This window comes from Pseudophryne corroboree, chromosome 8, assembly GCF_028390025.1.
Source record: "Pseudophryne corroboree isolate aPseCor3 chromosome 8, aPseCor3.hap2, whole genome shotgun sequence".
NCBI classification, from domain to species: domain Eukaryota; kingdom Metazoa; phylum Chordata; class Amphibia; order Anura; family Myobatrachidae; genus Pseudophryne; species Pseudophryne corroboree.
In genome coordinates this window covers 455,669,831-455,741,919 of record NC_086451.1, presented here as the reverse complement: position 1 = coordinate 455,741,919, position 72,089 = coordinate 455,669,831, and the positions used below count along the sequence as shown (strand labels likewise).

General features: G+C 45.2%; 1 protein-coding gene across 1 annotated transcript; it reads left to right on the top strand.

Moving 5' to 3' along the window:
- Positions 1-31,917: 31,917 nt before the first annotated feature.
- Positions 31,918-44,309, top strand: LOC134947966 (peptidoglycan-recognition protein SC2-like). Its single transcript, XM_063935756.1, has 5 exons — positions 31,918-31,942; positions 33,831-33,900; positions 36,649-36,850; positions 41,071-41,189; positions 43,917-44,309. The coding sequence occupies exons 2-5, from the start codon at positions 33,852-33,854 to the stop codon at positions 44,108-44,110; spliced, it is 564 nt and encodes a 187-aa protein (XP_063791826.1). The 5' UTR covers positions 31,918-31,942; positions 33,831-33,851; the 3' UTR covers positions 44,111-44,309.
- The last annotated feature ends 27,780 nt before the right edge of the window (positions 44,310-72,089 follow it).

The following is a 72,089-nucleotide window of genomic DNA, read 5'->3' as shown; positions in this document are numbered from 1 at the left end:
TTGCTAAAACGCAATACTCACCAATGGCCGTAGGTCTGGATGGTAGACTTTGATGTTCTTACTCTTCGCTATCAGGCTGGTTGCTCCTCAATATCTGGAAAACAAAAAATTTCCCCCAAAAAAACTCAACAATTAAAAAATGAACCCCCACATAGGACAATAAAATCTCCTTCGGATTGTTCCTCTTGTGGTCTAGACTCAGAGAGAGTATTTAATTGAGGAAGGTAAAAAACAAAAACAAAGTTCTTTTGTTGTCTCAGGTTGAACCTTGTGGAAAAGGGGCAGTGGGTATGGCTATCTGGGTGTCAGTGTGCCTGTGGGGTGTAGTCTGAAGTTATTCAAGGAACAGAGAAAAAAGATACAATGTATCAGGAGCGCTATTTGATCATACATAAATGAAATTTAATACTAGCAGAAGGTAACACAATAAATTGTAAACACAATGGAAACATGTAATTCTAAAAATTGTCCAATATATAAAAGTCACAGGTTTGTGGACACACCGCAGTAAATGGATACCAGTAGTCCAAAAACGTTAATGTATAGCTGTGTACATTTCCATTCAGAAGTAGCTGAATCTCTTGCGCTATGCTACAACCTCAAACTCACCACTCCGTGAGGTTTACACATTGGGATGTGTCTGCGGCACTGTTGTGTGGCTGCAGAGATGGTAGGTAACCACCGGCGGGAGGAGAGGGAGGGCGCAGCTGATGACAACTCTATGCAGCGGCTTCTACTAGGATTTCAGTTAGCGACTCCTGATACGGGCTAGCAGCTATGACGGCTCCGTGCAGCGGCTCTTATTGACGGCATCGTTTGGCTGCTCCTTTATATGGGCTGACTGCTCAGCAAGGATTTGGTTATTGAATGGTAGAAAGCTCATAGCTAGATGTAGCGGTGCTCTGTAGTAGCTGTAAAGTCCGTAGTTGGTTGACACGGGAGGCATTCGATATGCCGGCTGTCGGGATCCCATCGCTCAGAATATCGACACCGGGAGCCCGACAGCTGGCATACCAACAACTATTCTTCCTCTTGGGGTGTCCACGACACCCCTGGAGGAAGAATAAATAACGTAGCGTTCAAGACAATAACAACAAGTGTGGACCACCTTGCGCACCCTTTTGGTGACCGGGTAAAAACGGGGTTAACAGATATAAAAATATCCTCAATGTTCCACTCTCCCCTTTATTTACTGGGATATTTTAGTGATATAGTCCAAATATAATTTCAACGAGCGGACTCCAACATCAGATGTCCAATTTCTTGTTCTCTTAGTCTCTCCTTTCTCCAAATGGGAAACCAATTTCGTGTGGACCCCAAAAACAGAAAAGAAAGGAGAATATAGAGTAATATTGTTCTTATTCAAGAAATTTAAAATTTATATATAAAATAGGTATTTCCCACAAAGGATTTAAGATAATAAACTTAAATACATATACAGCAATCCACCAAGGACTGGGCTAGAATGCGTACCGGATTTCGTGGGGTGTCATGAAATGTCCACCCTAAACAGCATGTTAATATACCAAGGATTCCCCTCGATCTTTCCAGGTGCTGTATCAGTCTCAGGATCTGCAGTATCCAGGAGAACAAATACCGGCTCAGTGCAGTCTCCCCAATCAGATCACCAACGCGTTTCTACTCTCAAGGGAGCCTTTTTCAAGGTGTGAGGTGGACTTTACTGCTCTGGGTTTTTATGCCCCCCAGAGTGATCTGATTGGTTGTTACTGCACACAGCCTAATAGGTGTCTTTGCTGTCTAATTTTCTATCTAACTTCTTCCCTTTTTGCTTTAATGTGTACAGGGGATTTATAAAAGGTCTCAAACCAAATTTGGAGACTAAGAAGAACAGTAAATCGAGTTTTTAAATCCGATTTGCGGCGTGCGTTCCAAACCCTGGAACACACGCCACTTCCGCTTCCGCTCTCGAACTTTTTTTCCCGGCGTGCGTTCCATACCTTGAGACGCATGCCGCTTCCTATTCTATGTACACTCCTTCCGGCGTGCGTTCCAAACCGGTGGAATGCACACCGCTTCCTGTAGCCGTCTCTTCTCGTAGCGGCTCACTGTGAGAGAGGAGGTTTGTTTAAAACCCTCATTACCGTGTTCCATCCTAAAAGGGATAATGTACTCCCTATACAGTGCACCTACCACATAATGATAAATAGGGCAACTATACATCCAAATACAAAAACCGAAAACATGTGAAGAACATTGGTACATCTTAAATATCAGTGCATGTAACAACAATCCATGTACAATAATTCATGCATAATAAATTCTGAACATTTTTAGAATCAATTAAAAGATATATCCCGAATTTAAAACATATTTTTCGACCAGATTTGAATATAAATTAATTTAAATTAAAAATTCAAATTAAAAATAGTTTAAAACACTTTGAGCAAAGTCATCAAATTCAAGTAGGATATTATAAAAACCATTTGAGCTCAAATTCTAAATTTAAACCTTTAGGAGCTAAAGTCCCCATATCGAAAATACATTTCATTTCCGCTTGTGCAAATGCTTCCTCTGTATTTTGTTTCCTCCAATGATTACTCACTGTTTTTATCCCTATTACTTTTTTTAGAGATTTGTGGTCACAGGAATGTATCTCTTTAAAATGGTTCGATACTGAATGATTAGGATAACCTTTTTTGATATTTCGCAGGTGTTCTGCCCACCGCTCTTTTAAAGATCTAGATGTATGCCCTATGTATTGCAGCCCACAACTGCACTCTACCAAATAAATGCAATTCTTTGTGTTGCATGTTATAAAATCGAGAATACGGTACACTTTTCCTGTAGATTTTGATTGTACCTCTTCCACTTTACTGGCTTGTGTGGTGTGGTGTCTGCACATATTGCAGAGTCCACACCTGTGGAAACCCTTGGTTTTTATTCTTCCGGATTTTTTTGGACCTACGGCACTTTTCACTCATTTCTGTTTTAGATTCGGTGCCTTCCTATAAATAAATTTCGGTTTAGACGGTAGAATGCTTCTTAAAATTGGATCTCTATTCAACAAATGCCAGTGTTTGTAGAATATTTTTTCTACTTCTTTGTGCTGGCTGTTAAAAGAAGTGATAAAAGGTAAAACTATATCATCTTTTTTGTCTTTGATATTTGTTTTTAAGAGGTCTTTCCTTTCTATTGCTCCAATTTCTGTAATATATTTGTTCAAGGTGGCTTTATCGTATCCTTTTGCCACGAATTTTTGCTGTAAACTTCTTGACTGGTCCTGGAAAGTGCTCTGATCTGTGCAGTTGCGCCTCATCCTTCTAAACTGGCCTTTGGGTACATTTCCTATCCAATTGTGGTGATGATTACTTTTTGTAGAAATATATGAATTGCTATCTGTAGGTTTAAAATACGATTTGGTTTTCAGTATACCATTCTCTATATATATCCAAAGATCTAAAAATTGTATCTCAAGAGGGCTGGTATTGAATGTTAAAAATATATTAAAATCATTAATATTTAAAGAAGTACAGAAAGAATTCAAAGAGAAATCATCCCCTTCCCATATAAAAACAATATCATCGATAAAGCGATGCCAAAGCCTGATGTTCTTCAAAAAGGGATTGTTTTCAGACCAAATATATTCATCCTCCCATAGTCCCATAAACAGGTTGGCATACGCGGGGGCAAATTTTGTGCCCATAGCGGTTCCTTTCTTCTGTTGGTAAAACTTACCGCTATACCAGAAAAAATTATTATTTAAAATAAATTTTATACTCTCTAAAATGAACTGGATTTTCTTTTCCTCCAAGTTGCTCTTCAGGAGATGATGTTCAGTTGCTTGCACTCCTTTAGTGTGATCAATAATAGTATATAAGCTACTCACATCTGCAGTCCCTAATATGAAATTTGGCTGCAATTTTACCAGTTCTAATTTTTGAAGTATATCTCCTGTGTCTTTAATATAGGATCTTAATTTTAAAACTTCCGGTTGGAGGTGATAATCCACATAGTGGGACAAATTTGATGTTACCGAATTAGTTCCCGCCACAATAGGTCTACCCGGGGGATCTTCCAAACTTTTGTGGATCTTAGGTAAGACATAGAAGACTGGGAGTGTAGGATATTTTATGTTGATATAACTTTCTTCTTTCTCTGTTAATATTTCTTCTATCTTATACTTCAAATAAAAATTCTTTAATTCTTTCTGGATCCGTTCATTTGGGTTACTTCTTAGGGTAATATAGGTATCTTTATCATTTAGTTGTTTCTTAATCTCATTATCATATTTTACAGCGTCCATGATCACTACCCCACCCCCTTTATCTGCGGGTTTTATCACAATATTTTCATTACTGTTAAGGGATAGAATTGCTTCCCTCTCCTTTTTAGAGAGATTCTGACTCTTTCCCCATTTAGAGGGGATCTCTTCCAAATCCGCCATAACTGCCCTGCCGAAACTTTCTACGAAGCAACCCCATGCAAAGGTTGGGTTAAAGGTTGATTTAGGACGAAAAGGGTCTCTATTGACCAAACTTTCACATTTCTGATTAATAAAATATTTTTTGAGTGAGATTTTTCGGATAAACTTCTGAATATCTATATAAGTTTCAAACTTATTCAGTTTATTATCTGGGGCAAATTTTAAACCACGTTCCAACGTTTTAGTTTCATCAGATGACAGGATGTGTGTACTCAAGTTGAATATTTTTGTTTTTTCAACTCCCCCTTCTGTACTTTGGAGGGATCCACTTTCCTTCTTTTTCGTTATCCCACTCCCTCTTTTTCCTCTTTTCTTCTTTTCTCTTCTATAAACTAGTACCTTCTGTAACGATTCCTGTTCCGACCTAAAAAATCTTCATTATTCATAGCTGCAAATCTATTTCTCGTATTCGGTGGGGAATAGTTCCTTTCACGTCTGTCCCCATTCCACTCATCTTTAATATAAAAACCCTTAGTTCTATAGGATCTTTCTTTTTGTCTTCCTTCCCCATTCGGTTTTCTCCAATTTCTCTGATAATTTCTTTCTCTTGAATGAGATGTTCTCCTTGTTCTAAAAGCAGCTTCATTACGTCTATTATTGTAATTCTTCCGTCTCAATATCGGACTAGGTACATATTTATAAGGGATTTCTTCTACTTCTTCTATTGGTTCCCCGTTGCAATTTTCTTCTTCTCCTATATCCTCTAATCTCTCCTCTTTTTCTTCTTCTTCTTCCCTTCCCTTCTTGTCCCTGATATACTTCCTCTTTTTTCTTAAAATAATCTCTTTTTCTTTTCTAATGATTCTTGATTCCATTTTCCTTTCTAGCTCACTATATTCCTCCATATCTCTATAAGGTGTAAGGTCTTTAGTTAATACATCTATCTGTCTTTCTAATTGTTCTAAATTCTTCTTTCTTTCCTGTATAATTAATCCCATTAAAGACATGGAGCAATCTTCTAGTATTTTTCCCCATTTAAGGTAAAACTCATTGCTTTCGTTATCATAGGAGGGTTTTTTATCTAGTTTCAAACCTTTTGGGATGAGTTTTTCTGCCACATATTTCTCTAAAGTAGTGACTTCCCACCATACTTTACTCTCTCCAATGAGAACATATTCTAATTTCCTCAAAATAATTTCTGCTTCCTCTAGTGTTCCTAAATCTGTTTTCTCTTCCCCCTCATGTCCGTTTACTTCAAAGACAGAATTAAGTAAAAGTTTTCTCTGATCCCTAGCGTGCCACCGTGCCCGAAGCGAGCCCACAAGGGGCTCTTTTGCACTCGTCCCACTGCCAACATGCCGACGGTCGGGATCCCAGCGCTGGTATGCTGGGCGCCGGGATCCCGAGCGCCGGTCTAACGTAGTAGACCCGTTTGACACAGCAGGAAACTTGGCGGTTAGGGTCAGCACACCAGGGACATACAGATGAGTCCACGGTTATCTTGACTAGTTTTCTGTGCCTATGCACAACATGATTTATTAGCATAAACCCTTCATCTATTGTTCTCAGCTGCAATACAATACAGAGAACAATACAGCAGGGGATTAAGTAATTACAGCAGGGGATTAAGTCCGACTGGCCAGTCTCAGTTAATACTATTAAAAGTCAAGATAAATGTGGACCCATCTGTATATAAAAAAGAAACTTGACGCGTTTCTCCGCTAAAATAAACGTGCGGTTTCCTCAGAAGGTATTCTCAATGTTCAAAGTACAAAATATTTAAATAATAAGTATCCAATCAGAACCGGTTGCTAATTCAAACACAGGTGTGATCACTTCTAATGAGGATCCACCTGGTCATTTCCTTATCCAAGTTATTTCAAAATTTGTTACAATGTACTACAGAAAAAAGGACTCATTATTTTCTTTTTGCTGATAATAAAGCATATAAATAACAATTCAGATATACAAAAAATTATGTATTGAGAAGTGTTTAAAACAGCATCAGTCGATCTTGGAGGAGGCGAGCTGGTGAGCAGAGGCTCCCTGCTACAGGCAGTCAGCTGGGGTCACTGGCAGGTCTGTGATCCTTGCTGGCTGTCCTCTCTGGAACCTGCTAATTTGGACCTGGGATCTCATACCATCTCCCTATCATACCTCCAACTACTACACTCTATTTCTGGAAGAAATATTATTTATCTATAGTTCATCTAGCATCTCACTACACTTATTGAACTCCCTCTGCTGGAGGAACATCATATTGCGGCTCATATTATTATATATCTCAAGCTGTTTACGGCCGCACTCACTGCTGTTGTTATCTCATTATTCAGATGATGGACAAATTTGCGGCTAAACCGTCGCGGGGCACTCGTAGCAATCAGTCGGGTAGGGGCCGTGGCCGTGACAACTCCTCGGTCGACAGCCCTCCGTCACCCTCATTGGGCTCACAATCTAGCCCCCGAAGCCAACCTGTGTCCGTATCCGCAATGGATTCTGCAAAATCCTGCACGACGAATGAGATAACAAATATCCTGTCTAAGTTATTAGACCAAAAATTGGCTCCTCTAAAAGACTCGCTTGATTCCGCCCTCACTCAACTGAACCAACATGCTCAGCGACTCACCGAGGCAGAACAGAGAATATCCGACCTAGAGGATGATCTCACTACGGCTAAGACGGCTCTCTCTGACCAAGAAAAATTTGTTGCATCTATTCAGGATAAGCTTAAGGACCTGGAAAATCGCAACAGGAGAAACAATGTGCGCCTCATAGGCCTACCGGAGTCGGTGAAACCCCATGACCTCATGACGCTCGTCTCTCAATAGATGCCTAGGGAGCTGGGCTGTGTTTCAGGTTCTGGATCTATAGTAGTGGAACGTGTACACCGTATTGGCCCTGAACGGCAATCCACAAGAGATAGACCCCGGCCCGTCATCCTGAGAGTCCTCAACTACGCTGACAAAGTCATGATATTAGACGCCTATAGAAAATGTGCTGACCTGAAATACCAAGACGCTAAATTGCTGCTTTTCCAGGACTTTTCCTATATGGTGGCATCCAAACGGAGAGAATTCTCGCCTGTCTGCAAGAGACTTTTTGAACTGGGCTACCGCTTTGCACTTCTCTATCCGGCTAAATTGAGAGTCACTCATGCGGGAAAGGCCTACTTCTTCGAGACTCCAAAGACGGCCATGAACTTTGTAGATTCACTTTCCTCGCACTCCTCTGCCGGGATGGACGATGAGGACTGATACCCGTTGGCCGTGTATATATACATCTTTTTGAATAATACACATTCAGGCTCTTAGCAACTACTAAGAGTGGGCTCTACCACTGGTTGATATATAGTTTGTTTATCTCCATATACGTGGGTATATTGTCACCTATACCCTATTGCATTTCCCGAAATATTCTCTCTCTTGGAGACTGCTTATCCTCTTGTTCTCAATTCTTCTTGAAATATTCTCTGCTTTCTTTTACTCTTTTTCTTTCGCCTCTTTTCCGACTAAACTCTACCCCCCTTTTTTCCTTTCCTTATCTATTATTGTTATGTTTGATTATTGTATGTTTTTTTGGCACGGTTCTCCACTTTATGTATTTTCTAGGTTGGAATCAATTAGTCCTCTCGGTGGGCTGCTCCATTGACCTCAACATTTTGGTTCGTATAATACTTAAAATAATTTTGAGTTGGGATTTTGATATAGATGTTGTTCAAATGTATTGTATGTCATTGTCACAACTACTCCTCTTATCCTTATACTGCTTTGGTACAGGTATTTTGCTCACTGGCCCGCTTGCTGGGACGGGCTGGTTGGGTCTATCACTACTAGTTAAATGGGAATTTTGGCCTAGAGTAGGTATAGGTTAATGTCCTCAAACGCTGCCGCCACCACCACCAGAGTACAGTCCCATATTAAATTTGTGACCTGTCAAAAGGAGAAAGATTCTCTCCTATCTTAAACGTAGAAAGCCTGACATAGTTCTCTTACAGGAAACGCATTGGAAAAATACAGACCCTAATGTGGTGAGAGATTCCTGGATAGGGGAATTCAAATCGGCCTCTCATTCAGCGAAACGAAGGGGTGTACTGATTCTCTTTAATAGACGCCTCACGTATCAAATAAATGATAATCTCAGTGACCCTGAAGGCCGCTATTTATTTATAAAAATCACTATTTTTGGTGTTCTCTACACCATAGCTACTATCTACGCACCTACTGGCCCCAACTCACTCTTTTTTTCTAATATTTATAATAAGTTGCAGGAATGGGCGGAGGGGGAGATTATCTTAGGCGGTGACTTCAATACTGTTCAGTCTCCGGGTTTGGATAGATCCACCTCTGCTAGATCGCATATTTCCACACCACCCCAATCCCTATCCTTGTTAACAGACTCATTACGGCTCTGTGACCCTTGGAGATGCCAACACCCTGACTCCCGAGAATACACATTTTACTCTCATCCACATCATTCCTCTTCTCGCCTTGATTATTGGCTAATCACTGACACCCTATTACAGCGCGTGGCTGAAACTAAAATAGAACCCATATCACTGTCCGACCATGCCCCAGTTTGGTTTACCCTTAATTTACACTCCCCTATCTCTCAGTCATATAATTGGAGGTTTCCAGCCTATCTTATAAAATCCTCTGATTTTTGCACACACCTAGAACAAACGTTTCGTAATTATGTAGCAGACAATAGTACACATATGGAGGACATCAACTTGTTTTGGTCGGCTTCGAAGCCAGTGATTCGAGGACATATTATGGAATATGTTTCTAGGAGACGCAAGCTACTCGCTACCCAACTACAAGACCTTGCTTGTAACCTGACCAAAACTTATGACGCACTCTTGCTGAGGGACTCACCTGACAATCGACAGGCCTATCTTGCTGCTAAGCAACTATATGACTCATTACATACTGAGCGAGCGAGATTTTCATACGATTTACAACGGAATAGATTTTTCAGAGGGGGAAACAAATCCGGGAGACTGTTGGCGAATCTGGTTCGGTCGTACTCCGCTCCTTCCCGTATTCCCCAACTACTCACGGATTCGTCTGCAGCCATCTTTGATACTCCCTCAATCTCTGAGGCCTTCCTACAATATTATAACACTCTCTATGAAGCCCCCTTGGATCATCCGACTCTTGGAATGCAATTCCTTGAGAGAGCAAACTTACCTGCTTTGACGGAAGAGGAAAGAAAATCCTTAACAGAACCGGTCACGGAACCGGAATTACTTTCTTTGATTAAATCACTGCACAATGGCAAGTCTCCTGGCCTAGACGGATTTGGGGCGGAGTATTACCGAATACTGGCCCCCCATTTATCACCCCATTTATTATCTCTTTTCAATGCACTGCTAGAGGGTAAACCTCCCCCCATGGGATTTAGTGAAGCCAGAATTGTGCTGTTTACGAAACCGGGAAAAGATCCCCGATATACTCAATCTTACAGACCTATTTCACTATTGAATCAGGACATGAAGCTTTTTACAAAATTAATTGCAACAAGACTTCAACCAGTTCTGAATCGGGTTCTACATCCTGCTCAAACAGGTTTTGTCAAGGGTAGAACCTCAGTTCATAATATACGTACGCTGATTGCAGCAATGTATGGTAAACAGCAATATACCTGCCCAAACGCTCTTATTGTAAGCTGCGACGCCGATAAGGCGTTTGACCGCGTCTCCTGGCCTCATTTGCTTCGTATTTTTCATGTCCAGCAATTTGGTGAGGAATTTATTAATCTCTTTAGAATGTTATATACGTTACCCCAGACGCATCTGACTATAAATGGTTTAAACTCGTCCACCTTCACGTTAGGTAGAGGGACCCATCAGGGATGCCCTCTCTCCCCCCTGCTATTTAATCTGGCCCTAGACCCCTTAATACGTCATTTTATACTAGATCCCACTTGGCAAGGTATCATGGTAGGCAACAACGAAGTCAAGGTGTCGGCTTTTGCTGACGACCTGTTACTATATTTTACCGACCCCAAACAGGCATTCCCGTCGTTACTAACCACACTGCATGATTTTAATTTAATTTCCGGATTTCTTATTAATTTTGATAAGACGAGGCGTTGGCATTGGTAGGAGAGGCGGCACTGGATTGGGGCGACTCATTTCCCTTCAGATGGGCCCACCGATATTTAAAATATCTAGGCCTCCGCATCCCGCCACTCCTCACCGACCTATATACAGTAAACTTTTCTTACCACATCACTCAAATGACGAATGACTTTTTGAAATGGCAACATCTTCCGATCTCTTATCTGGGTAGATGCCACTTATATAAGATGGTTTCCTTCCCTCGACTACTTTATCCAATCCAGATGCTCCCATTCATATTGTCCAAACGTGATGTCCATTCTATTAATAAAGCCCTTACTAAATTTATCTGGGCAAACAAACGTCCCCGCATAGCACTTTTTAAATTAAAACAACCCCAGTCACTTGGTGGTATTAATCTCCCCTGTCCTGAAGACTACTCCCTTGCCGCCAACTATAGATACGCTCTGGATTGGATAGGGGATAGAGACAATTATCTTAATAGAGCTTTGGAACAGGCTTTCTCACCTCAACACACCTTGGTACATTCATTGCATTTTGCTGATATTCCTCCTCAACATGACCGACTCCATAATTCATTATTACATGCCCCATGTACAGCTTGGCGTAAACTTAGGAAACGTGTAGACCTCTCCCTAACGGACTCCCTGTTTCAGCCCTTATTGTGTAACCCACAATTCCAAGGGGGAGAGGATAATGGGATTGTTCGTGGCTGGCATCTCCAGGGTTTATCCTTCGTCTATCAATTTCTGAATGTACAATGCTCTGCTATATTAACTTTAGCACAACTAAAAGTAAAATACCCCACTCTTCATTTTCCTCTGTTTGCCTATTTCCAAATTCGCAGCTTTGTTACTAGCAAATTGTCACGATTGCACTCCTCTGATTTCACTTTTCCTCTCGATGGCCTGGTACGACAGTCTCCGGGAACCCCATATAACACGTCTTTGATCTATTCCCATACTAGGCGAAGGTTGGATCTATCTAAGCTCACATCAGGGATGGCTAAATGGACAGACACCCTCCCTGACACTGATCTCCTGACGGTGATTCAGTGGTGTGGTATGCTAAATAAACAACTAGTTTCATCCTCTTATGCAGAGATGCACTTTAAAATACTGCACAGAGCCTACTACACCCCCAGACTCAGGTTCCTCACTGGAATATCCGACAACTCTTCATGTTTTAAATGTAATTCTCCCGAAGCCGATATTATTCATTGTCTCTATGCATGCCCGGTAGTACAAACATTCTGGACGGCAGTCCAAACATATATTAATGTGGAACTTCACATTTCTTTTAATATTACCATGGTCTGGGCTTTCTGGAACTTTATACATACTCAGGATCCCCCATATTCCAAAGGGACAAAATTACTGTTGGCTCGTGTGGCTGCTACAGCAAAGAAAACCATTCTATCCCAATGGATACATTCAGAGCCAATACCCCTTTCTCTCATGTTACCACGTTTAACATACCTATATCAAATGGATTGGGTTGATTGTGCCCTAGACGCAGAGTCGCGCTCGAAAACATTTTTTTTGCTATCTGGTTACCCTACCTACTCACGCTACCAACTACCACCAGGGAAAGTGTGCGCAAAATAGTTCGATCAACGACATGGTATAATACGGAATCCCTCATTAAAGGTTCACCTCCCTTTTAAAAAGGTAATAGACTGATGTTACCTTCTCCTGCTTGTACTATATGGTTGATGGTCCTCATAACCTTGTTTATACTATTTAGAGTGTTTGTTCAACTCTTTTATTGGCAGTTTCTGTACCTGGCAGTGGTTAACTGTTTTCTCACAAGCATTGTGACATACGACTTGTATTTTATTTTATTGCATGTTCCTTCTCAATAAACACATATTAAAAAAAAAAAACAGCATCAGTCTGGAACATTGCACAACATGTAATGCATCAAATATAGAACACACAGCGCTTTTAGAAAGTGCTGTCCCAATAGTGATAAAGCTGAATTCTTTTATCGTACTTATAACCCTTTATGAGGTCTAAGAACACTGTACGCTGTTTACTTAAGAAGTACCGTAAGGGTACGCTAGTTGCGTAACGATCGCTCAGCCGTAGGCGAGACGCTCAAGCGTCACGTTCGCTCACGGCCCAGAGATCACAGGCAGGCACGCTATTGGCTGTTGACTAACGTAATGATTCGCTATGGCGTAGCGGACGCTCGAGACCACGAGGAGATCACCAGCGGCGCAGACGCTCACAACGCTATACCTTGATATCTATACCTTTAACAATGAGATACACAGTATACCTTTATGTAGAGACAATGTGTAAGTGCAACCTGGTGTAACCTGATTAACTACAAAGCTGTTTGAGCGTCACCGACGCTCTGTGAACACTTAACACTATGAGAAAATACACAGATACTTGTTTAGGGTCCAAAGCCTATTATATGTATTATAACTAATATACTTGCAAAAAGGAATCACAGTACAAATGATACACTACAATATAACAGAGACTTCCTAACCAGATAACTATACAAGAAATACAATACAATACAATACTAATCAAGGGAAAATACGAGAGAAAGAGAAGAGAGGGAGAGAGAGAGATATGAGATGAGAGAAATGGCTCACAGTAAGACAATATGATTACGGAGAGAACTTACGCACAAGGGGAAACGATCGCAAGCGCCTCTGGACATCCAGCTTCCCGATTATCAGCAATGAGAACCGTTTGAAGAGAAGTGTAAGCTGGATGCCACAGGCCCGTCTTTTATGCTTCACACACAATGCAATCTAATGGTCCCTACAATCTGATCGTCCATTGGACACAGGAATTCGGCTTCGCATCATGACAAAAGGTCATAGGTTGATTCATACAGGTGGGCTGTGACGATTTCAAACAGCTCAGGTGGGTGGGACACTGGGCTTCCCGCCGCATACCTGAGTAAGAGTAAATAATAGTAATGGACATAAACTTCTTATGTCCATAACTATTCGCACGAGCGATTAATACGCTCCAAACCAACACCGGAATATTGCTATTTAAATACTCTTCCGATGGGTACCAAACACTACTGTATGACTCCTGTTAGACCCTTCCTACAATGCAAAGAGGGATTCCTCCGCTCAGGGACATTCTATATTAACCAAACTTTCAGAATCTATCAAAGGGACCATGATCTATAAACTACGTTAATTGTGAAAATATGTAACGATTGGGTCGTACGCTACGACTACATACTCTTTACCGTAAATACGCATACTGAGTGCGAGCGGGTGCACGCAACAGCGGGTATGCGCTATCACGGGAAAGCGCACGCATGCGCAGCGCGGACCAGTGTGAGGTGCAAATATGGCAGTGTGTATAGGGATATTTTTCTGACTTTGACAATAGTCTAGTGGGCTAATGCTGTGTATCGATAGGACCAGATGTTAGGCACCACAAGTTCAAATCCTAGATAAATATTTTTAGGCATAAGATTTTTTTATCGATATTCTTTCTAATTTATATTTCATGTAGTATGCAATATAGAATATTGCTAAAGAGGAGGAAACAATATTTTTCCATAACTAGAATACGCTAACTCAAATCGTTCCTTGCAACTATATATTATTAGTACACAGAGAAAAAGATTATATTTTTGGATTTGCATAAAAGCGAACATGGGGGTAATTCCAAGTTGATCGCAGAAGGAATTTTGTTAGCAGTTGGGCAAAACCATGGCCCTCATTCCGAGTCGTTCGCTCGTTTTTTTTCATCGCATCGCAATGAAAATCCGCTTAGTACGCATGCGCAATAATCGCACTGCGACTGCGCCAAGTTATTTTGCTATGAAGATAGTATTTTTACTCACGGCTTTTTCATCGCTCCGGCGATCGTAATGTGATTGACAGGAAATGGGTGTTACTGGGCGGAAACACAGCGTTTTATGGGCGTGTGGTTGAAAACGCTACCGTTTCCGGAAAAAACGCAGGAGTGGCCGGAGAAACTGGGGAGTGTCTGGGCGAACGCTGGGTGTGTTTGTGACGTCAAACCAGGAACGACAAGCACTGAACTGATCGCAGATGCCGAGTAAGTGTGGAGCTACTCTCAAACTGCTAAGTAGTTTGTAATCGCAATATTGCGAATACATCGGTCGCAATTTTAAGATGCTAAGATACACTCCCAGTAGGCGGCGGCTTAGCATGTGCAACTCTGCTAATTTCGCCTTGCGAGCGATCAACTCGGAATGAGGGCCCATGTGCACTGCAGGGGAGGCAGATGTAACATGTGCAGAGAGAGTTATATTTGGGTGGGGTGTGTTCAATCTGCAATCTAATTTGCAGTGTAAAAATAAAGCAGCCAGTATTTACCCTGCACAGAAACAAAATAACCCACCCAAATCGAACTCTTTCTGCACATGTTATATTTAACCCCCCCCCCCCCATCCCCTGCAGTGCACATGGTTTTGCCCAATTGGTAACAAAATTCCTTCTGCGATCAACTTGGAATTACCCCCATGGTGTACAGGAGTACAGCTAACCAATTATTTGTCACTTGTAATGTGGCAGGCCACCACCCTTTATAGAAAGTTCTCCCTAGAGATAGATACATACTGTTATCGGGCAAAAGCTTTGAACATACAACATGTTCGAAGCTTTTGCACAATAACAAAGTAATGTATAATTCTATCAGATTTGCAGACCCTAACTGACTGTCTTGGGAGGTAGGTATCAGATCTATTTCTATTATTTACACATTATAGCAATAAAAGCACGCTGAGACATTGTAATGTAATATAGACAATTATCTATTGTAGACACTCAGATTTCTTTTTTGCATATTGTTACAATCCTTATAGTACTTGAATGACTCCGCCTTCCCGTCCGATTTATACTTTTTGAATTCTCGCCTCTTTTTGGCTATTAGTTCTTTCTTTATTTTTTTTAGAACTAGCGAGCAACGTTTTAATACATCCCATTTTTTTGTAGTATTCTTGCCTTGAAACAAAATTTCCCAGTCAATATCCCTTAAAGCTTCCCTCATCATGTCAAAGTTGGCTTTGCTAAAGGTTAGAGTCTTAGTTGAGCCTATATAAGGCTGCTTGCGAAAACTGATATTGAATGTGACCATATTGTGGTCTCTGTTTACCATGGGCTCCCCTACTATAGTTTATATCAAATCCCCATAGTTTGTTAGTACCAGTTTGAATGCTCGCTACGGATTGTTGCAGCGCAGTGATTATGACAGTATGGGGCTAATCTGCACATGCGCGTCGTACGGGTACAATGAACATCATGGTTTTGCACAGGTTCTAGCGACGCTTTCAATCACACTGGCGGACACAAGGAGATTGACAGGAAGTGGGAGTTTCTGGGTGGCAACTGACCATTTTCTGGGAGTGTTTGGAAAAACGCAGGCATGGCCGGGCATTTGCTGGGCGGGTATCTGACGTCATTACCATGTCACTCGTCGCAGCAATCATGGCACAGGATAAGTAACTACAGGGCTGGTCTAGTTCTGCACAAAATGTGTTTGCAGGCGCTCTGCTGCACAGGCGTTCCTGCTATGCTAAAATAAACTCCCCTCTGGGTGGTGACTATGCATTTGCACGGCTGCTAAAAGTAGCTAGCGAGCGAACAACTTGGTATGAGAGCCCTAGTTGGTTCCTTAATTAAAGTAGTGATCATTTAGCATAGTTAAAAACCTATTACCCCTAGCAGTATCACATGAATCATTTGTCCAATTAATCTCTGGATAGTTAAAATCTGCCAACACTATTACGTCTCCCAATTCTGCTGCTTTTTCGATTTGCTTCAGTAACAATTCCTCATCAGACACATTAATATCAGGCGGCATGAAGCATATCTCTATTAGCAGCTTTTTAGTTCCCTTTCCCCTGCATGCAATTTCTACCCATAAAGTCTCTACAGTATTTGCAGTCCCATCACAAATGTCATCCTTTATATCAGGTTTTAAAAAAGGCTTTACATAAAGGTATACCCCTCCACCACGTTTATTTAATCTGTCTCTCCTGAACAGCGTCTAACCCTCCAGATTTACTGTCCAATCATGAGTTTCGTCCCACCAAGTTTCAGTAATACCTATAATATCATACTGTTTGTTTGCTGCAAGGACTTCTAGTTCCCCCTTTTAACTGTAAGGCTTCTAGCGTTTACATACATACAATTAAGATAAGTATTCCCTATTATGTGCTGTATCAGCGGATTAGGAGTACTGGACAAATTAAAGGTGGCATCATTAGGGACCTCTGTTGGTTCAATGCTATTATCATTAGAAATTGCTGTGGATAGATTGGAAAGCTCAGTCTCTGAAGTAGCGCTATTTTCTGATATTACATATCTTTTAGAATCCACAAAATCGTCTATTGTAATAATATTTTCTAAGTTGATGTAGTTTTTATTATTATTTGTTTATTTACCAGTTATTTATATAGCGCCACATATTCTGCAGCGCTTTTACAGAGAGAATATTTGGCCATTCACATCACTGAAGTTTTGATTATGTCCTAAATCAGTGATGCCTAACCTTGACACTCCAGATGTTGTTGAACTACATATCCCAGCATGCCCTGCATCAGTTTTGTTATTTGGCCATGCTAAAAGTGATGCAGGGCATGCTGGGATGTGTAGTTCAACAACAGCTGTAGTGTCAAGGTTAGCCATCACTGTCCTAAATCACTATGAGATTGCATAGTTTCTGTAAACAAAAAAAAAAGGCTGTTCATTCCAATTATCATTTAAAATCAAGCAGGCTGAATCGTTATTGAAGAAACTCGTACATTTTTTAGAAAAGATTGTAGAATTATAGTTGTTGAAAAATTTTCTTTGCTGTAGTAACCAAACCATGGACGCTATTCGGGTTGGATTGCAACTCGCAAAAAATACAATGATGATGCGGGCACATGTGCAGGGCCAGTAAATGCGAAAGCCTCTGCTGGGGCTGAAGGGGGGTGGCAACGCTCCGTTTCCTAGGCGGAGATGGAGCATTGTGGGGATGGCGTTACTGGAACAGATGAGTGGCGGGGAAAGCGGTGGGCTTGATCTGCGCAGCTGCATGACATCATACGCTTCGATCAAAACGATGGCGACGGCCTTCCTGCCGTCGCGGCTAGGCTGCGCTGACAGGAGGCTTCCATACTTTCTGCAATCATGCTGAAATTGCGTGGTCGCAGAGTGAGAGCGGCAGTTAGCATGCGAGTAAAAGGATTGCAAATTCTGCTAAAAAGCCAAATTTGCAATCCTTACTGAATAGGGTCCCATATTAACAATTTTACCAAATTGCCTAATAATTTGCTCAACATAATTTTCAAATGGTTTGGTTCAAATTCAAAAATTATAATTTTTCCCCCCTGAGCACCATATCTCTTGCACAGTCCGGCGCCAGCACCCGCCACATCCAGGGACAGCTCTGTTCCATGCTGTGGAGATAGGGCACCGCCACCTCCAGCTGTCAGAATCGAGAGCTGCAGGTGTCAGTGCTGCTGACCGTTCATACATAGCCAAAGCATATCGTCCTGCTATCTAATAGATAGCAGGACAGTTATGGGCGGGAGACTAGATCGCTTCTCTAACTCGATCCGATCCACGGCAGTGAAATGCACTGCACGGGTCTTCCCTCCCCACTGACAGGCCGGCCCCGCCGTCATGCTCTTTGCAGCCGCTGGTGCTGCAGAGCATCCTGAGTAACGTCTCATCCTCCCAATGGGAGGAAGTCATGCTCCAACCTGCGGCTCAGTGACTGGCTGAGGCTGAGCATGCAGGCTGGAAGGAGGCATTCCAGATAGCCCCTGAGGAAGACCTGTATCGGTTGCAACAGCTGCTGGGCTGTGCCCAGGGTCGGACTGGCCCACAGGTGTACAGGGGAAACCACCGGTAGGCCCCACTGCCTGGGGGCCCCTCCTCCTCTAGGAATCAGGTTCTAGACTGTGCACTTGAATGATATATTATACATATGTTCAGAGCCGGCCATAGGTATAGGCAAACTAGGCAATTGCCTAGGGCATTTGATATGCCTAGGGGCATCAGAAGCTTCTGTTGATTAAAATGATATGCGGCATGCCTATATTCTGTGTGTGTAGCATTCCATATGCAGATACAGCTACAGTCTCACACAGTATATAGGCATGCTGCATTTTAATCAGCAGAAGCTGCTTGTGCATTCTAGCCACATAGCAATGCAAATAAGATGCATTTTCATAAAAAAAAGGTGCTCGACGTCAGCATTGAGGCAAGATTTATGAGGACACATTTGTATCCAAGCAGAGGCAGAGGTCACAGTGTTAGTGGTAGTGTGAGTGCTGTGTGCATGTGAGTGGGTTGGTTGTGCATGCAGTAGTGTTCGGAATATATGTAAGGAGTATGTATGTCATGTAAAAATGCATTAATAATGTGCAACATATGTGTAGGGGGCACTATGTGTGTCATTATGTGTATAAGGGCATTAATAATGTGCGCCATATGTGTAACAGGGTACTAACTGGCACATTATCATGCATGCACTAGCATTAATTTCTTTAAGGATTATCAAGGAATCCAGACCAGGTACTCTCTAATGGGTAGCCAATCCTCTGTGGTGGCAGGCCACACACCCTTTGGAGGCTGGACACACCTCTAAGCAAGGGCCCCTACCACTGCATACCCCTGGTGGGCCCTTCAAGTCCGACACTGTCTGTGCCTGTATGTACACTTGTCGCCTTGATATGAAATAAATCTTCTTCATTTTCTCATCTAAGCCATGAGTGCAGGCTTATTTTGCTTTTTCCAATGAGTGCCTTTATAAATATATATATATATATATATATATATAGTATGTGTGTGTGTATATATATATATATATATATATATATATATATAATGTGTTTATACATGTGTGTGTGTGTGTGTGTGTGTGTGTGTGTGTGTGTGTGTGTGTGTGTGTGTGTGTATATAAAAAAGGGGACCCTGTGTGCCGTAATGTGTAAAAGGGGGACGCTGTCTGCCGTAATGTGTAAAAAAGGGGACTCTGCCGTAATGTGTAAAAAGGGGACGCTGTCTGCCGTAATGTGTCAAATATGGACTCTGTATGCCGTAATGTGTAAAAAAAGGAAACGGTCTGCCATAATGTGTAAAAAGGGGACGCTGTCTGCCGTAATGTGTTAAAAAGGGGACGTTCTCTGCCGTAATGTGTAAAAAAGGGGACGCTGTCTGTCGTAATGTGTAAAAGGTGGTAGCTGTCTGCCGTAATGTGTAAAAAAGGGGACGCTGTCTGCCGGGACGCTGTCTGCCGTAATGTGTAAAAAAGGGGACGCTGTCTGCCGTAATGAGTAAAAGGTGGATGCTGTCTGCCGTAATGTGTAAAAAAAGGGGACGCTGTCTGCCATAATGTGTAAAAAAAGGGGACGCTCTCTGCCGTAATGTGTAAAAAAGGGGACTCTGTCTGCCGTAATGTGTCAAAAAGGGGACGCTGTCTGCCGTAATGTGTAAAAAGATGAATCTGTCCGCCGTAAGGTGCAAAAGTGGCTCTACCTGGTGTAGCGGAGTTACTGTGCGGCATATTTGAATAATGGAGACTACTGTGCACCGTTATATGAATTGGTATTATTTTGTGGCCACACCCCTTCCCCATGAAGCCACGCCCCTATATTTTTGATGCGCGCATACAGCGTGCACTGCCCCTGTTTTTGCTTGGGGGGGGGCTCCGATTCCGTTTCTTGCACACAGCGCTAAAATGTCTAGTTACGGCACTGAATCTGAGGCAATGCCTCCAATGACAGGTACTGTATCTCCGGAGTTGTGGAGTTTGCACTACCCTTCTCCGTCAGCCAAGATATTAATCCATCTCTGCTTCGTCTTTGAAAGATGTTGCAGAAAATGTGGTATTAACCTGATATGTGCCCAGTTCATACCTCTACCCCTTACTTCCATAGGTTCAATAGGATAAAAATGAATTCAAATAATTATATTGTGTTTAAACTTGCATTTTATGTTTTCGGGATTACCAGTGTCTAGACCTCCAGGTATTCCATACACACCAGCAGGTATAATAATTGTGTACATTCTTCGCTCCCAGTTACAGTTTTCAAACTGTTCTGATGAACTCCCACCTGTTCCATTTCCATATTTTTTTTCTTCTGCCATATTTTTTCACCGTGCTTTTGCAGTCATGGTATCTTTTTTGGCACACTTGAGCGGTTCTCACCCATTTGCCTTGTGCACTTACATTTTGGGCTATCTCGCGTCAAATTGCCTCTTTTCATTCCATAGAATACATCACTCCTTTAGGTCTAGTGGATCATTTCTCGTAGTTAGCAATTACACCCTCTATAAGACATTCGTTTACCACTGGGGTAAATGTATAAGAACGCAGCCTATCCTCAGGATCCTTTTTCCGTTTTTCTCTTTAACATGCGGTGACTCTTCTGCAAACCCAGAAGTTTTTGCAGACTTATCAACTGTGCTACAGTTCAGGGGAGAAATATTTGCCTCATTCATCATGAATCTGTAGATACATAAAATAACACATTTATGTTTGCATATAACAGTAAACCTAACATAAAACTATCCAGTCTTTTTATATATATATATATATATATATATATATAGCATTATACAAAACCCAGGGCCAGATGTATGAAACACAATCTTGGAACATCATACTAATAGGTCTAATCTAAAAGGAAAATAAGTCTGTTTTTTCATATATTGGGGGTCATTCCGAGTTGTTCGCTCTGTATTTTTCTTCGCATCGATTTTCCGCTAACTGCGCATGCGCAATGTCCGCACTGCGACTGCGCCAAGTAAATTTGCTATGCAGTTAGGTATTTTACTCACGTTTTTTTCTTCGTTCTGGTGATCGGAGTGTGATTGACAGGAAGTGGGTGTTTCTGGGCGTAAACTGGACGTTTTATGGGAGTGTGCGAAAAAACGCTGCCGTTTCTGGGAAAAACGCGGGAGTGGCTGGAGAAACGGGGGAGTGTCTGGGCGAACGCTGGGTGTGTTTGTGACGTCAAACCAGGAACGACAAGCACTGAACTGATCGCAGATGCCGAGTAAGTCTGAAGCTACTCAGAAACTGCTAAGAGAGGTCTAATCGCAATATTGAAAATCCGTCCGTCGCAATTTTAAGAAGCTAAGATTCACTCCCAGTAGGCGGCGGCTTAGCGTGAGCAAAGCTGCTAAAAGCAGCTTGCGAGCGAACAACTCGGAATCACCACCATTGCCCAGTAAACCAATTAACCACAGTCATTCACCACAGGTAGTTACTTTGCAGGGGAATATCCAATTAAACCCAAATAAGCCAGGCATGAGCTACAGATTATCGGGAAGTAGAAATCACCAGCCTCATAGGCCCTACACACTGGCCGACATCACTCAAAGATATGAACAATCTCGTTCATTAATGAACGAGATACCGTTCATATGTTTGAGTGTGGAGGCACCAGCGATGAATGATGGGCGGCTCCGCGCTCATTCATCGCTGGTGCCCCGTCGGCTGTGCATGCAGGCCAATATGGACGATCTTGTCCATATTTGTCTGCACTGCTGCGGAGCCGGGTGACGTGGGGAGTGAAGACACTTCACTCCCCCCGTCACCTTTCCTCCGCCGACGGGTCGGCCGTATCCGCCGTCGGGCAGCTCGATGGCGGATCGGCCAATGTGTAGGGCCCTTTTGTCATATCCTTTCACACTGCCAGAAAAAATCCCAGGACATTGCAAGGGAACGCGTAGCAACCCATGTTTTTGTACAGTGTGGAAGGGGCCGGGGAAAATATCCCAGGTCGAGCAACCCGGCATTTCATCTCACAATTAAAGCAGGGTTTTTAAACCAGCCTAACCACTGCCATACTTGTGCCATAAACAAACAGTGGCGGGAGGTTTGCCTATTTTGAGAAGCAGAAACAGAGAATTCAGTGTTGAATATTTATTTATTTCTTATTTGGAAACATTGAGCCCGATTCTTTTTTTTTTGGCACGAGGACACATTTTTCTACACAAGCTCCTGAAGTGCGCTAGAAAATGTGTTTAAACTCGGCACTGTGGGCGTCCAAACAGGAGTTTGGATGCCTATAGCGGAGAGGTTTGACGGGTTTAGCTGTTTTAGGTGGCTAAACCCTGTCTGTTTGGACACGACATGCGCAATGTGCAGCAAATTTGTTAGCAGTTTTGCAAAACCATGGGGGGTCATTCCGATTTGATCGCTCGCTTGCAAAAACATTTTGTACAAAACAAGACCAGCCCTAGACTTACTCTTCATGTGCGTTGATACTAACGTTGGTGGGACGGATTTTGACGCCACACACCCACCCAGCGTTCACCCAGCCATGCCTGCGTTTACCCTGGCACGCCTGCGTTTTTCCAAACACTCCCTGAAAATGGTCAGTTGCCACCCAGAAACGCCCCCTTCCTGTCAATCTTCTTGCGGCCGCCAGTGCGACTGAAAACTTCTCTAGAACCTGTGCACAACCACAACGGACTTTGTACCCGTACGGCTAGCGTGCGCATTGCGGTGCATACACATGCGCAGAAATGCAGATTTTTAGCCCCATCGCTGCACTGTGAACAACAGCAGCTAGCGATCAACACGGAATGACCCCCCATGTGCGCTGCGGGGGGGGCATATATAACATGTGCAGAGAGAGTTAGATTTCGGGGGGGGGGGGGGGGGTTCAAACTGAAATCTAAATTGCAGTGTAAAAATAAAGCAGCCAGTATTTACCCTGCACAGAAACAATATAACCCACCCAAATCTAACTCTCTCTGCACATGTTACATCTGCCCCACCTGCAGTGCATATGGTTTTGTACATTAAAGAAAGATTTTGCTTTGGCGATCAGATCTGCACAGGATCTGAATAAAAGTATAAGGTTTATACCCAGCTGTAGCTGTATTATACTCATATCATAAAAACAATATTCATTGATGGCGGCACTGTCAGGGGCTCATTCTGAGCTGCACGCTATACAGCTGTAATTGCGGACAGCAGTGGAAGCCACATGTCTACCTTATACTAATATGAGAACTGTAGTAGTCCTAGGGTTTGCCCATCTGTAAGCAGCAACCTGCGCTGCGCTCCAGCCACCGCAAATCATAATTAATATTGACAGATAAAAGTGTCATTTGACATTGCGCATTCACTGTATGCAAAAGCCCCCCATTTGCGTCCATGCACAGAGATCCTCCCAACTCGGAATCAACCCCTTAGAGGACAGGAAACAGCAAAATTGTAACATTAGTAAATTTTAATCTTTAGGATTCCAATAACTAAAAATCAAATGATTATTAAATATCATTAATTATCAAATGATTATGTGAATACTGGCAAAACATTAGCTTATAGGGCAGATTTCAAATGTTATCACACCGACAGCCACTAGATGGCGCCCAAACAGAGCTAATCAATTGTAGCTCCGTTCAGGCGCAATGGCTGCCGGCGTCTGCATTTCAGCTTGCACCCACTGTGGGTGGCAAGCTAAAATGCGTGAAAAGTGACCCATTTGGGCGCCAAACTGAACTTTTTCACGATTGCGCCCGGCACTTTGGTCAGGTTTAGCTGCTTTATGCGCGATCAGCGTAGAAAAGAGACACAATTAAATATCACCCCCGCTTTCTCCCGTCACTTTAGATTAGAGATTGGGCGCGATAATCAATTGAATATCACCCATAGTGTGATTAGATAGAAAATTGTGAATAAAGTTTAATAAAACAGAAAACACATCTAAGTAACGTATCACTTCTTGTAGTAATCATATGGGGATCCTTTAAATAAATACAAAGAAAAGCAATGACAGTATATGAAATGATTTATATAACACTGACTAAAGTAATATAAAGTGTAGGCAGTGCCTGGTACTCAGTGTATATACAGTAATATAAAGTGTAGGCAGTGCCTGGTAGTCAGTGTATGTACAGTAATATAAAGTGTAGGCAGTGCCTGGTACTCAGTGTATATACAGTAATATAAAGTGTAGGCAGTGCCTGGTAGTCAGTGTATGTACAGTAATATAAAGTGTAGGCAGTGCCTGGTACTCACTGTATGTACAGTAATATAAAGTGTAGGCAGTGCCTGGTAGTCAGTGTATGTACTGTAATATAAAGTGTAGGCAGTGCCTGGTAGTCAGTGTATGTACAGTAATATAAGGTGTAGGCAGTGCCTGGTAGTCAGTGTATGTACAGTAATATAAAGTGTAGGCAGTGCCTGGTACTCACTGTATGTACAGTAATATAAAGTGTAGGCAGTGCCCGGTACTCAGTGTATGTACTGTAATATAAAGTGTAGGCAGTGCCTGGTACTCAGTGTATGTACAGTAATATAAGGTGTTGGCAGTGCCTGGTACTCAGTGTATGTACAGTAATATAAAGTGTAGGCAGTGCCTGGTAGTCAGTGTATGTACAGTAATATAAAGTGTAGGCAGTGCCTGGTACTCAGTGTATATACAGTAATATAAAGTGTAGGCAGTGCCTGGTAGTCAGTGTATGTACAGTAATATAAAGTGTAGGCAGTGCCTGGTACTCACTGTATGTACAGTAATATAAAGTGTAGGCAGTGCCTGGTACTCACTGTATGTACAGTAATATAAAGTGTAGGCAGTGCCTGGTAGTCAGTGTATGTACAGTAATATAAGGTGTAGGCAGTGCCTGGTAGTCAGTGTATGTACAGTAATATAAAGTGTAGGCAGTGCCTGGTACTCACTGTATGTACAGTAATATAAAGTGTAGGCAGTGCCCGGTACTCAGTGTATGTACTGTAATATAAAGTGTAGGCAGTGCCTGGTACTCAGTGTATGTACAGTAATATAAGGTGTTGGCAGTGCCTGGTACTCAGTGTATGTACAGTAATATAAAGTGTAGGCAGTGCCTGGTACTCAGTGTATGTACAGTAATACAAAGTGTAGGCAGTACCTGGTACTCAGTGTATATACAGTAATATAAAGTGCAGGCAGTGCCTGGTACTCAGTGTATGTACAGTAATATAAAGTGTAGACAGTGCCTGGTACTCAGTGTATGTACAGTAATATAAGGTGTAGGCAGTGCCTGGTAGTCAGTGTATGTACAGTAATATAAAGTGTAGGCAGTGCCTGGTACTCAGTGTATGTACAGTAATACAAAGTGTAGGCAGTGCCTGGTACTCAGTGTATGTACAGTAATATAAGGTGTAGGCAGTGCCTGGTAGTCAGTGTATGTACAGTAATATAAAGTGTAGGCAGTGCCTGGTACTCAGTGTATGTACAGTAATATAAAGTGTAGGCAGTGCCTGGTACTCATTGTATGTACAGTAATATAAAGTGTAGGCAGTGCCTGGTACTCATTGTATGTACAGTAATATAAAGTGTAGGCAGTGCCTGGTACTCAGTGTATGTACAGTAATATAAAGTGTAGGCAGTGCCTGGTACTCAGTGTATGTACAGTAATATGAAGTGTAGGCAGTGCCTGGTACTCAGTGTATGTACAGTAATATGAAGTGTAGGCAGTGCCTGGTACTCAGTGTATGTACAGTAATACAAAGTGTAGGCAGTGCCTGGTAGTCAGTGTATGTACAGTAATATAAAGTGTAGGCAGTGCCTGGTACTCAGTGTATGTACAGTAATACAAAGTGTAGGCAGTACCTGGTACTCAGTGTATGTACTGTAATATAAAGTGTAGGCAGTGCCTGGTACTCAGTGTATATACAGTAATATAAAGTGCAGGCAGTGCCTGGTACTCAGTGTATGTACAGTAATATAAAGTGTAGGCAGTGCCTGGTAGTCAGTGTATGTAGGCTGTGTCATACATGGTAATTGCGGCATCCAGCCCACACGTACGGATAGGGTTAATCTGCTGAAAGCACTGTCCCAGCTCTGGTGCTTGTTAAACTTCAAAGGATTCATTTCCCATAGGGACAAGAGACAGCACAGCTGTAGTGTCTGCCGTGATCGTATAGTGGTTAGTACTCTGCGTTGTGGCCGCAGCAACCCCGGTTCGAATCTGAGTCACGGCAACTTTTAAAAACTTTTATATCATTATCAATAATTTCTTTTCTTTAGATGTCTACGTCATAGTGGTATTCAGGGTAACACAAGTGTATTTAAATTATTTACTGTTTCATCGCCTCCAACTGCTCCTTTTTTTATGGTCTGTATCTGCCAAAAAGGGCTTTGTACCGATTTGTGACTGTCCAAATTAACACTGAAAGTACAGGAAAGGGGGCGCCTTTTACCAGTGTCCACGCCCCCTTTACTAATTTGTACCGGTTTTCATGTGTAAAATGGTGGAGGGTATGCTGTTTTAGGATTTAGCACTTGAATACGGATGCCAAATTCTAAAGTACAGTGGGGCAGATGTATTAACCTGGAGAAGACATAAAAAAAAAAAGTGATAAACCAGTGATAAGCGCAAGGTGATAAACGCACCAGCCAATCAGCTCCTAACTGTCATTTTTCAAATCTGTAATGATTGGCTGGTGCGTTTATCACCTTGCATTTATCACTTCCTTATGCCTTCTCCAGGCTTAATACATCTGCCCCACTGTGTCTGCTTTGTAAGTTGATAGAACAGAACATAACACCGGCTTCATTGACTGATTATTATACTTCAGAATGTGTCATTAAAGTCGTATCTGTACATTTTTTTACATATAAAATTAGGAAAGCCTTGTGACGTGAGGTATCTCAGGTTTACCCGCATGTCTGTCTGCCCCCCCCCCCCCCCACACACACACACACACACGAGTACAAAAGCATCACACAGTGGCGATGCTTTTGTACTTGTTGAGTAACTCCCGGCCAGCGCAGCTCCTACGGCTGGCCGGGAGTTGATCGTCGTGTGATGTCACGCAGCGCTGTAGCCCGCCCCCCACACGCTCTGGCCACGCCTTTGTTAGCCGGACAGCACACCCTAATGGTGCTGTGCCGCCCCCTCCCACCCATCGACCACCTCTGCCTGTCAATCAGGCAAAGGCGATCGCTAGGGAACGACGGCCTTCGGACGTCCGGCATGCGCCCCGATCGATGCGCTGCGAACAACTGCAGCGAGCGATGGGGTTGGAATGACCCCCAGGAGACAGGTAATTATTTTACCTGTCCCCTAACCCACCTGGGGTGGTGACTGGGTCAAAGACTCGGGTGGGGGGGTAAGGTACAGCTAAACCAACCCCTCCTAGTGCCTAACACACACACACCTCCATGGTCCTAGCAGTGGTCCTGTTGACATTTGGTGTTCCGGCACCGGGATTCTGATTGGTGCCGGGATTCCGGCATAGGTCACCTGTTATTATATAACACACATTATTCCGTAATCTCATCTTTCTCTTTGCCATTAAGACTTTGCATAAGCGCATTGCGCAGTCTGTAACCACCAGACCAGGAAATCTTCCTTCAGTTCTTTGAGGACATACGTCAGGATCCAGCACTAATAATGTTATCTTCAATCAATCTGCTTTATTCACATCTTCTGTGACAGAAAAGAAGCTTCCTCCCCAATACAGCCGCCGGCTGAGTATCCTGTGTCTCTCTGTGTTTGGAAATGCTGCGCCCGGACTTACATTCTACAGTGTGTTAGTTGTATCTTAGGGGGTCATTCAGACCTGGTCCCTGCTGTGCGTTTTCACACAGCGGGCGATCAGGTACTAACTGCGTATGCACCGCAATGCGCACGCGCGTTGGACAACAACAACAGGCATCGCCGGTCAGCGATGGGATGATGTGAAACATCCGATCGCACAGGCGTTCACAAGGAGATTGACAGGAGGAGGCCATTAGTGGGTGGTAACTGACTGTTTACTGGGAGTGTCCGGAAAAACTCAGGCGTGCACAAGCGATTTCAGGGAGGGTGTGTGACGTCAGCTCCGGCTCCGATCAGCCTGTTCTCACTGTAGGGGTAAGTCCTGAGCTGCGCACAGACTGCACACACTGGATTTTAGCAGCTCGGCGTACACACAGGATCGCACACTTGCACGGCGAATATACAGTTGAAGGTGGAAATATATTAAAACATGTACAGTAAGTAGCTTGTTAAGGACTGGGCGTTCTTTGTTACATTACCCCCTGCCCCTTGCCATGTGTATATTGCGCCACTCACATTTAATGGTCAAACACTATTCCGATAGTCACACAAATGGCTGATGTTTGGCTGTGTCTGAGTCGCTCCGCGCATGTGTCTCGATTCTGTATGTACGGTGTCACAGTCCAGGTTTAGACGCAGAGTAGAAGAAGTGTAAGGGGCGGGGACTGGGAGGCAACAGGGGGAGGAGCTAAACGGGCCCATGGAGAAGTCGCATCTTATTCTGCAGGTGTGTCCCTGAGAGGGGCTGCGCACAGAGGGGGTCAGCCGCTCACATGGGAGGCCGTACTCAGATGGAAGAACTGCACATGCCACAGTGCACCTGCAAGTTTCAGTGATGCGACCGAAGCCTCTGGGACCCTCTGGGGACGCCGGTGGTCTAGGCCTGCTCTGGCGGATTCCTCCAACGTGATGCTACTAAAAGTAATGTAAGGGCGCAGCTCAACGCGTGTCTGTGGTGTTTTATAATATGCATTTACGATGGCATGCTTTGTTAATAGCTGTGATATATTTCTCTTAGACTACCTGTGATGTTGGCAGTGCAGCCAGTTTATTATTAGAGGCTGTGAAGCCTGGATATTGCAGAATGTGAGAATCCCGCATGGCTGGAAACAATGCACCAACCACATGGGAAGATCCAGGAGCGGAGACCAGAGTATCCTCTACCCCAAGGTCTGGAGACCAACGGTCATATGACCTCCCCCAACATCCCGCCACCTCACAATCCCGACGGTCGGCATGCCAACCAACAGGGACTATTTCCACTTGTGGGAGTTCTGAGCCCACATGACGAGCGCAGCAATGGGCTTGCTGCACTATCCCCCCCCCCCCCAAGTCAGTATGCTGCCGGGATCCCAGCGTCGGTATGGTATCTGGTTGATAGATAGACAGTGTCTAGATAGACACCATATGTTAAAGAGACATTAGGTCGACAGGGTCAAAAGGTCAACATTGTCAAAATGTCGACATAAAAAAGGTAGACAGTACAAAAGGTCGACAGGGTCAAACGGTAGACATGGTCAAAAGGTCGACATAAAAAAGGTAGACAGGTTATTTTCCAATTTTACATGTTTTGGGACTTTTTCATATGTTCTCTTTCCATGTCGGCATAGAGTTGGCTAAAACCTTGTGGCGAGCGCAGTGAGCCTCCAAGCCCGAAGCGTGGCGAACGTATGTCTTTCTTCAATTGGGGGTCCCAGAGAACAAAACTATCCACACAAACCCCAAAAATTAACAAAACAAATGGTGTCTACCTTTCTTGTGTCGACCATTTTCATGCCGACCTTTTAACCCTGTTGACCTTTTGTACTGTCTACTTTTTCATGTCGACCTTTTCACCTTGTCTACTTTTTGGCCCTGTCGACCTTTTGACTGTCTAACATGTGGTGTCTATCTATTGAAGCTCTAACTAGACCCTATCTATTATACCACACCCCACTCTGAGAGATATCCCCAGAAGAGCATGGGTGGGATGTAGTGTGTATGCCTTACATCCTGCCACGTATCGGGTACATTCTGACGTTAATAACGCTGGTATGTACCTAGAACATCATAAAAGACAGCTCTCCCGATAAGAGTTGTCCTTTGCTATAAAAGGGTTTATAAAATCCTAATATACCTGAGAAGAGTTTGACAATCCCAGGATGTGATGTCAGCTCTGGGGCATCATGTGATAACATCATGTGATAACATCGAGGACGATGTTACTAAGGAGGAAACGGTAAAAGATGGAAAAATAAATAGGACCTCTGTGGTGAATATACCCCACTATGCCTGGGATGAGGAGGATTGGCCAAGTCCTGGAAGATGCTCGTACAGTATGACACCCTTCAAGTTAGGTCCCTGAGGTTATACACCTACATCACTCTGCAGATGGACAGGGGCTAATCGGCACAGTGGGTATTAATGATTATGGGGGTTAGTCAGGTCACATCTCACACCGCAATTTCCCCTTTGCCAATGCACATACGCAGGTCACATCCTGCGCATACGCGCCCGGCCAATGCGATTGGATCGCATTGGCTGCAAACGCCTGTGCCTGATTGACAGGCAAAGGCGATTGCGGGGGTGGGGCGGTGCCATTTTCAGGACAGCTGCTACGATGGAAAAAACGGCAGCAGGCAGCATGCCTTCACAACCAGGCTACGAAGGCAGGGGGTCGTCCACAGTTGCTACGACCGCAATTAAATTGGCCCCCAGCATGCGAAAGGATTGTTGTTTTGCTGGTTATATGTATTTGCAGTCATTTGCATTAAATGCTGTTAATCTGAGCATAGACCCTTATCTGTATGACGTAGAGATGAGCAGGTTCGGTTGTCAGTGCTCTGTGAGTGGCGCGTTGTTATGGTGGTTTTTGCGATGTTGTGCGTTGTTAATATGAAGCCCAGGGTACAAAATCCGTTTGACTGAATTGTGGGGGTCATTCCGAGTTGATCGTAGCTGTGCAAAATTTTGCACAGCTACGATCATCTTTCCTGACATGCGGTGGGACGCCCAGCACAGGGCTAGTCCGGCCCCCCTCGCAGAAGTGCAAAGGCATCGCACTGCGGCAATGCCTTTGCACTTCAGGAGTAACTCCCGGCCAGTGCAACTTTAGCGTGCTGGCCGGGAGCTACTCCTCGCTCCCTGGTATGACGTCACGCAGCTGCTGTGCCCAGCCCCCCCCCCCCCCCCCATTCGGTCCGCCTGCGTTGGCCGGACCGTGCCGCCATTTTGCCCCCTACCGCCCATCCATCGCCTCTGCCTGTCAATCAGGCAGAGGCGAACGCTATCCTGCTTCGGCCGTCCCGCAGGCGCAATACGGCGCATGTGCAGCAGGGACCCGTTCGCTATGCAGCGTTAAAACGCTATGAGCGAACGGGTCGGAATGACCCCCTGTGTACGGTGATGTGAGACATTGGTGAAAGATGTTCAATAACAGACGAACAAACGTGCATGACGAAGATTGACCGGGACGCCCGTCACAATTTTGGGTGGGAGTTTATTTTATCATCCCCACTATTTGCAAGTGAAGATGAGCTGAAGCGTGCAGGCAACATCTGGTTCCATGGACTGGGGGCAGCCGGGTACAACAAGGGGATTCTAAGGCCGTGCACAGATGTGATAAATGCTTACGTGTGATTATGTGGAGAAATAGACAAAGATTTATGTGTTAAAAAAAAATGTATAATTTTTTTTTTTCTTTCATGCATCACCCTCGTACAAAGCGATATCTTTCTTTGAGGCTATTTTCATGGGGAAGTATGCTGGAATTAAAATCCCTGTAATTAGGTATGCAAATATCACCACATATGTTTACTCAAATTTTATGCCAAAATAAAGTTTCAAGCCGATGATGTCCTGTGATTAATATTGCTTCCCGGTTACTCTATTGTACCAGAGATCCATTGGCTCCTCCTGTGCCACATTAGGTGCCAGCTCAGAGAAGGATATAAAAGATCAAAAGTCTGATTCCATTCACCAGAAGAGCTCCTGATCCCAGGTGAGTCTCCTGATGCAACCTACCTGTACAGGACATGGGTTCTGCTACAGTATATGCACATACATGTACTTACCATTTCACATATAGGTGCAGCACCTATAGACTATCTAACACAGTACAGTATGTCATTCTGTGGGACTTTACCCAATCAAACAGCCCAATGGGAATGGAAATTAGCTTTCATTAAACTAGTTTTATTATATACATGGGGTCAACTTCCTCTCATCACCTCTAAAGCCCCATACACACTAGCCGAGTCCCCGTCTGCGCCAATATTGGCGGGGGGGTGCCGGCATCTGCAAGTGCTTTCACACTTGCCGATGCAAACGGGGAAGGGAGGGACAGTGGGAGGAACGACACCCATGGCTGTCATTAACGAGGACCTCCCTCGTTTGTACATGTTTATACGAGGGAGGGGGTCCCGTGCATCGTTGACGACATTGAGTGTACACACTGAACGAGATTGTAAAAGATCTGAGCGAGATCTTTTATAGGCCCTACACACTTGGCGATTTTCTGAAAGATATGAACGATCTCGTTCAGAAATGAACGAGATCTCGTTCATATCTTTCAGTGTGGAGACTTAAGCGATGAACGACGCGCGTCCCCGCGCTCGTTCATCGCTGGTCTCCCGTCGGCTGTGCATGCAGGCCAATATGGACGATCTCGTCCATATTTGCCTGCACTTCAATGCAGCCGGGTGACGGGTGACGGGTGACGGGGGGAGTGAAGAAACTTCACTCCCCCCGTCACTGCCCCCCCGCCGCCGGGTTGCTCGTCGGCCGCATCGGCCGTCGGGCAACTCGGCGGCAGATCGACAAGTGAGTAGGGCTTACTTGTTTCTCGTCTAGTGTGTATGGGGCTTAAATCTGATCCCAGGTTTTGCCTTGTAAATAATTTCTACTTTAAATAAAGTTCAGACTCGCACAAAGGGGATGTAGTTACCGCCGGTCACAATACCAGCACCTACATCCCGCCCCATCACAATCCCGACAGTCGGTATGCTGACTAACAGGGACTATTCCCACTCGTGGGTGTCCACGATACCAGTAGAGTAGGAATAGACCGATCCCGCAACGGGCTTTGTAGCCTTCCCTCCTCCCTGCCGGGGATCTGGTTGCCAGGTTTGGTATGATGACCGGTGGTCGTGATACCAACCCGCACAAAGTCCTGACCCTCCAGCAACTCACGGGCCAGGGCTCCACTGGAGTCAAAGGTCATCAACCTCCACTGTGGCCCTCTCCCATAAGAGTTCCTAATGAGCACAGAAGAGGTGACATCAGAGCTCACCGATTATAAATATTGACCTCAGAGCTCATCATTTATACAGAATTGGTTATGTCTTCCCCAGTGATTATGGGCCTAATTCAGACCTGATCAGTGCTCTGCGTTTTCGCACAGCAGCCGATCAGGTCCCGCAATGCGCCGGTGCATGCCAGACAGCCGACGGCCGTCTCAGCCCTGCAATCGCTTCTGCCTGATTGACAGGCAGAGGTGGTCGCTGGGCCGGCCGGCGGCATTCAGCCGCCATTTAGGGGGTGCGGTCCGGGCAATGCAGGTGTGCTTGGACCATGCGGGGTGCGGGCCGCGGGGGCTGAGTGACATCACACGCAGCCACTGCGACCCTCACAGCGACAAGTAGCTTCCTGCCAGCGCGCAGCAGCTACACTGGTAGGGAGCTACTCTCCAAATACAAAAGCATCGCCGCTGTACGGCAGGGTAGGGCCTGACATGCGGAGTGGGCTAGCCCTGTGCTGGGCGTCCCCCCCGCATGTCAGTGTGAATGATCGTAGCTGTGCTAAATTTAGCCAATCAGGTCTGAATTAGGTCCTGTGTCTCAAACTTGCATTACTTTACTGTAACGTCATCTGTACACTTCATTTCCCAGCTTTGTGATTTGGCGTGGATCATGACTCGTCTTCTAATACTCCTGGCAGCTCTCTGCGCAATTGCATATGGTAGGAGACTTTTAATACTATTGTTTTATTTTGTCTGTCACAATTCTATAGCAGACCATACGGGATCCAGACTGAAAGTCGACAATAACTAGGTCGACAATGTCTAGGTCGACCACTATTGGTCGACAGGGTGTCTAGGTTGACAGGGTATTTAGGTCGGCGTGTTCTAGGTCGACAGGTCAAAAGGTCGACATGAGTTTTTCACAATTTTTTTTTAACCTTTTCATACGTAACGATCCACGTGGACTACGATTGGAACGGTAAATTGTGCCGAGCAAAGCGGTAGCGGAGAGGAGGCACCATGCGCGAGCCATGCAAGGGGACGCGGTGCACTAATTGGGGTTCACGGTCACTCTACGAAGAAAACAACACCAAAATAACATTAAAAACTCATGTCGACCTTTTGACCTATCGACCTAGAACATGTCGACCTAAAGACCCTGTCGACCTAGACACCCTGTCGACCTAGTTACTGACGACCAATAGTGGTCGACCTAGACATTGTCAACCTAGTTACTGTCGACTTTCAATACCACACCCGACCATACACCTTAAGATTATCTTTGCAACCAGGTGGCTGGTTGAAACAAAAAACTGGTAATGTATGGGGGCAAATTACAATGGAGAACTGAAAAAAAAATGGTTATTCAAACAAGGTTAAATTCGTTTAATGTAACTAATTTATCTAAATTACAGTTTTTGTTCATTTTCCGGTGTTTGGGAACAAATAGGCAATTTTCATTTGTTCCAATAGATTACCACATTTTCGTTCCAACCAGGTATATGGCAGCTTAAGATCGTACAAGGATGCGGCTTGTTATAAAGTTTCTGTAGTTTCATACAAATATGGGATGGTTTGATGGAACTGAATGAATTTTGGGCAGATCATGAACATAGAGTATGTTGATGAGAAGTGAGAATCACACATATTGTAGGGATTTTATTGCGTACAGGATGTTCAAAGTGTAATTGTAACCTGCACACTGTGGAAGCAGCCATTTTGTGTAGTCATCAGGTATAAGAATTGTCAGCAGCACTGAGTCAACAGATCTCGGGATTCCCAATGTCTCTAGCTCAAAATGTAAAGGGCAATGCTTTTAATAGTAAAATATAAAGTGTACAGCTACTAAAATAATTTGCCTTTTTACATTGTGTGCTTAACCACTTAACTGACGATTTATTTCATCAAAAACCGCTCCGAAATTTTTTTTTTTTTATTGTGAGTGAATTTGGTGATGAACAGGAATTTAACCCTATCCCAATTTTTTTTTTTTTTCCCCCCGAAACATCGATCGGGAACATTGCGACCATCGGGAACATCGCAGCTTTCATTTTGAATGCCGGGACAGCCTCCAGGTATACAGGGGGTCTGGGGGTGGCTTGGGAGGGTTAACTTACACTCCCCAGCGGCTGCCATTGTCTGCAGCCGCTGGAGGGGGGGATCAGCAATCAGTAGGGGAGAGTGCGGGGAGGCAGAGGGACCTTCTGGTCCCTCTGACAGCAGCAGCGGAGGGAAGTTTCCCTTCCCTGCCGCTTCTAACACTCTCTATCTGACTGGTCGCATCCTGTGCGACCTGGTCAGATAGAGCACTTGCAGGCATGGTCGCATCTGATGCGACCATGCCAGGCAAGTGATCAAACATGAAAGGAAGCGGCGACTATTAAAAGCCAATGCTTAATGTATAAGCCTCACACACTGAGGAACCATCCTTTTCCCTACAAATACTCTGCGAGGTGACCCGCAGATTTAACATTGGCGAATCTGTCTATAACACCGTCTTCCAGTCCTCAGTAGCCACTGGCGGTATCTCATGGCCCAGGATGCCTAAATGCTGCAGACCAGCGGTAAGTTCTTATCCTATAAATTGTTCTCTGAAAAAGGCAAAACTCTGACATTTACTTTTTTTTTTTTTAAGCCAACCTCGCATTTTACTGCTTACCTTTATAGCATTTCAGGTTATTCATTGGTATAGATGAACATATTGTTTTGAATTAGTGATATTTACTGTATGTGCTTACTGTTGAGTTATTACAACAGACTGAGACTTTATCAGTGTTGAGTAATTACACTGGAGGGACAGCAGGTGGAGCTGTTTATGTGTTGATGTGTTAACAGTCTGATATATTTATGTACTTGTTTGTCACGGGAATCTTTCAGAATCAGAGAGAAGAAGCGTGCCGTTAACGGCTGTTCATATATGCCTCTATTGTTCAGCATGTTAGTTTGTTGTATGATCTATACCACTGGCGTATCTATAATGGGTGCAGTGTGTGCAGTGCACATGGGCCCCGAGGCCCAGACTGCACCCATTTCTTCTATACTCACCTTTCGGCGTCCATCGGTTACCATGTGTGGGCACCCTCCTCTCCCGTAGCCGTCACCGCCGCTGCTAGCGTACTGAGCACTAGAGACTCTGGAACAGTGCCAGTGTCTACAGAGCATGCGCAGGACTCTGAAAAAATGGTGCGGCGGCCATTGTTTTTGGAGTCCTGCACATGCGCTGTAGAGCCAGAGTCTCAGTGCTGAGCGCGCTAACAGTGGCGGTGATGGCTACGGGAGAGGAGGGGGCCCACACAGGAGTCTGCACACGGGTCCCCTCCTCTCTAGAAATGCCTCTGATCTATACAGCTTCATTATACCACAAGAGCCTCCCAATGTGTGCCTACTGACTATGTAACTGAGGAGATCCTATCTGCGAAGAAAGACTTCTATCACTTTCTCACTGATTTCTTTTCTCCAATACCCAGGATGCCCTCCCATTGTTAGCAGATCTGCTTGGGGGTCAAGGTGGACAAACTGCAAAGATTCCCTAAAGCCCCAACGACCATTGGCAATCATCCACCACACGGAGGGGGCAAGCTGCAGTTCAAGGGCTTCCTGCATCAGTCAAGTAAAGAACATTCAGAACTTCCACATCAATGACAGGCGCTGGTGTGACATCGGATACAAGTTAGTGCTAAATGTGGCGCGATGGGAGGGACTTAAATTGTATATTTATCAATATTAAGTGAAAGGAAACTCATTATTACAGTGATAGAAAATCTTCTATTGTGACACTATCAAGAATGTGCTTAAAGCTTAGCTGGCCGGTCTAGGGGAATATTTACACTTCGTAGGGAATTAGTCCTGATCATTATCATTTCTTATTGCTGCCATTAGAAATTGAGTTTCACCCAAATGTAGCTATCATTGGATATGCGTAGTCATCAGACTGTGTATGGGGTCATTCTGACCTGATCGCACGCTGCCACTCTTCACAGCGATCAGGTCAGAAGTGCGCCGGCGCATGGCTGACAGCCGACGGCTATCGTTGCCTAGCGTTCTCACCTCTGCCTGATTGACAGGCAGAGATGTTCGCTGGGCGGGAGGGGGCGGCACGGCGGCGTTAGGCTTCCATTTTGTGGGTGCGATCCGGCCATTGCGTGGGGGGGGCAGGCCGCAGCGGCTGCGTGATGTCATGCGCAGCCGCTGCGACCCGGGCAATGATGAGTAGCTCTCGGCCAGCACGCTGGAGCCGCTGTGCGATGCTTTTTGTACTTGTGCGGTGGGGTGGGGCCTGACATGCGGGGCGGACTAGCCCTGTGCTGGGCGTTCCCTCCACATGTGTGAGTGCCTGATCGTAGCACAGCTACGATCAACCCTGAATCACCCCCTATGTGCGTTCAGAGATTATTGGGTAGCCCGTAGATCGCAAGCTTTTGTATCCCATTTCTAGAATGCTTTGTTGTATCAGGTATTTGCAAAGTTTTTATTCATATATTTTACAAATTGCATGTAAGAATTCAGTCCCTCTCCGGTAATGGCGTATGCACACGAGGAACCTTCAATCTGTTAATAGTTACATTGCATTGTTACATTACATTGTACATGGACACAGGACTGGGCACTCCGGTCTGTTTTATCATTATTACTTATCAACAACTGGAAACAGTGATAAAACAAAACTGGGTAATAACAGACAGAGGTAGGAGGGCCCTGCTCGCAATCTTACAATCTATAGGGAAATAGGCATAGATACACAAGGATAGGTGCTATCTATTGCATAATGGTCCACTAGATACCAAATGTTCTTGGTGGGCTGTATGATATGGTCACCCAGCGATGCTGACCTGGGGTCGGGAGGATGTGAAGGGGAAGAATGAGAAAATATGTGAGGATATGAGTGGACTGTACAGAGGGGATGTAATTGGATAGAAAGGCTTTGTGGACAGTTCCAGAATTTGATAAGCTGCCTGAAGAGGTGAGTTTTCAGGGAACGCTAAAAAGTTTGTTTTCCATCATACAACGGATAATAACACGGGTTACCTGAGGGACATGTATAGTATAACCACAACCGATAACTACAGACTGAAATGGCCGCAATGTGTATGAGCCCTTTGCTGTCACCGACACAACAAAAGTAATTGCTACCTGAAAGTGCCAATCACTTATTGCTAATCACTGCCTTATGGGGGTCATTCCGAGTTGATCGCAGCAGGAATTCTGTTAGCAATTGGGCAAAACCATGTGCACTGCAGGGGTGGCAGATATAACATGTGCAGAGAGAGTTAGATTTGGGTGGGGTATATTGTTTCTGTGCAGGGTAAATACTGGCTGCTTTATTTTTACACTGCAATTTAGATTGCAGATTGAACACACCACACCCAAATCTAACTCTCTCTGCACATCTTATATCTGCCTCCCATGCAGTGCACATGGCCCTCATTCCGAGTTGATCGGTCGCAAGGCGAATTTAGCAGAGTTACACACGCTAAGCCGCCGCCTACTGGGAGTGAATCTTAGCTTCTTAAAATTGCGACCGATGTATTCGCAATATTGCGATTACTAACTACTTAGCAGTTTCTGAGTAGCTTCAGACTTACTCTGCCTGTGCGATCAGTTCAGTGCTTGTCGTTCCTGGTTGACGTCACAAACACGCCCAGCGTTCGCCCAGACACTCCCCCGTTTCTCCAGCCACTCCTGCGTTTTTTCCGGAAACAGTAGCGTTTTCAACCACACGCCCATAAAACGCCGTGTTTCCGCCCAGTAACACCCATTTCCTGTCAATCACACTACGATCGCCGGTGCGAAGAAAAAGCCGTGAGTAAAAATACTTTCTTCATAGCAAAATTACTTGGCGCAGTCGCAGTGCGAACATTGCGCATGCGTACTAAGCGGAATTTCACTGCGATGCGATGAAAAATAACGAGCGAACGACTCGGAATGAGGGCCATGGTTTTGCCCAACTGCTAACAAAGTTCCTGCTGTGATCAACTCAGAATAACCCCCTATGATTTCCCATCAGCAATAATTACTAAGACGGAAGAAAAGAAAAGAAATTGACTCTATTGGGGGGGATTAATGAAATTTTATAAAGAGATAAAATACCAACCAATAATAAGCTTCTACCTGTTATTTTACAGGCTGTGCTAGAAAACTGATAGTCAGAAGCTTAAGTGATTGGTATTTTCTCTCTCTCTGAGATTTGATAAGTTTCCACCTGTATGTCCAGTGAGTGCTGAACATAGGGCCTAATTCAGACCTGATCGCTAGGGTGCATTTGTTGCATCCCTGCGATCAGTTAGTCGCCGCCTACAGGGGGAGGGTATTTGCTGTGTGCAATCGCCAGGGCCGGCAATAGAAATCTCGGGGCCCCGTACAGTGATATCTGTGGGGCCCCATCTAATTATATATATATATATATATATATATATATATATAATTATACACACACACACACACACACACACACACACACACACACACACACACACAGAGGCTCCAGCAGGGGCTATGCTGCAGACAAGACCAGCACTCCATTCATAGCATAAAGTTATTTAATGTCATCCAAGACACGACTAGTGCAAAGTCAGCATATGGCATATTGGAATATTCTCACAGATAACGTCCATGCTGGGTACATGTGTCCAACCCAGCTGTGGCTCCCTCAGTCTGTCTCTCCCCAATGACTACATGCTGCATTCCTAGCTCCCCTACCCTATGCCAAAGCAATATATACCCTCACCAATCCACTCTTACCCCGGGGAGAGATTCACCTGCGCTGCCCTTTCCACTATCCAGACCCTCACACCACACAGCAGGTACCATGCGGCCCTCACACCCCACCAGAAGAGGCCAGCACAGGGCACAGGAATCCTGCCCAGCGGAGCTGCTGCCATGTCCCATAACTGCTTGCAACAGATAGGGACCCGGAATAGCAGATGCACACTTGTGCCGCATAATGACTGTGTGTAAGAGGCTCTTGTCACTCTGAGGCTCCATTGTAGAGAGAGCACACCCCTTTTTCATTTTGTACTGAGCCCTTATGGAGCCCTGGCACTCTCCACATGGCCAGCTGTCTCAGTCCTATACAGCGCAGACTTGCTACCCCCGCCCTCCTGTATACTCTGAGGCTGCGCCCACACCACCTACAGCTCGCTGCCCTATTTGGACAAGACGGCTCACATCCCTGACGGTCACTAAGTGGCATATCCTTGGGGCCCCTCTGACCCTTGGGGCCCGGTACAGTTGTCCCCTTTGACCCCCCTTGTCGCCGGCCCTGGCAATCGCATGTGTAGCAGAACTGCACAAACAGCAGTGTGTGCAGTCTCTGCTCAGCCCAGGACTTACTCAGCCGCTGCGATGATCGGGGCCGGAGCTGACGACAGAAACCCCCCCACCAAACGCCTTCTTCCTCCTGCGTTTTCCCGGACACTCCTTTAAAACGGTCAGTTGCCGCCCACAAACGCCTTCCTCCTGTCAATCTCCTTGGGATCGCCGGTGCATTCGTAATTTTCGCACCATCCCATCGCTGACCAGAAATCCCAGTTGCCGCGGTCTGTTGCGCCTGCGCATTGCGGTACATGCGCAGTTCAGATCTGAAAACGCACAGCAGCGATCAGATCTGAATTACCCCCATAGCTTCCAGCACATAAACACTAAGGCTGGTGTCTGTTTCCATGAGGGGATATAGAGGAAGTGGAGATGTTTAGCAGGTCATATACAGTAGATGGGTCAGGCAGAGAGGCAAAGTCCACTTTGCGTCACCTCAGAGAAGTTGCGGGATCTGAGACATGATGTCGCTCTCCTGGGAGGGCGGGAGTGCTCCCCGAGTGCTGCCGGATATTCTGGGAGAGTTTCACATGGGTGGAAATAGTAACTATATACTATATTGTGTTCTAATTACACAGCTTTCTAATCGGTGGTGATGGCTCTGTATATGAAGGGCGTGGGTGGACGAAGCTCGGAGCTCATGCCAAAGGTTCCAACAGCATCTCCATTGGGATCGCTTTCATTGGAAGCTTCCAGAGTAAGTGGAAAATCAGTGACATATGGGGTGTTCCATATAAACTCTTTATTTGAATATTCTCTCTAAGAGGAAATAAAGTCCATAAATGAAGATACAGCTGTGATTAGTAGAGCAAATAATAACTGAGTAGGGTCTAATTCAGACCTGATCACAGCAGCAAATTTGTTAGCTAATGGGCAAAACCATGTGCACTGCAGGTGGGGCCGATGTAACATGTGCAGAGAGAGTTAGATTTGGGTGTGGTGAGTTCAATCTGCAATCTAAATTGCAGTGTAAAAATAAAGCAGCCAGTATTTACCCTGCACAGAAACAAAATAACCCACCCAAATCTAACTCTCTCTGCACATGTTACATCTGCCCCCCCCCCCCCCCTGCAGTGCACATTGGCCCTCATTCCGAGTTGATCGGTCGCAAGGCGATTTTAGCAGAGTTACACACGCTAAGCCGCCGCCTACTGGGAGTGAATCTTAGCTTCTTAAAATTGCGACCGATGTATTCGCAATATTGCGATTACTAACTACTTAGCAGTTTCAGAGTAGCTCCAGACTTACTCTGCCTGTGCGATCATTTCAGTGCTTGTCGTTCCTGGTTGACGTCACAAACACACCCAGCGTTCGCCCAGGCACTCCCACCGTTTCCCCGGCCACTCCTGCGTTTTTTCCGGAAACGGTAGCGTTTTCAGCCACACGCCCCTGAAACGCCGTGTTTCCGCCCAGTAACACCCATTTCCTGTCAATCACATTACGATCGCCGGAGCGAAGAAAAAGCCGTGAGTAAAAATACTTTCATCATAGTAAAGTTACTTGGCGCAGTCGCAGTGCGAACATTGCGCATGCGTACTAAGCGGATTTTCACTGCGATGCGATGAAAAATACCGAGCGAACAACTCGGAATGAGGGCCATTGTTTTGCCCATCTGCTAACAAATTTGCTGCTGCAATCAGATCTGAATTAGGCCGTTAGTTGTATAGTTCCAGCTGATTTGTTTGTAACGTCAGAGCCTTGGGATGTGGGATTTACTTTTCCAGTAATATGGCAATGTGCAGTGAGCAACCATTCTATTCACCAGAGGTATACTGACGTTCATCGATTATCTTTTTAGCATATCTTTTTTTGTTTAGTTCTACTTAACAATCCTTTTGAATTTAGACTACAGCTTATAAGAATTTATTACCTGTTTATGGGTGGAGAAGAAACGGACAGAGGGGTTGGGTATGAAATGTCAGATGGTTGTGCTCTAACCCTCCGCCTACCCTAACCCCCCTCTCCCCTCGCAGCCTAACCCTCTTGGGTTGCGTCTAAACCTAACATCCTGCAACCTAAACCTAACCATCCCTCCCCGCAGCCTAACCACCCACACCACAGTTTAAACCTAACCATCTCTGCAACCTAACCCTAAGTCCTCAGGGGGTTGGCTAAACCTAACACCACCCAATTGGGATCCCGTTGGTCTGGATTCTGGCATCATTGTTTTGTCCCCTTTCGGGATTCCTGTGACGGTACATTGAGCACCGGGATCCCAACCGTTGGGATATTAACCGCATCCCGTACACAGATATTCCTTTTTATGCTTGGCTCCCACACATTTGCTAAAATGGGCTTTATAACATTTATCAGCCCCCCAGGTTTAAAAAAAAAAAAAAAAAGAAATGTCTACAAGAGGCCTCGTTACACGGTGTTGGCGGTATTGCCAATGGATTTCATGAACAATGAATGATCGCACCATCTACCACATTAAAAATGATTTTGGTTTATTCACTGTGTACCCAGATGTAGGCTAGCAGGGTTTTGTGCCCCAGGGTAGAGGGTAAGCCCCAATCTCACGGTAATTCAGTCCCAATAGTGGTCTGTTGAATTGAGAAAAGCCATTGATGTTTGTTACCTACCTGTCCAGCAACACTTACTGTACAATGTACCAGCGCTGCAGGTTTCTCCTCTCCCATCTCCTCGCTGTGGTGGGAGCGGGACAGGACAGTTCAATCTCCATTATTTATGATCATGTTGATAGAAGACGATAAGCAGGTATAGAAAGCCATGCCTGTCGCCAGGTGTTAATAGGAAGACCTGATAGAATTTTTGGTTGAACTGCATACTGTATGTTTCCCTTTATTTGCCCTTATTATGGCCCTCATTCCGAGTTGTTCGCTCGCTAGCTGCTTTTAGCAGCATTGCACACGCTAGGCCGCCGCCCTCTGGGACCGTATATTAGCTTAGCAGAATAGCGAACGAAAGATTAGCAGAATTGCTATTAAATATTTTCTTGCAGTTTCTGAGTAGCTCCAGACCTACTCCTAGATTGCGATCACCTCGGTCCGTTTAGTTCCTGGTTTGACGTCACAAACACGACCTGCGTTCGTCCAGCCACTCCCCCGTTTCTTCAGACACTCCTGCGTTTTTGCCTGGACCCCCTACGTTTTTTAGCACACTTCCAGAAAACGTCCAGTTTCCGCCCAGAAACACCCACTTCCTGTCAATCACACTAAGATCACTCGAGCGAGGAAAAAACGTCGCTCGTGCTTGAGTAAATCTACTAAGTTTTGTGTTAAATTACTAAGCGCATGTGTGCTGCGTACCATTCGCATGCGCTTTTTTGCCATTTTTTCTACTAATCGCTCCATTGCGAAAATAGGCAACGATCGAACAACTCGGAATGACCACCTATGTCTTGTCTTGTACTAACCCCTCTCTTTTACTGACCCCTCACATTCTCCTTTCTCTCCCCACCCAGATAAACTCCCACCTCAGGCTGCCATAAATGCAGCTAAAAGTCTCATCCAGTGCGGGGTGTCCAAAAACTATATTAGGAAAAACTACACCCTAAAAGGACATCGGAACGTGTTCCCAACTGACTGCCCCGGAAATACATTGTACAATAACATCAGAACCTGGGGCAGGTTCAAGGAGAAAGGATTCCTTCCATAGAAGTCAGTGTATTTAGCAGGGATGGAGGAAAAGGAAAGCTGCTGATTGGAATCGTAGTATCGTCCTTCTCTTCATTCCTCTGTCCCACTGATCTGATCTTATTACTATCAGCATCTTACTATTGCAAATCATATATCTGTCCTGCACATATCTAATCATTCTACTATTGCCGTAAATTAAAATAAAGCATACAAAAAGGTTTGATGTTAATTTGTATTGATTTTATAAATGACGTTAGACGATGGAAAACGAATGTAGATGTCTATGAATTAGCTCCTGCAATGTCCTGACTGCACTCAGGGCCCTTCAGATACAGTATATAATAAATCCTGATGGTTTACATACATCTCCGATGCCATACTGTGCATGTGCTGACCTCACTATGACCAGATGTACTAAGCATTGGAGATTAAGTGGAGAAAGAAACTGCCAGCCAATCAGCTCCGGTAATTTTTCAAACTCAGCCTGTAATTGGCAGTTAGTAGCTGATTGGCTGGTACTTCAAGGTCTGTGTACGGGGTGTAGTTAATATCCCTGCTGTCGGGATCCTGGCGTTTCGAATCCCGACAGCCGGGAATGCTGGCAGCGCTCGCCATGGGTATTCCCACGACACCCATAGGGGACTCTTTATGCTCGCTTCGCTGCCGGTATTCTGGCGGCCGGGATGCCGCTGTCGGGATATTGACAGCTGGCATACCGTCCGCTGGGATATTATTACCACCACCTATGTACTAAGCCTTGGAGAGAGATAAAGTGGATAGAGAGATAAAGTACCACCCAATCAGCTCCTAACTGCCGTGTTACAGGCTGTGTGTGGAAAATGACAGGAGCTGATTGGCTGGTACTTCATCACTGACCACTTTATCTCTGTCCAAGGCTTAGTAAATTGACCCCTTTTTCTATCTCATTCCCCAAGGCTTAGTACATCTGTCCCTATGACAGATTTTTTGCAGTGCCCTGGACGCCACAGCCTGAGTGACAGGTTGCGTACGTTTGTGCTTCACTGGCGTCAGCAGCGTGAATTTCCCGATCATCCAGAGTAATCGTATGGTTACTTAGATGACCAATGGGTACAAAGACACAGCGGCTGTGTGATCTGCGTGCGTCTCTGAAGCAGGCGCACAAAGCCACAGTCTTATAGAAAATGGCGGGGGAGGAAGTGCTATAGCTTTTCTCTAATTTATATAGGTGTACTCTAACAATGATATAAAACATAGGAGCCAATATATTATAGGGTTATTAGCCTATTGCCAGCGGCAATGTGATAACAGACTCACAGGTATAATGGGAAGATGGAAACAGATTACTGGTACAAATGTCTACAGCTATTACAGAGCGTCTAGAGAGCCCAACGCACAGTATTTCCGATAACTTCAGCCTACATGGGTCCTTCTATACCGGCTGTCAGTGGTGGAAGGCGGAGTTTTCCGCTGGTGTCATGGCAACTATAACCCCCGGAAGTTTGAGGATTTTGATGGGTTTAGGTTTATTTTTGCCCTAATTTTAGATGCCTTATAACAGAATTTAACACAATAGAAAGACACACAGGGCCTGATGAAGAGGCGGAAGTGGCTGCATCTATTACCGGTCGCCCATCTGCGATCTTATGCAAACGCTGCTGCAGAGTCCTTTCCTGGTGTGCATCTGACTGCGCAAGGACAGAGACTCCCACCCTCACTGACGTTATATGTCACCATCAGTCGGACCACACTGGAGAAGTTTTGCGGCACTTCAGAAGAATTGCGGCACATATGGACAGGGTGGGGATAATTGCTGCAAATGACGTGAGAGCCACCATCTGAAGTAGCCAGGAGCATTTTCTTTCCTGGGTTCTTCCAGAGAGGAGACTCTAAAAGTCGTCACGTTTGCTGTCAGGCCTCATGCTTAACTGTGATCATTGTCGGCCCTCTTCTATAAGGCACCTCAGTGACCATGTATCCCCCTGTAATATCCGGGAATGCAGAACCAAGATAAGGCTGAAGATGCTGCAGCTTCACCATACAAAGCATCAGTCAAGTACAAACAGTCACCATAAGGATAGGTTGGTATAAATAAAATAAGGAGGAATAAAGAAAAGTAAAAGTAGGTGCATAAGGTCCACCAGACAAATCCAACGAACAAAGAAGAGGGGACAATTATTAAGATAATCAAGTACTCTGAATAGTGTAAGCAGGACTGGAAGCCATGGAAAATACCTAGCATAAGATCTTGGACATGTAATGGATTTGTCTTATTGGCTCAAATTTTTTTTCAATATCTGCTTGGAATGTTAAAAGCCAAACTGTCTATGAAAGGATCTCACTTGTTCTAAAATATCAGAACTCTCTTCACAATATCTTGAAATGATATACAGTACTTCTGATGAATTATAGGTTCTCTAAAAGATCTCCTCTGACATCTGTACTAAAGGGGGGTAAAGAGAAATCTATTTATGCTAAAAAAGTTTATGAGCCAATCATTCGCTGAATTACAGTAGGTGGCAAATAGGCTTCCTAGAGGTCAAAATGGGTGTGGATCATTTGGTCGACCCTGTCTAGGTCGACAACTGAATGTCGACAGTAAGTAGGTCGACACTGACTGAAGGTCAACACATGACTAGGTGGACATGAGCAGGGTTGACACATAAAAGGTCAACACAGTTTTTGGGGGGTTTCTTGACCCAAATTTCCATCTGGGGCCACCGACAGTTGAAACTGATCCCTTTGCAGGGCTCACTTTGCCACACTTCGGGCAAGGTTTATAACCAACTCTATGCCCACTTGGATAGAGAAGGTATGAAAAGGTCCTGAAACCCCCCCAAAAAAACTGTGTTGACCTTGCCCATGTCGACCTTCCATACCTGTCGACCTTACTGTCAACCTTCAGTGGTCAACTTAATGACTGTCGACCTACCGATCAAAATTGTATAGTAGTATTACAGTAGGGCACAAGACAAAGCCCTAGAGCCAGGTTAATAAAATTCCAAATTCCAACATTACACTATCTAATGACAGGACCAAAATAAGAGGATGCTGCCTTTCTACCACACTTTGGCCAGGACCCAGATTCCTCTACTACAAATAATTTCCTCTGTGTTTGTGATGCCTAAGCTCTATTAATTAATTTGAGGTATTTCTCTTGTAATTTTGCTCAGTGCAGCCAAATACGTACCTAAGTGGGATATTTAGCTAAGGACTTCCATTTCAAGAGATGAAATATCTCTGTCACATCTAAAATGCATTTATTTCCAAAGATCAACAGTTTTCATCTGAAGAAGATCCCCATACAGGTACCTCAAGTGATAGTAGTTGGTGATTCTAACACACTCTCTGGGCCAAATAGCACATTGTTTATACTAGATGCAGGATTGATATTGCCAAAATATTAGCCATGTGCTGGTACTAGGGGGAGTGGCCTCACATGGTAGTGGCAATTTCCCATCATGGGCCCTCTGCAGAAGCTGCATGCCACCATAAGGTCACATGTAGTACCATCTTGGGTGGGGACATGGTTACGTCTCACTTGCACCGTTTCCAGTGTAGAAGACGAGGAGATGGACAGGGGAATCGGGGGAGGTGCGGTTGATGGTGCTGCTGCTGGTTCTTCTGGTAAGTCCTCTTCGCATCATGACTGGGGTGTGTCCTTATCTTTAGGGTCCAGTGGAGCTGTAGAGTTTACAGCAAGTAATTCACCTGTTGCTAGGTAAAGATTGCATAGGAAAAGAAGGGCGGGGGCTCTTCCACTTCATCCACCTCTTCTACAGACCCAGAGGCCACGAGTGAGGAGAAGCGCAGGAAGCGTAGGCGACATAAAGGAAAATGTAGTTCCTCCAGCATTTCTTCAGCAGATGGGGATGTAGTTTCAGTTAGTTGTTAGAATACAGCTGTCCTGCGTGAGATGCATCCGAGGATTACGCATTCGTGAGGGGCGGTACATTAATGTGTTTGCCCTGACAGGGAAGATGAAAAGGGCGTTGGCTGTGGCTAGAAAGAAGAATGGGATAGGTAAAGATACTTTTAATTCTTATGTGAATTGGCAGAAGTGTATGTTTATGCTTGCAGCATGCTACTTGGAGACTAACACTGAAGAGAATATGAATATTATTAAATATATTTGTCGTTCACTATGGGGCACAGGATTAATTACACTGGGTATAGGTTGGATAGGAAGCGAGGCAGGCACCAAAGAGTTACTTTCTTCCCAGCATGCCCCAGCCTCCCTGTTACCTACAGTATATCCCAACCCAAGGCCTGCCAGTTTTTTCTTTGGTGCTGAGCAGGATGCACCTTTTAAAAGAGGGGCTGTACTGTATATCAGCCCTGATTTACTTTCTTTAAATTATTATTATTTTTTCTTCTTACAAGATGAGCAGCTGTGCGGGCGGACACTGCAATCGCTCGCACAACTGCTCCGGCGCCGATGGCAGCAGCATCGGCAACCGGGTCAGTGACTTCCATCGCGGACCTCCAGGACAGCGGCGGAGGATCCACAGCCGCAAACGGAGGTGGGCCGGTGAGTGAGACCGGCTCGCTAGCGGGAGACGGCAGGGGGCAGGTGCATTGGAGGCCCGGGTAAACTGCAACTTTTTTCCTGCCCGGGGCTTGCTAACTAAAACTGGCAGGCCTTGGGTTGGGGGTGGGATATAGGGAACAGGGAGGCTGGGGCATGCTGGGAAGAAGAAAGTAACTCTTTGGTGCCTGTCTCACTCCCTATCTAGCCTATACCCAGTGTAATGAATCCTATGCCTCCTATGGACTCAAAGAAAAGGATTTAACAAGGTAAGAACATAAATCCTATTTTATCTGATTCATGAATTAGTGAGGTCAGCAAGGGGCTCGGCATGGCACATATATGACGAGGAGTTAAGACGGAAGCAGCATGGCAAGGCAGTAATAGATTTTGGTCCAAAAGATGTAGAAGTGTTTCTGTACATTCCGCAACCCCCTTGGGGTTCAGCAGAGGGTGTAGTTGCGCATCGAGGGCAACCTAGTACGTGTCCTGTGACGCCGAAGGTGGGTCACGGGAAATGCTTTGCATTTAATAACGGTCAATGTTCTTATGGAGTGCTGTGCTGTTTTCGTCAACTCTACATCCGCTGTGGGGCAGAGGATTGTGGAAAATCGGGAGCAGGTGTATCAGCGAAGCAGGCCAGCCACGCTCCTGCGGTGGCTGGTTCTAAGTAGAGCGCCTACGCCGGTAAGGGTAGACCGCATGGAGGGTTGGTTGTTCGGTTACCCTTTGAGAGAGAGGCAGCTTTTTTGAGGGAATATTTTATACAGGGTTTTTTGTTGCAGATTCATGGGAATGCATTAGCGGGACGTGGAAGAAATTTGCATTCAGCAAGGGAGTTTCCAGAGGTGTTGCAGGCGAAAGTGGATAAGGAAGTTGCCCAGTAGGGTTTTCAGTTAACAATGCTATTTCGGAGGCCATTTGTAAAGTGACATAGCAGTTGTTTTAGGAGGCACTCGATTTGGTGTGGACTTTTGGTCTGGGGCCCTGTTATGCAAGAATGATGTTGAATCGGCATTCATACCGGATTCCTTCAGGTTCATGGGTTTTCACTTACCTTCAGGCAACTACGTTAATGGGTGCTTGCCCATGGGTTGTTCGGTGTCATGCGCATTTTTGGAAAAGTTCAGCTGTTTCCTACAGTGGTGTTTTTCGGTGGGGACTGGCGAACAGTGAGTTGCACATTATCTGGACGATTTCCTGATGGTTGGTCCTCCCGGGTCTCCAAGATGTGGGTGCCTGCTTTTTGATACGCTGGCTTTGTTTTCTGAATTAGGGGTTCTAGTAGCTCATGATAAGACTATAGGGGGTCATTCCGACCTGATCGCTCGCTGCATTTTAGCGCAGCGATCGGGTCGGATCTGTGAATGCGCCGACTAAATTTAGCACAGCTACGATCAACTCAGAATGAACCCCATAGGCCCGTCTCATGTCCTGGTATATTTGGGGATTGAGATTGATACGATAAGGGGTAGTTGCCGCATAGCTCAAGATAAGGTTAACCGCTTGCGCGATAAGATTGTGTTAGCTTTGGCACATGGAAAGGTGAGGTTGCAGCAAGTTCAGTCTATCTTAGGGCTCCTTAATTTCGCATGCCGCGTTATACCAATGGGAAAGGTTTTCTGCCAGAAGTTGCAACGGGCATCGGTAGGTGTCACAAACCCTCATCATTTCATTCATTTATCAGGTGAAGTGAAGAGATATTTGACGATTTGGGATGAATTTCCTTTTATGGCATGTGTATATGGCAATCTCCTCCGCAACTGAATATTTCTTTGCAGCTATTCACAGATGTGGCTGGTTCATCTGGTTTCAGGGCATATTTGGAAAGGAAATGGTGCATCACTGCCTTGCCGGAGGAATGGAGACTAAAGGGCTGGACTGTTAATCTGTTGCTGCTGGAATTGTTCCCAATTATGGTGGCACTTGAGCTATGGCGTTCTAGTTTATGGAACAAGTCTGTGGTATTCTGGTGTGACAACCTAGGAGTAATGCATACTAATAATAGGCAGCGGGGCTGGAAGTTCTGCGCCAACTGGCACAGATAGTTTTGCGCTGTTCACAAGATATTATCTCATTGATACGTTGTCGCTCTTTGATTGGGTTAGATTTCGGCGTTTGGCACCTCACACTATGCCTATAGATGATCCATGCCCTTCTTATGTCTGGCAGGTGGTCCAGCCAACTTGGAGGGCCTAGCAGAGTGTTCCTTCACCCCAGGCACGTTGAGAGCCTATCAGGCAGCTCAACGCGAATGGGAGCGGTATGCATGGTTAAGACGAAATCAAGGTAGGAGTGAGAGTACTGCTAACCTTTGTCTAGCAATGCTAGAGGAAGGGCAGGTCTAGAGTTTCAGTAGCAAAATTATTAGTGGTTATTTCTTATTTTTTGAGATTGGAAGGAAAGAAAGACAACTAATACCCCTTTCATACCAAAAATGCAGGGTCTTACCCGTGAATACGGTCCCGGGATCATGCAGGGACATTCCCAGGTAAGACGCCTTTCATATTGCTGGGTTGCTGAAGTCAGCGGTGACGCGGCGGGGGCGGCGCAAGAGATCACATGATCTCCAAGCGCCGACAGTACATAGAGAGTGAACGGGAGCCGGGGCGCATTGACCCGGCTCCCGTTCACACCGCACAGTAAGCCGGGTTGAACACGGCTTCAACCCTGGTCAAGAATAGGGTTGAAATACCGGGTCACTGGACCCGGTATTTTAACCCCGGCACACTTTCATACCGCACATGAACACGGGTTATGCGCATTCATGTGCCAATAACCCGTGTTCAGAGGTGCTGGTGTGAAAGGAATATAAGTCTTTTCTGTTGACGCTAGCAATGAAGGGATGGGCTCATGTGGCTCCGGTGCCCCCGGATAGGCGCAGGCCTATCAATGGGGTTTTGCTGTGTAGTTTATTGGGAGTTTTGGAGGTTGTTTGTAGTTCGCGGTATTAATCGTTATTTGGGCTGGTGTTTGCTATGGCATTTCGAGTAGAGGAGCTTGTGGCTCCTTCAAGGAGGGCTCAGGCCCCATTGTTACGCAAGTACATTATCCTTGTGGACAATGGGGTACTGTGCAGAATACAGCGCTCAAAAATGGACACTGTGGGTATGGGATGTTGGGTGACGCTACAGCGTTGCCCGGATATTTCTATATGCCCGGTGAAGATTACGGAGAGTTATATGACTTGTAGGCTGGACAGTGATAAGGCTTGGTTAATTCATGCGGACTGTTCACCGGTCACCAGGTATCAGTTTGCTTGGGTGTTGAAGCGCTGTGTTCTGGCTCTGGGTTTGCACGCAGAGAACTTAGGAACGCATTCATTTTGCATAGCGGCTGTATCGATGGCCGCAGCGGCTGGCTGGGTGGTCGTCAGACGAGATGCATTTATTGGGCAGATGGAAATCCATTGCATTTCGAGATATGTTAGATGTTAGCGTATTTTGGATGTGAGTTGGATGTTTGCCTGTTTACATTCCTGTTTTAAAGATTAGCTACTCGCCATATCTGATGGGGGTCTTGAAGAATTTTTTGTTCCTGCCAGGTGCCTTAAGCCTTGGGTATTATACCGCTCAGTCATGTTTTGTGTTTTTTGCTTCAAGTCATTACAGGAATACCCCCGGTCCCTTACCACCACCCCCCAACCCCCACTTACATTGCAGTAAGCCCATCTTAGTACACACAAATACAGTAGTGGGGTTAGCTGCTAGGATGGGAGTTAGTTTTCGTTGGTGTATGCCTTGTGGGTAGCTATTATGGCAGTTTTAGTCTATAATAAGTTTGCTTGGGGTTAACTAGTTAATTCGTTTTTTGTATCTATTCTTCTTTGCATTAGGTTTGCTGTTTGACGACTTGCCTATTAGATAATGGGTCATTCCTTAATTTATTGTGCTGCCAGATCACTGGCAGCCTGTGATCCATTGACCTTTCTGGAGTGGGGGCTGATTCACTGGGTCAGAGTCCATGGCCTCCCATGGTCAGCCTGCATGAGGATGTTTCAAGATCTGTTATAGAGACTGGGATCTCCTCTTATACTTATCATTCATGCTGGGGGGAATGATATTCCTTCTCAGACTGGCCTGGCAATAGGAAACTTAATTAGGGGGGATCTAGTAGGTATAATGGAGAGGTTTCCTTTTATCAGGGTTGTCTGATCCAAGATAATCCCTTGGCTCCAATTGAGAGGAGTGTGCCCTCCAGCAATTGAGTTGGTCTGACAATGGATTAACTTGGTTGTGGGAAGGTTGGTGCTTGAGGCAGGAGGATTTGTCCAACATTCTAGAATTATTTTTAGTGATGCATCATTGTATTTAAGTGATGGGGGGCATCTTAGTGATATGGGAATGTTCCTATTTTCATAGAATATTGATGAGGCTTTGAGGGCTCTAGATGCAAGGGTAGAGCACTTGATTGAGTTCTAGTTGGAAGGGTGAGTTATTTTGCAGTTTGGTTAGTAGAGTTATGGTGGCAGGGGTTCTTCAAACCTTGGCGGTTGGGACGGCCTATTATTATTATGGCCGCAGATTTTAGCATTTGAGGCATCTTGGATCTGTGAATGATCATATGAAGGGTAATGGCTCTATGGTTAGTAGGGGGTGCACCATCGGTCCAGGTGGGCCCCTTCCTTTATATACATGGGTAGTGGAAGTAGGCAAGACGTCGGGAGGAATGGCCTGGGCAGTAAGCCACCACCCTTTATGGTGTTTCATTCCCCGAAAGAATGGAGTGGGTAGGGAGTTTCACCCTCCACCTTTCGAGTGGATAATAGGGGATGGGGCTGAAGCTGGGCCCATCCTATTTATGTTAAGTTAGTTTGGGGTTTAGGTACACTTTTGTACCTATTTAAATAGGCCATCCCCTTATGGCCACCATACCTTCCTTTGGTCATTTCAATGAAAAGCTGACCTATTTTTATTGGCGATATGGGCCCTCATTCCGAGTTGATCGCTCGCTAGCTGCTTTCAGCAGCAGTGCACACGCTAGGCCGGCGCCCTCAGGGAGTGTATCTTAGCTTAGCAGAATAGCGAACGAAAGATTAGCAAAAGTGCTCATAAATTTTTTTCATGCAGTTTCAGAGTGGCTCAAAACCTACTCCTAGATTGCGATCACTGCAGTCTGTTTAGTTCCTGGTTTGACGTCACAAACACGCCATGCGTTTTTGCCTGACACACCTGCGTTTTTTAGCACACTCCTGGAAAACGCTCAGTTACCTCCCAGAAACACCCACTTCCTGTCAATCACTCACCGATCAGCAGAGCGACTGAAAAGCTTTGTTCGCCCCTGTGTAGAATTGCTTAGTTTTGTGTGAAATTACTTGGCGCGTGCGCCCTGCGGCCCATGCGCAGAACAGCCGTTTTTTAGCCTGATCGCTATGCTGCGAAAAACGGCAGCGAGTGATCAACTCGGAATGACCCCCCTGGTTGTCTGTGTCATTTATTTTGTATAGGTATGCTTGCGTGCATGGGCTATGATTGCTTTCATAGGACGATAGCGGTTTTATTTATAATATAAAGAAATTATATGGTACTGTTTTTATTTTCTATGATTTTTGTATACTGCATTTCTCAATTTAAAAAAAATATATATATTGATATTATGCAAGTGTCTATGGATGTCTCATGTTATTATTGTAGAACCTCCCCTCTTCCCTTCCCTCTCCACCCTTTCATATCTCCATCTTCCTCCTTCCTCTCCCTGCGCACCTCCTCTTCCACCCCCCCTTTTCTCCTTTCTCCCATTCCCCTCTCTAATCCCCCGTTTTCTCCTCTCCCTCTTTCATATTCCTATCTCCTTCTCTCCACCCCCCCAGTCAACTGACATCAACCCCATCTTCATCTTCTCTCCCACTGTCCTCCTCTACTTTGACTTTCTCTCCCCTGTCTACATCTTTCCCTCCCTATCCTATCCTCCTTTTCCTTCTCCCCTGCCCCTCACTGCTCTTCCCTTATACCCCCCTCCCCTGTCCTTCCAATTACACTTACATGCAGACAAAATCAATCAAATCTTTTCTTGATGGCAACTGCTGTTGTTTTTACTTCTGTTCTTGCAATTTGAATTTCTGGCTTCATTGCCTCAACAATGTTCTACATAACACGTGCTCTTCTATCAGATGACTGCTTGCCCTCTACATTAATGGTCAATGTTCCTTTGTTGCAGGTTTTTTTGTATTATGTTTGTTAGATTTTATTTATAGATTATGATTTTGGATTCATCATCCATTAAGTTTTTTCCAGTTATCACTCTAATTACCAACCCAAAGAATCATCCCTTGATGAGGATGAATCTAATATTGAAGATTCTTACCCCCCAGAAAAATATTAAGAAAATAGCACCATGTTTTATTAATGTAAAAAATGAAGCATTAATTTATGGTTAATGATTACAAAATTTTGATTGGAGAATTATCTGGGCAATACTATAGTTTTAAGCGCAAGGAGCCTGTATGGAAGCGGATAACACAAACAGTTTTGGCTGTGGGAAATGGGCCTCGCTCTGCATCTGTCTGCAAAAAGCGATATTCAGACTGCAAGATTGCTGTGAAACAAAAAATGTTTATAATGCATTTGCATTCCCAAAAAACTGATGGTGGACGTCCATTGATCTGGTGATGTGTGAGTGAGGAAAAAACATTTAAAAAAATTGTCACCCAATGCTGTCATGGGTATTACAAAATGTGTTGACCCTGAATTGGCCTCATCGCAAGTTTATTCCTCTGGTAAAAAAAAAAAATCTCGATTTTGTTTAGTATAGGAGCAATTTTTTTTTTATAGTTTCGCCATTTTATTTATTAAGGTTTTCTAATTTTTTTATTTTTTTGTTCTGTTTAGGAAGTCAAAAAACATACGAGGAAGACTTATAATTTGAAAAAACTCAGAAGTTGTTGATAATCCAAAAAAGTAAAAATAACTTACTGAAAGGATGTGTTGTTGAAGTTACCAATCAAGAAAAGGGTAAGACACCACAGAAACGGTGGACCTATGAGATCTGACATTGGTCACTAAAAGCTTTCCTGGTTTTGGTCACATCCCATATACCAATGCAAGTGATATGGGTAAAAAGGAAATAAGATTTGGTATGTGCAATATTAAACATATGAATGAGAACTATACTACTGTAAAAAGTAATAAATACCCTTATTAAAATCTTATTCATCATCAAAGAATCATCTTGGTTTCTTGAACAGGCGCTTTGGTCTTGATGCTTGTGCTGAACCTACGTTTTCTTCTTTTCCAGTACTTTCTTCCTCCTCCGACATTTCTGTATTCACAGCGTCAACATGTTCCTTATCTACACTACTTTTAGGGGTCATTTTTTGTTCAACAGACATCATCTTTTATTTTGTTTATTCAAACTTTCAAACTGAATATTTTTAATTTCTGTAAGATTTTGGAATTTCTTCGAAACAACTGATCAAATGATGTTAATTTTCCTGATACTGTTTTCCAAAATTCAAAAAACCTTTCTAATGCTTTATATTTAATTTTGAATAATCTCAAACTCCGTGCTAACGTGACTTTTACTGGCATCAGGTGCTGCAGATATCATACTGTTGATTTCTGAAGAGAAGGTAGCAAATATTTACTTGACCTCAGATGTAGATTATCCATCAGAAATTTAGCCTTTGAATTTTTACTAGACACATTGAGTAGCTCTTCTTGATTCATTTGTTTCCTTTGGTGTTTATTTGGTTGAAGTTTCTGCTCCTTGGTTTAGCGTATCAGTAATTTATTGAACTGAGCCATCAGATTCTTCACTAACAACATTGGTTATATACAGTAGCGGTTCTTGCCACGGGCAAGCAGGACTTTTGCCCGGGGCGCCGCCTTCCGGAGGGCGCTGGCGCCATCCGGAGGGCGCCGCACCGTGGCAAGATCTGTCACTGCTGCCCGCTGTGTCCCCCGTCCGCCTCCGCTGCCCGCTGCCGTCCCCGTCCTCGGCGCCTCCTGTGAAGGGAACTAGACGCTATGCGTCTAGTTTCCCTTCGTGGAGAGTAACTGCTGAGCGGTGCGCGATGACGTCATCGCGCACCGCACAGCAAAGGTCCTCTCCACTAAGGGAACTAGACGCATAGCGTCTAGTTTCTCTTCGTGGAGAGGACCTTTTGCTGTGCGGTGCGCGATGACGTAATCGCGCACCGCTCAGCATTCAAGCGGCGCTTTAAATGTACAGGGGGCGTGACTCACCACGCCCCCTGTATTAGGCCATGTTCCTTTCCTGCCCGGGGCGCTCTGCGCCCTTGAACCGGCCCTGGTTATATATGTCCTCTGTTCAGACTGTGGCATCCCTGAAAATAAATGACCATATTTAAAAAAAAAAAAAGTAGCAATAAACATACTATCGTCTCAATACATAAATTATGAAGAATACAACAAACAGTGAATATCTTAAATTTATATTGCAGAGCTGCTCCCGATTTGGATTGCTCTCTAACAATCCAAAATATCTCTCAATGACCCCAGGTGTTGCTATATGTGACCTATTGTATTATTTGTTTTTTTGAAAGCGTTCTCTTGGTTTTCAATTTGGCGTAAGAAGCCAAGGACAACAGCTATATCCCAAATAACCTAGTAAAAAAAATTGTTAATTTATTTAAAAAAAAATGTTAGTTAACAATACTGTCAATGTTATATTTATTAATAAAATGTATTTATTTAATAACCAAAACCAAAATATCCCATGTTAACTATAATTCTAAATGAAGTTAATTTGGTAATCCTTAGTCATAATGGGGCAGATGTATTAAGCCTTGAGAAGTGATAAAGCAGTGATAAGAGCAAGGGGATAGCGCACCAGCCAATCAGCTCCTAACTGTCAGTTTACTTATTGGAGCAGATGCACGGCCTGGATTATGGGCATGTTAACAGTATTGTAGGCCCCGGGCAAAGCAATGCAAAGGGTCCACTACACACTCATTCACAGGAATAATAATTTAAAAAAAATTATACTTACACCTTTTGCGGTCCTGCGCCATCCACATGCTTCCATACAGTGACTGGCTGTCAATGCTCTAAAGAAAAAAGGACTCATTATTTTCTTTTTGCTGATAAGAAAGCATATAAATAACAATTCAGATGTACAAAAAATTATGTATTTAGAAGTGTTTAAAACGGCATCAGTCTGGAACATTGCACAACATGTAATGCATCAAATATAGAACACACAGCCCTTTGAGAAAGTGCTGTCCCAATAGTCTAGTGGGCTAATGCTGTGTATCAATAGGACCAGATGTTAGTCACCACAAGTTCAAATCCTAGATAAATATTTTTAGGCATAAGATTTTTTTTATCGATATTCTTTCTAATTTATATTTCATGTAGTATGCAATATAGAATATTGCTAAAGAGGAGGAAACAATATTTTCCATAACTAGAATAAGCTAACTCAAATCGTAGCTTGCAACTATATATTATTAGTACACAGAGAAAAAGATTATATTTTTGGATTTGCATAAAAACGAACATGGGGGGTAATTCCAAGTTGATCGCAGCAGGAATTTTGTTAGCAGTTGGGTAAAACCATGTGCACTGCAGGGGAGGCAGATGTAACATGTGCAGAGAGAGTTAGATTTGGGTGGGGTGTGTTCAATCTGCAATGTAATTTGCAGTGTAAAAATAAAGCAGCCAGTATTTACCCTGCACAGAAACAAAATAACCCACCCAAATCTAACTCTCTCTGTACATGTTATATCTACCTCCCCTGCAGTGCACATGGTTTTGCCCAATTGCTCACAAAATTCCTTCTGCGATCAACTTGGAATTACCCCCATGGTGTACAGGAGTACAGCTAACCAATTATTTGTCACTTGTAATGTGGCAGGCCACCACCCTTTATATAAAGTTCTCCCTAGAGATAGATACATATTGTTATCGGGCAAAAGCTTTGAACATACATGTTCGAAGCTTTTGCACAATAACAAAGTAATGTATAATTCTATCAGATTTGCAGACCCTAACTGACTGTCTTGGGAGGTAGGTATCACATCTATTTCTATTATTCACACATAGCAATAAAAGCACGCTGAAACATTGGAATGTAATATAGACAATTATCTATTGTAGACACTCCGATTTCTTTTTTGCATATTTTGTTACATTGCTTATAGTACTTGAATGACTTCGCCTTCCCGTCTGATTTATACTTTTTGAATGCTCGCCTCTTTTTGGCCATTAGTTCTTTAATCTTTTTTTTTAAGACACATTGGTTTGGAATTATTACTCCTTCGTTTGCTGCCCAAGGGAATGAATTTATGAGTATAAATAGCGAGCAACATTTTTAATACATCCAATTTCTTTGTAGTATTCTTGCCTTGAAACAAAATTTCCCAGTCAATGTCCCTTAAAGCTTCCCTCATTATGTAAAAGTTGTCTTTGCTAAAGTTTAGCAAAGTCTTAGTTGAGCCTATATAGGGCTGCTTGTGAAAACTGATATTGAATGTGACCATATTGTGGTCGCTGTTTCCCATGGGCTCCCCTACTATATTTTATATCATATCCACACTGTTTGTTAGTACCAGGTCTAAGATTGCATTATACCTAGACCCTAATTCCAAGTTGATCGCTCACTACGGGTTGTCGCAGCGCAGCGATTATGGCAGAACGGGGCTAATCTGCACACGCGCGTCGTACGTGAACATCGTGGTTTTGCACAGGTTCTAGCAACGCTTTCAGTCGCACTGGCGGACACAAGGAGATTGACAGGAAGTGGGAGTTTCTGGGTGGCAACTGACCGATTTCTGGGAGTGTTTGGAAAAACGCAGGCAAGGCCGGGCGTTTGTTGGGCAGGTATCTGACGTCATTACCGTGTCACTCATCGCAGCAATCATCGCACAGGATAAGTAACTACAGGGCTGGTCTAGTTCTGCACAAAATGTGTTTGCAGGCGCTCTGCTGCACAGGCGTTCGCACTCCTGCTATGCTAAAATACACTCCCCTATGGTTGGCAACTATGTGTTTGCACAGCTGCTAAAAGTAGCTAGCGAGCGAACAACTCGGAATGAGGTCCCTAATTGGTTCCTCAGTTAAAGTAGTGATCATTTAGCCTATTCAAAAACCTATTACCCCTAGCAGTATCACATGAATCATTTGTCCAATTAATCTCTGGATAGTTAAAATCTGCCAAGACTATTACGTCTCCTAATCCTGCTGCTTTTTCGATTTGCTTCAGTAACAATTCCTCATCAGACACATTAAGATCAGGCGGCTTGTAGCATATCCCTATTAGCAGCTTTTTAGTTCCCTTTCCCCTGCATGCAATTTCTACCCATAAAGTCTCTACAGTATTTGCAGTCCCATCACAAATGTCATCCTTTATATCAGGTTTTAAAAAAGGCTTTACATAAAGACATACACCTCCACCACGTTTATTTATTCTGTCTCTCCTGAACAGCGTATAGCCCTCCAGATTTACTGTCCAATCATGAGTTTCGTTCCACCAAGTATCAGTAATACCTATAATATCATACTGTTTGTTTGCTGCAAGGACTTCTAGTTCCCCCTTTTCCCTGTAAGGCTTCTAGTGTTTACATAAATACAATTAAGACAAGTATTCCCTATTATGTGCTGTATCAGCGGATTAGGGGGGTCATTCCGACCCGATCGCTCGCTGTAGTTTCTCGCAGCGCAGCGATCGGGTCAGAACTGCGCACGCACTGACGACGCAGTGCGCTGGAGCATGGCAGCCGTCGTTGCCTAGCAATCGCTTCTAAGGCAGAGGTGGTCGCTGGGCAGGAAGAGGCTGGACGGCGGCATTAAGCCGCCATTTAGGGGGCGCGGTACGGCCAATGCAGGCGCGGCCAGACCGTTGGGGGGGCGGACCGCGGTGGCTGCGTGACGTCACAAGCAGCCACTGCGGGCCGGGGAGCGACGAGTAGCTCCTGGCCAGCACGCTAAAGCTGCGCTGGTCGGGAGCTACTCTTGAAGTGCAAAGGCATCGCCGCTGTGCAATGCCTTTGCACTTCTGCGGAGGGGGCCGGCACTGTTATGCGGGCGGACTAGTCCTGTGCTGGGCGTCCCCCCGCATGTCAGTGTGAATGATCATATCTGTGCTAAATTTAGCACACCTACGATCAACTCGGAATGACCCCCTAGGAGTACTGGCCAAATTAAAGGTGGCATCATTAGGGACCTCTGTTGGTTCAATGCTATTGTCATTAGAAATTGCTGTGGACAGATTGGAAAGCTCAGTCTCTGAAGTAGCACTATTTTCTGATATTACATATCTTTTAGAATCCACAAAAGTTGATGTCGTTTTTATTATTATTTATTACCAGTTATTGAAAAAGCTGCTATCTGACCGCAGCGAAACGCGTCAGAGGTAAAGGGACCCACGCCAGGAATCTACTATTGGAAGACCGGACCATCCCCTACTGCAATCCAGAATACAATCAACATTTGGAGGACTTTGCATTTCAGCTGAACCGATGAACTTTGCCTACCGCACTGCATGCGGAGCTCACCACTCAAAATCTTGGAGCATCATACCCTCTAGCGGTAAAGTTTCAACATTGGACAATTGCATACCTCCTGTAAATCTGCCAATGCTGGACTTTTAATCATTGGGGAATCATTTTGGAACGGACATCCTATATTGAAAGATTTCTCTTCACTCCTGGCGGTTTGGGTAACCCTTGTTTCATTTATTGTACTACTTGTACTTTTTAACATTTTATATTGGTGCATGCATTTTTTTTTTTTTTTTAACACAATTTATTGGGTGGATCACAATAAGATTACATTGGTAACAGAGCACCCGGACAATTTGGGTGTTTGAAGAACAAATATAGTTACAATGAATTGTTACAACAACAAAATAGTTGATCCTTTTTTTTGTTTTTGTTTTCCCCTTATTTTAAAAGAGTAAAGTTAAGATGTATGCGGATTGGCCTTCCGTCATAGAGAGTCAGCGGAGGCAATGAGAAGAAAAGACTACTCAGAGATCGAGTAAAAGGGGACAGAAAAGCAGGTGAGGCTGAGAGCCTCCAGTCGGAGAGAGAAGGAGGGGGAGTAGAGGGGGGGTGGAGGGGTGGCCCTCCGGGGGAAGGAGGCGGGCCGGACCGTGGAGTACCGTGTCAGGCTACAAATGGGGAGGGGGCTTGTTGTAAGTTTAGCCACGGGGACCATACTTGTCAATTTGTTTTGAGGTGTTACGTATGACTGCGGTCATATATTCCATTTTGTGGACATACTATATCTGGGAGATTATCACCGGCATTGGTGAGGGGGTCAGGCTCTTCCAGTCTGTGGCAATTTGGCAAGTCATTGCCGAAACTACATGGCGAAATAGTTTGTTTTGGTGTCTATTGAGGGTTGGAAGAGACATGGGGAGCAAGAAGTATTGGGGGTCAGGGGGGATAGAGATATCAAATAAGCGCGAAAGCAATATAATGAGTTCACCCCATATTTTATGAATTTTGGGGCAGGCCCACCATATGTGTAAGAAAGAGCCACTGTCCGTGCAACCCCTCCAGCAACCATCTGGGGTGTTGGGGAACATAGTGTGTAGACGGGCCGGGACATAGTACCAGCGGTAGAGTAGTTTATAGATGTTTTCTTTAATTTTCACACAGATAGAGCTGGAGGCTGCATTGTCCCATATATCTACCCAGTCTTCATTGTCTATGGTTACTCCTAGTTCCTTTTCCCATGCCGCTTCGTGAGGGGCTTGGGATGTGTTGGGGTAGTCGTCAAGTAAGATGTGAATATCTGATATGAGGCCCTTGGTGTTGGTGCGTTTCCAGCAAATGTATTCGAAGGGGGATAAATGTCTGTGGAGGAGGGTGGTGGTAATGGTGGAGTGGAAGTGTCTGATTTGTAGGTAGCGGAAGAAGTCCGAAGAGGGGATTGCTGTTCCTTCACGGATATCCACGAATTGTGGGAAAGTAGCATTGGAGGTGATATCGTTAATGTATAATATACCACTCGAGCGCCAAAATGTATGCGAGGCTTTACCCATGTTTGGAGGAAAGGCTGGGTTGTGAAATAACGGAATTAGCGGGGATGGGTATGGGGCTAAACTGAACCGTCTATTTGTTAGATCCCATGTCGCTAATGAGCGGCTTACTACGGGGTGCGAGAGGGCCGCGCGCGGGCGCTGGTTCCGGGGAAGCCACAATAGGGAGGATAATGTAGCTAGGCCCGTCTCCTCTGCCTCTATCCCCACCCAGACCTTTCGTGTCCCTCCCTCGTTGCACCATTGTGCGCATTGAGCAAGTTGTGCAGCATAGAAATATTTCTTAAAGTCCGGAATACCCAGGCCTCCGCCTCTGGAGGGGCGTTGAAGCAATTTAAGTCTAACGCGGGGACGCTTATGGTTCCAGATAAAAAGGGAGGATTGGCGTTGCAGGGTCTTGAACACGTAGGTAGGGACGTAAATCGGGAGGGTCTGAAATAAATACAAAAGTCGGGGGAGTACGCTCATCTTGACGGAGTTAATTCTGCCTATCCATGATATAAAGTAGCTGGACCATTCCACCAAATCCTCCTTGGTTGTCTGCAATAAACGGGGATAATTTGCTTGGAAAAGTTGGTGGTGATGGTGGGTCAGGTACACACCGAGGTATTTGATTTTCTTTGTGTACCAGTTACATGAGAGGGTGTTCTGGAGGTCCTGTTTGAGAGCTGCTGGGATATAAAAGTTAAGGACCTCTGTTTTGTTAACATTTATTTTATATCCAGAGAGCTGGGAGCAGTGGCGTAACTACTGCCCCCGCAGCCCTCGCGGTGGCTTGGGGGCGAGGGGCTGCGGGGGCGCCACTGATTACAGCAGACTGACATGCGGACGAGCGCCCGCATGTCAGTCTGCTTTCTCCTTCCCTCCGCCCGGTCCGCCGCTTTTTGGAGGGACACGGAGGGCACAGTGCGCGCCTCTCCTGTGTCCCTCCTGCTGCATCATCTCCGGCGGCCGCGGGTCTGATAGGGAGAAGTGCCGTCCGTGAGCTCTAATTGGCTCACGGACGGCACTTCCCCCTATTAGACCCGCGGCCGCCGGAGATGATGCAGCAGGAGGGACACAGGAGAGGCTGTGCCCTCCGTGTCCCTCCAAAAAGCGGCGGCGGCGGCTGGGGGGAAGGGGGGATGATAATATCTGGCAGGGGGGGATATCTGGCACTGGGGCATTATCTGGCACTGGGGGCATATATGACACAGGGGGAGAATAACTGGCAGGGGGGGATATCTGGCACTGGGGCATTATCTGGCACTGGGGGGGAATATCTGGCGGGGGGGGTGGATATCTGGCACTGGGGCATTATCTGGCACTGGGGGCATATATGACACAGGGGGGGATATCTGGCACTGGGGCATTATCTGGCACTGGGGGCATATATGGCACTGGGGGGGAATATCTGGCACCGGGGCATATATGGCACTGGGGGGGGGATATCTGGCACTGGGGGCATATATGGCACTGGGGGGGGATATCTGGCACTGGGGGCATATATGGCACTGGGGGGGAATATCTGGCACCGGGGCATATATGGCACTGGGGGGGGGGATATCTGGCACTGGGGGCAAATCTGGCACTGGGGGCATATATGGCACTGGGCATATATGGCACTGGGGGGGAATATATGGCACTGGGGGCATATCTGGCACTGGGGGGGAATATCTGGCACTGGGGGCATATGTGGCACTGGGGGGGTATATGTGTACCTGGCACATGGGGGGGGGGCTATATTTGGCACTGGGGCATGTGAGTACCTGGCACCGTGGGGGAATATCTGGCACTGGGGACATATGTGGCACTGGGAGCACAGCCCTAGCAACGAGCATGACACCCAGTGCATGAAACACCTGGCAACGAGCATGACACACAGTGCATGAAACACCTGGCAACGAGCATGACCCCCAGTGCATGAAACCCCTGGCAACGAGCATGACACCCTGAGCATGAAAACCCCTGGCACCGTGCATGGAACCAAGAGCATGAAACCCCTGGCAACGAGCATGACACCCAGTGCATGAAACCCCTGACAACGAGCAGGTAATTGAAAAGTAATTAGAAGCCTTATTATAAGACTTAATGTGTAATGGGCATTATGGTGTGTGGCATAATGTATCACGGACATTGCGGTGTGTGTCATAATGTGTCACAGGCATTACGGTGTATGGTATACTATATCGCGGGCATTGTGATATGTGGTATAATGTCTCAGGGTCATTGCAGTGTGTGGCATAATGTATCACGGTCATTGCGGTGTGTGTCATAATGTGTCAGGCATTACGGTGTGTGGTATACTATTTCACGGGCATTGTGGTATGTGGTATAATGTCTCAGGGTCATTGCAGTGTGGCATAATACATAACGGACATTGCGGTGTGTGGCATAGGGTGTAACGGGCAGGGCATTGCGGTATGTGTCACAGGCATTACGGTGTATGGTATACTATATCACGGGCATTGTGGTATAATGTATCACGGACATTGCGGTGTGTGTCATAATGTGTCACAGACATTGTATGTGCTATAATGTATCAGGGACATTGCAGTGTGTAGCATACTGTATAACGGGCATTGCGATTCCTGTCATAATGTGTCACAGGCATTACGGTGTGTGGCATAATGTGTCACGGGCATTACGGTGTGTGGCATAATGTGTCGGGGGCATTACAGTGTGTGCATATTGTGTCGTGCATTATTGTGTGCGGCATAATGTCTAAGGGCATTGCAGTATGTGGCATAATGTATACTGGGCATTACTATAATGAGGAAAAATGACATATAATGTAAGGGGCATGAATCAGGATTACTTTTCTTTCCTGTGGTGGCCAACGTATGGGCGTGCAGGTTGCAGAACTGGGGTATAAGGTAGTCTTTTCCTGCAATGCCACGCCCCTTTATGCGAAACCACACCCATTCCAACGAAACCACACCCCTTATTTTATCCCTTTCTTGCTCCCAATTATGTAGCATGAAGGACGGGGGGGGGGGGCGCCGAAGAATTTTTTAGCTTGGGGGAGAAAAATTTCTAGTTACGCCACTGGCTGGGAGTATGAGGTGATCTCAGATAAGAGGGCGGGGAGAGATTGGGCTGGGTCTGTGAGGGAGATCAGGACATCGTCGGTGTCACAACTGAGGGCCTGAGCTGACGGGAGGCAGCCTCAGTTGTAGGGGCTGAGATGTACCGGAACCTGGGAGGTTGTATCAGACCCCTGGACATGTAAGTAACATGAAGAATAACTGCCCGAAGGCGTGACCACGACAACTTGAATAAAAGTCAATGATGTTTATTTATGACAACTCCGCAACACAGCAGCAGTAAAAGGAAACATAAAAGTCAACAGAGGATAAATACAATTCCTGGGTACTACAGGGTGGCAAGGGCCACAGGCACTGGTAGTGTGAGATAGTTCTTATAATCTTCTAGTTGGAAAGTCCTTACCAGGCCTGACTGTAGCAATGGAGAGAACCCAGGATCGTACCAGCTGGTGTTCCAGGAAAAGCTGGGCTGCTGTAGATAAAACGGCTGCTGTAGATACTGGCTGGAACCAGACTGTTGTTGGTACGGAGTGGATACTGGCTGGAACCAGTTAAATAATAAACGAACTTGAGAGCGATTAAATAATAATGAAGTTTGGAGTTTGAGAGCGGTGAAATTATAATGCCGGTGATAAATGACAAACTGCAGAAAAGGGTACCGGCACTTTAAGGAGAGCTGACCTCTGCTGGAAGTTGGATGCTGAAAGCAGGTAGATCTGTAGCTGGAAGCTGGTGAATCCAAATGGATCGGAGAGTCAGGCTACACCGCAGATGGAATGCTGGTGCGGGTCTCTGTAGTGGAAGGATTGACACAGGAGCTGGAACCTGGAAGACAATCACAGGAGAGAGACAAACAGGAACTAGGTTTGACAACCAAAGCACTGACGCCTTCCTTGCTCAGGCACAACCTATTTATACCTGCAGCAAGGAAGGGATTGGCTAGGCAATTATGCAGATTAACAATACTGAGAACAGATTGGTGGAAATGATCAGCTGACAGAATCCAAGATGGCTGCGCCCATGCAGACACTTGGAGGGAAGTTTGGTTTGTAATCCATGTGGTAATGAAAACAGTAATGGCGGCGCCGGCCACCGGAGACAGGAGACGCCAGGCTGACAGGTGCACATCCAACCACGTGGACACAGCGGAGGCCGCGGCTGACGTAATCGCCACTCTGACACTCTGCATGCAGAAGCTCAGGGACGGCGGCGGAGGCCGCGGGAGACGCCATGCCAGATGTAATATGGCGTTTACTGTGACCGCGTCTCAGAGAGACAGGAGAGGATGCAGGAATGTAAACATCAGGATAACAGATGGGATCCGGTCCTGGAGCGCTGAGCCAGCCTTAGGAGACATCTGATGGGTAAAAAATGGCATCCAGATACCCGGATCGTGACAGCACCCCCCCCTTTAGGAGTGGCCCCAGGACACTTCTTTGGCTTTTGAGGAAACTTGGAATGGAATCTCCGGACCAAGGCAGGAGCATGGACATCAGAAGCATTGGTCCATGAACGTTCCTCAGGGCCGTAACCCTTCCAGTCAATAAGATACTGTAGTTGACCGTAACGGTGACGTGAGTCCAGGATCTTGGCCACTTCATACTCAACGCCTCGTTGAGTTTGGACTTTCGGAGTTGGAGGAAGTGAGGAATGAAACCGATTCAAGATCAGCGGTTTCAACAGGGAAACATGGAATGTCCTGGGTATTTTTAAGAAGGGAGGCAACTGGAGTCTGTAAGCAACAGGATTGATGACTTGGTCAATTTTAAAAGGACCGATGTAGCGAGGTGCAAACTTCATACTGGGAACTCTTAACCTCAAATTCTTCGTGGATAACAATACCCGATCACCCACCTTGAGAGCAGGAACTGCTTGACGCTTCTTATCCGCAAACTTCTTGTACCTGAACGATGCCTTGAGCAGAGCTGATCGTACGCTCTTCCAGATATTGGCAAACTGATGCAAGGTGATATCCACTGCGGGAACGGAAGTTGCTGGAAGCGGTTGGAACTCAGGGACTTTAGGGTGGAATCCAAAGTTAGTGAAGAATGGTGTTGAAGAAGATGAAGAATGATACTGGTTGTTATGACAGAACTCGGCCCAGGGAAGTAATTGAACCCAGTCATCTTGAGAGGAGGACACATAGATGCGGAGGAAGGCCTCCAAGTCTTGATTCACCCTCTCAGTTTGACCATTGGTCTGAGGATGGTAAGCCGTGGAAAACTTTAGCTTGACTTGGAGGACTTGACATAAACTTCGCCAGAATTTGGCTGTGAACTGAACTCCTCGATCTGAGATAATTTCTTCAGGAAGACCGTGGAGTCTGAAGATCTCTTGTATGAATACTTGAGCCAACTTGGAAGCTGACGGAAGACCGGTGAGAGGAATGAAGTGTGCCATCTTGGTGAACCGGTCAACTACCACCCAGATGGTATTAAACTTGTTGCACATGGGTAAGTCTGTAATGAAATCCATCGACAAATGGGTCCATGGTCGACGGGGAACGGATAGTGGAACCAGTTGCCCCGCAGGCGACTGGCGGGATACCTTATGTTGAGCACACTTTGGGCAAGATGCAATAAACTCCAAGACGTCCTTTTTCAGAGTTGGCCACCAATAGGACCTAGAGATAAACTCCAGGGTTTTTTGGATACCTGTATGTCCGGCAAAACGGGAAGCATGGGCCCAATGCATGAGCTTCTTCCTTAGCATCGGCTTCACAAAACTTTTCCCTGATGGGGGCGTAGAGTCCATCCCTACCGTGGAGAATGCCAACGTATTTATAATAGGATGCTTGTCTGAAGACTCTGACTCATTTTCTTGCTCCCATGAGCGGGAAAGGGCATCGGCCTTGCGATTCTGAGAGCCCGGACAGAACTGAAGTTTAAAGTCGAACCTGGAAAAGAAAAGTGCCCATCTGGCCTGACGAGGGTTGAGACATTGTGCGCCTTTCAGATATAAAAGGTTCTTGTGGTCTGTAAGTATGGTGATTGAATGAGAAGCTCCCTCCAACAGATATCTCCACTCCTCTAGAGCGAGCTTGATGGCTAGCAACTCCTGGTCGCCAATGGCATAGTTGCGCTCCGCTGGGGAGAACTTCCGGGAGAAGAAACTGCAAGGATGTAAATGGCCATCTTTAGCCCTCTGAGATAACACCGCTCCTACTCCAACGGAGGAGGCATCCACCTCTAAGATGAAAGGAGAGTCGATGTCAGGCTGTTTCAGAACAGGCGCAGAGATGAACCTTTGTTTTAAAAGATGAAAGGCTTGCATGGCTTCTTCAGACCACTTGGACGGGTTAGCACCCTTCTTAGTGAAAGCAGTAATAGGCGCCACAATGGTGGAGAAGTCTCGTATAAACTTTCGGTAATAATTGGCGAACCCTAAGAACCTCTGGACCCCTTTGAGCGTTAAGGGTACCGGCCAATTCTGGATTGCTTGTAGTTTCTCAGGATCCATCTCTAGTCCGGAACCGGACACAATGTACCCTAGAAACGGAATGGATTTGACTTCAAAGACGCATTTCTCTAATTTGCAATAGAGATGATTGACACGGAGACGGGACAGAACCTCTTTTACCCAAAAACGATGTTCTTCTAAATCGTTGGCAAAAATGAGGATATCATCTAGATAGACCACGACATGACGGTATTGAATGTCTCTGAAGATCTCATTGACAAAATGCTGGAAGACAGCTGGAGCATTGCTCAATCCGAAGGGCATGACGAGGTACTCATAATGTCCGTCACGGGTGTTAAAGGCGGTCTTCCACTCGTCACCCTCACGGATCCGGATGAGATTGTATGCACCTCTCAAGTCCAGCTTTGTAAAGATGGTAGCTCCGCTAACTCTGTCAAAGAGCTCAGTAATCAGGGGTAACGGATAGTGGTTCTTGATGGTAATGTCGTTCAAACCTCTGTAGTCGATGCACGGCCGCAGACCACCATCTTTCTTCTTTACAAAAAAGAAGCCTGCGCCGGCTGGAGAAGAAGAAGGTCGAATGAACCCCTTTGCTAGGTTCTCTTTAATGTATTCCTCCATAGAATGCGTCTCAGGCAGAGACAACGGATAAGTTCGGCCTCGAGGTGGAACCTTCCCTGGAACGAGATCAATCGGGCAGTCCCATTCTCTATGAGGAGGAAGGATATCAGCAGAAGCTTTACTGAACACATCCGTGAAATCTTGATATGGAGGAGGTGGAACATCAGACGACCTGGGGGAGGAAGAACAGACAGGCAATACTTTAAACAAACATGTCTCAGCACAGGAGGAACCCCATGCCAGGATTTGCGTAGTCGTCCAATCAATTGTGGGATTGTGAAGACGGAGCCATGGAAGGCCCAGGACCACAGGATGTGTGGCTCTTGGAAACACTAAAAAAGAAATAAGTTCGGAATGAAGAATTCCCACTCTCAGACGAACTGGTAGAGTCCTTAAAGAAATAACTGCATCAAAAATTTTGCTGCCATCCACGGCAGTTAAGGAAATGGACGAAGGAAGTCTCTCGGTGGGTAGGGACCACCGTTTAACATAGGCTTCGGTAATAAAGTTCCCAGCTGCTCCGGAATCAAGGAGGGCAATGACGTTCCGATAACGTTGAGCAACTTGAAGCGAGACTGGGAGATTACAATCTTGAGGAGATGGTGAGGAGATCATTACTCCTAGCCGGCCCTCTCCTTGGCGAGCTAGGGTCTGGAGTCCCGGACGTTTGGGACAGGCATTAATGGTGTGAGACGGAGCTGCACAATAAAGACAGAGAGACTCGGAGAGAAGTCTTCGGCGCTCAGCAGGAGTTAAACGGGAACGGCCAATTTGCATGGGCTCATCTTTAGATGGTGACAGTTGGCGAGAAGGAGGAGCAGAAGATTTTGGAGCAGATGATCTTCCACGCTCAGTTGCTCTCTCTCTGAAACGTAAATCAACTTTCGTGCAGAGTGAGATTAGCTCATCTAACTTGGAAGGTAAGTCTCTGGTAGCTAACTCATCTTTAATACGCTCAGATAAGCCATGCCAGAATGCAGCATACAGGGCCTCGTCGTTCCATGCCAGTTCGGATGCCAGGATCTGGAACTGTATAAGATATTGTCCTACAGTGCGTGATCCCTGGCGTAAACGGAGAATCTCAGACGAAGCTGAAGTTACCCGGCCTGGCTCGTCGAAGATGCGCCTGAATGTTGACACGAATGCAGTGTAGGAAGATAGCAGGGTGTCGGACCTCTCCCATAACGGTGATGCCCAATCAAGGGCTGAGCCACTGAGAAGAGAGATAATGTAGGCAATTTTTGTACGATCACTGGGAAAATTGCCAGGTTGTAGCTCAAACTGAATCTCACACTGGTTGAGAAATCCCCTGCAGAATCTCGGAGATCCGTCAAATTTTGCTGGCGTTGGAAGATGAAGACGTGGAGCAGAAATGGGTAAGGTGGGTGGGGTTATAGCTGGAGTCACTGTGGTTGACGCACCAGACGCGCCTGATCCACGGAGAGTTGTCTGAATCCCATCCAGCCGAGTAGAGAGATCCTGGAGACAGCGGATGATGTGGCCCTGTGCAGCCTCCTGATGTTCAAGTCGGGCTGCCAGTTCTTGCATCGGCCTGGCCGCTTGATCCTGGTCTCCGGCTGGATTCATTAGGTCAGTGCTTACTGTCACAACTGAGGGCCTGAGCTGACGGGAGGCAGCCTCAGTTGTAGGGGCTGAGATGTACCGGAACCCGGGAGGTTGTATCAGACCCCTGGACATGTAAGTAACATGAAGAATAACTGCCCGAAGGCGTGACCACGACAACTTGAATAAAAGTCAATGATGTTTATTTATGACAACTCCGCAACACAGCAGCAGTAAAAGGAAACATAAAAGTCAACAGAGGATAAATACAATTCCTGGGTACTACAGGGTGGCAAGGGCCACAGGCACTGGTAGTGTGAGATAGTTCTTATAATCTTCTAGTTGGAAAGTCCTTACCAGGCCTGACTGTAGCAATGGAGAGAACCCAGGATCGTACCAGCTGGTGTTCCAGGAAAAGCTGGGCTGCTGTAGATAAAACGGCTGCTGTAGATACTGGCTGGAACCAGACTGTTGTTGGTACGGAGTGGATACTGGCTGGAACCAGTTAAATAATAAACGAACTTGAGAGCGATTAAATAATAATGAAGTTTGGAGTTTGAGAGCGGTGAAATTATAATGCCGGTGATAAATGACAAACTGCAGAAAAGGGTACCGGCACTTTAAGGAGAGCTGACCTCTGCTGGAAGCTGGATGCTGAAAGCAGGTAGATCTGTAGCTGGAAGCTGGTGAATCCAAATGGATCGGAGAGTCAGGCTACACCGCAGATGGAATGCTGGTGCGGGTCTCTGTAGTGGAAGGATTGACACAGGAGCTGGAACCTGGAAGACAATCACAGGAGAGAGACAAACAGGAACTAGGTTTGACAACCAAAGCACTGACGCCTTCCTTGCTCAGGCACAACCTATTTATACCTGCAGCAAGGAAGGGATTGGCTAGGCAATTATGCAGATTAA

Coding starts and splice junctions, on each gene's coding strand:
- LOC134947966 (XM_063935756.1), top strand. CDS start 33,852: ATGACTCGTCTTCTAATACTCCTGGCAGCTCTCTGCGCAATTGCATAT. Junction 33,901..36,648: donor TCTCTGCGCAATTGCATATG/GTAGGAGACTTT, acceptor TCCAATACCCAG/GATGCCCTCCCATTGTTAGC. Junction 36,851..41,070: donor TGGTGTGACATCGGATACAA/GTTAGTGCTAAA, acceptor CTAATTACACAG/CTTTCTAATCGGTGGTGATG.